We start from the raw sequence: 72,089 nt of genomic DNA, 5'->3' as shown, positions 1-72,089 counted from the left end.
GCTAGGTGGTGGCAATGGACATTGCAGGCCTTGCCATTTGAGGTGAGCGATCGCTCTCGCTCGCCACCGCTCGCCCAAACTCGATATCTAGCGAGCGATTTTCCACTCGCCACAGACACTTAATATCACTCGCTGTGAATCTCCTAACATCAGCCATCGAATCAGCCAATTCAGCATTTAATCGAGCCTGTGCTGCCTCCAAGCGGGCAAAGTCACAAATATTTAGTGCGCTTCGCGCATTTCAACTATATACATAAATACCATATTAAGACCGAAGCTCTACTTGATTATACCCAAATAAGTGGTATATGTGAAAAGTTGACCACTCGCCTAGCATCATTCTAGCGAGTGATTAGCCACCGCCTTTAAAATCTAAACGACAAGGCCTGACATTGGAGCACATTTCCGGGGCAGACTATACTACAGACACGCTCTGATATGGGCTTAGAAAAACAGTGCAGAAATGTTCAAATATGCAAAATTCTTTGCTCACTACGCTTGCATTATACATGTACATCTAGACCATTATTATAAGGTTTGCAAATTGGGAACTCAAACATATGTCATGTGCGGGGGAGCAAAGATGAGTTGGCAGGCCGGAAGGAGTAAGCAATTCTTTTTGGCACGCCGTTTGGAAGTTTTAAGCCTAGCCCTCAACATCAAGAAGCATGTAAAGTTTCATCTCCAGCAGATGGATCTTCAGGGAATTCAACATCAGAAAATGTTAACCAAGAAACATTTGAAAATCATCAACATCATGATTCATGAACTATGTGCTGCTTTTAACATCAGGCAGCTATAGTACTAGTACTAACCTGGTACAAGCAACAGTGTTCACCAATTCTACGAGAACACCAATCAGCAATAGGAAGTATGTGAAGCTTTATCTTCAGTAGATGAATCTACTTGTTACAGTGGATTCAAGAGGTATTGCAAACGCTATTCAGTTACCCAAGGAAACATGTACATCGACATACATAAAGCATTGAAGCATTGACGCTAGTAGCTCACATTCAGTCAGGAAAATATGACAAAATTACAAACATCAAAATTAAAAAGCCTTCTAGCCAAGATAAGAGGAAATACAAACGGACAGCAATGCATTCTTTCTGAATCAGAGATATGATTAGGTCATGAATTGGCCCTAAAGGTTATATACCACTAATAGGCCTGGGCGGTTCAGTGCGTTAAAACAAGAAAAGTCTCAGGTCAACCTACATGTACATGTGTATGTTGAGTTTTTGATCATTTGGCGTCTAAATCATATAGTTTCACCTGATATTAGTGGCATTTAACTGTGAGAGTTCTGAATATGAGAAACGTCCACCCGAAATTAGCCATTTTGCCATTGAAACCTGTGTAATACATAATTATTGGTATTTAACCTATAGTCAGCAAGAAACAAACAACCCCAATTTCCAAGAAGCAGATAGAATTTATTATTGATGGGTATGAGCATGGAGAGGTCACTGGGAATCCAGGCTGGGAATAGAGAGACCCTTCTGCTGTTGCTACTTGAGCATCACTTTATGATGGGTTGGCAATGGCTTCACCATGTCCACATTTAACTTTAAAAAAAAAAAAAAAACCTGACATTGCATTTTAAAAACAATAATTCAAGTGCATTGTCCAGTCCCCCATGTTTTTATAAACATGTTTCTATTGTTTTGTACAATGTTTGATCTTTCTTACATTTGAGATTTGTTTTCAGTATCATGCAGTCTTAGAACTAAATTTATAGATAACATTGTATAAAACAAAGAAAAATGTTACTTTGTATGTCAGTTGCTGTTGTTGCTGTAAACCCCAGATAAGGTAGAAACAACTGGTAAAAAGGAATTTAATATTATAAATCCACGAAATTATCACATTCTCATTATGTTTAAACCATATTTAGATTATTGGTGAGGTATTTCAGATAAAGTCAATCAATGAGTCCAGTAGTGAATATAGGCCTAAATAAGAAGTAGAAATGATTATTATACATGGAAACCCCTAGCCTACTCCAGAGTAGTGACCAACTGAAATATAATGTGTTTTATTTGGTTTCAATAGTTATAATCGATTTATCCATTGTTTAGGAAGAGTAGAGATTGTAAAAGACAGATAACCACCACCAAGAAATTAATGCCCATGGTAACCATTTTGCGCCTAACTTTGCATATTTTTCATGCATTAAACCATATGGCTGGAGCAGGGTCACTGGCAGTTTACTAAGTGAAAATTACTTAAATAAATGATAACCAATGGTTATGATGGGTCAATGAACTATTCTGGGTATGTTATTTGCAAATCACAAGCCAATAAAGGATTTTTTATACTGTGAAAGTGCCATGTAATTAGCTCATTTTTATCGAAAATAGCGAACTTTCTTCAAAGTAAAACTTCGTTATGGGGTAAAGACCCCAATTTTTTTATTGGTTGGTTGATCATCCTCATTCATAGTCATTCTCATCCAACCCCTGACTTTAATCAGCAAACTTCTTCTTGAGAGTTATTGAATTTCAAAGTTATACCACTTTTACTAATGAAAAAAATTGCAAAAAAGAGGGATTTTGCATTGCATATTACACAATATTCTAGGTGGGTGAGAAAACTGGCAGTACTATTTTTGTAACGTCTGATACATAGGTATTTATCAGCAGCAATTTAAATTGTTCCATACTTCTAGCAATTTCATTAGTGCTAGCTAGAAAATGTGTCTTTTTGAACTGTAAAATTGAAAAATGGACTTTCCTGTGGCAATCTTCAAAGAACCGTTACCATGGCAACAAGGGATTTTCGAATTTTGATCAAGTTACAAAATCATTAGACCCAAATACCTTTCCTATCACAAGATTTAGGCAAATTCCATGAACCTTTATTTTTGGCTTTGTCCGCACATTGCTGAATTGATCCAGACCCCCAGTCTTAAGCACTTACTGTTTTATGATGCTATTGAACTATGTCGTTGGAAATGAGGCTGGTTTGCCTCCAAAGACTTGAAACAAGTCTAATGCTTATTGAAGAAAACAAGTCTACCGCCATGATTTTGGAACTATAGGCATAAAAATGCAATACAACTCCTCAATCTTGGGAGCTCTACATGATTTTACTCATTTAGCCTGAGAATCTTTGGCATTTTGGTATGCAGGTTTATGCAGTTTTATGCACATTTTGTATAAGGCTAATGAAAGTTGACTCCCAGTTTCCCGTTACCCGACTCCGGTCAAAAAAAATGCCGATCAAATATTTCATTATTTTCCATTATTTCATTATTTCATATTTTTCAAGTTTTTAAGAAAAAAAGGATAGTTTTAATGTCATCTTTCATGTCCGACACGTATTTTAAGCACTTTTACGCCGACCCTGACCGGCCCGAAGAGTCTTTGCAAATGCTGGGTTAAACTACGTTGTAAAATGGCGATATCGTAGGGCGCATTTACTGGAGACTAGCAATTCCCTGCATCTAAGTTTCTCCTACCATTAAATGGACAGACCGAACACAAAGAGAGGCAGCCAAGTTCGCGGGAACCAGCATATGAACAAATATGAAAGCATTTCTACCGTGCACTATGTAGCGCGCTATATATAGACAACATCAAAATAAATAAAATAAATAAAATTTGAAGTCAAATTTATTCTGCTTTTCTTACAAATATATGTATTTAATAAAATAATCTTATAAATAAAATGATTTATTTGTCAATTTCTTGCATGGTTGTTTTATTATTAACACGTGCACCCTGTGATGATTTTTACCAGCAACCTCCATGTGAACGTTCGAATTGTCAAATTTAGTTTATTTCTGCTTTCAATTTTGTTTATTTGTTCATTTTGACTGTGACAATTTACTTTCCCCTACTGGTGTTTTTTGATAAATATGTTTATTTCTGTGAAGGTGGAGGAGGAGGGCAAGGTCCGACTGCCGTGGACAATTATTACAACCGACATTGGTCAATCATTTAATGTTTTATTTGCCGGACTGTCGCTGTCTGATCTCGAGATAGTGAGATGCAGTGTTGGGGAAAGCAAGTTGTCACAGTCCTCCAGGTTCTCCAAAGACTATCATGGACTTCTGGTGCTTTCATATGTTGCACAACCTATAGGTTAATTTGAAGATTCCAAAGAAGATGTGCTAAATTAAAATTTGTTTTGAAGACTAAGTTGGTAAAATATTTGAGTGAAGCATGGTCATTTAATACTATACTTTATTATTTTATTTGGGCCTTTGAAGATTAATTTGAAGATTCCAAAGAAGATGTGCTAAATTAAAATTTGTTTTGAAGACTAAGTTGGTAAAATATTTGAGTGAAGCATGGTCATTTAATACTATACTTTATTATTTTATTTGGGCCTCAAAACATAGCATTCCGTAATTAACTTTGCACCGATAATGAAAGTTTGAAAATAATGAATAATGAATAATGAAACAGTCACCTACCCAGTCATGAAAAACTATGTAACGGGAAACTGGGGATCAACTTTCATTAGCCTAATGCAAAATTAACTTGCCGCGTTGTTCTGTGGTTTCCCGATAGTTCATTGCTGTGCTATGGGCTTTTAATAGCACTTTTACGTGTAAAATGTTGTACCCAGTTAGGCTAGCTCACATCACATACTATAGGTGGCGCTATTCGTCCATAGGGAAGTGGAATGTGCATGTACGGTCCAAAAATGGCTTTACTGTGGGGCTCAATGGAGAAAATCACTAAAAATTAATTTTGACAACCAAAACCTAAGTGATGTTGACTTATGTTGGTACTGGCATGATACTGGATTCATAAAACTATCACATAGTGCAATCCATGTTCCACCAAGTCGACGCTCGATTTAGCTCAAAAGCAATTTGTGTGTAAATCAAGACCATCCAAAACAGCTTTCTTACAGTAAAGAATAGGAGGTCATCTGGGGTCACATACAGTAGTGTGCATTGTACATGTGCCTGCTGTCACAATTTCACACACAAAATTTTGGGCAATTTGATGACACTATTTTTGTCTGTAACTTCAAAAGTATATGCACTAGAAACATGATTGACCCCTTATTGTTTAGGTAATTTAATTCTCTTTCAAATGAAAGAACTTTCAGCTAAAAATATTGAACTTCAAAATTTTATGAACATCCCTAACCCAGTTCAATTATAATTTTATATTGGAATGCGTATGAAGCAGAATTCATTAACGGGACTGAGCCAATCATGCAGTAATTTCTATATGTTTGTACCGGGAATTTTCCCAGGCGGCGAGTGGCATGATAGAGCCGGCAACTTGTGAAACCGCCCGGCCGTATGGCATTTTCCATATACTCGGTTAGTTTTGTGGGGTTCATTATCGAACCCCAACGGTTTTAGCTTGTATTTATATTTATATTATTTATTAACATAGGCCTATTTGTTTGTGATATTTCAAGCGTTTTAAAATGTCAAAATAATCCCATTCAATTACACGGTTGACGATGAAAATTTTCTGAATTTAGTGAATGCACGGTGCACGGCGACCACCACCTGAATTATCCGACACAGAGTCGGGCACAGAGTGTGAGTGGGAAGTGAGCATATTCATGACAGCGAAAGTGTTTGGCGTTTACACAGCCCACTCCGGGCAGCCCACATGAAATGGGCTGTAACGCCCCGGCCCCGGCATGATAATTTTTTTAAAATTCGTGAATTTAACATGTTTAAGCTTACCTGTTATTAGTGTTAACTGTTTGGCCAACTGAGAGATAGTGAGGCGGCAGTGTCAATGCGGTTTCTGACAATAAATATGCACTCAAGCAAGTGCAACTAGAATGGCTGTTACTGTGTTACACTGTGTGTGAACCAAAATATAACCCATTTAAAAACAAACAAACACACAAGCACGATTACACGATGTAAAATTTGTACTGCCGAAATTCAACACAATTTTTTTTTAATTGGGTGGCGAGCTCTCTGTGCAATGAAGTTGAAATTAAGGGCGCAAGCCACCAAATATTAAACTTACGGTTGCGTGACTTCAGTTTTTTTAATTAATGAAAGTACTTTAAAAAAAAAATAAGTAGCTTCGGAAATAAAATGACATTTTGCCGAATTTGATTGAAAATTCATAATTCAAAAAGTAAATGAAATATTTCAATTTTTCTTTTGATTTTGAAAGCATTAGTCAAGTTACATAAAGTAGTGCAAAAATGGGCTCGAATTTGATTGCAAAGATGGTTTCTAGAAAAAGGGTAAGTTTATTTAGTTGCTAAAGCCCTTACATCAACAAAAGTGGCAATATAAAATAAATAATAAAATAAACATAAAGGCTTGAAAATTGTACCAAACCTATTCTTTTAGATTCTATTCATCAACACTTTATTCAAAATCAAAATGAATCAAATCGAACCAGTAATAATTGCACAATTTTAAAAAAGCTGTTTTTCTCAAAAAGTCTTTTGCAACTATTACAAACTCTTCATAAGGGAGCGATCGTTATGGAAGGGGTAGGGAAAATTTAGGGGGACCTGAATTTATTTTGGGTCTTAAGGGGGGAACCTGAATTTTTAGTTGAACCAGGGGGGGGATTGTTAAGTCTTAAATGGAGAAAATCATGAAAACAAGGGGGAACGCGCAAATTTTGAGCGGACGCAAGCAGGGGAACACGACATTTTTGTCAATATATTTTCCAAAACGCCCATTCCCCCTGCCGTAAATAACGATCGGTCCCTAATATGTCTACTCATATATATAATTTCATTAACGAAGTACCATGTATGTCCACCCTGTTTTACGATATCAGGGTGTCCCATAAAAAATACCGGGCGAATGAATTTGGACAAACTTGAGTCGAGACTTATTATAAAAATCCAAAAATCAGCGTGTAGCCCATTTTATTCTGCATCCTATACGTCAATTTTACTGGAATCGGTTGACTGATTGCGAAGAAATGTGCAATTAGGCCCTACATAACGCATTCGTCAATTCACTTCATCCCAAGTTTGAAAGAAAGATCATTCAACATAATGCGCACTATTATAGTGGTTAACTGTCAACGGGCTTCATATTTTGTTCTGTGAAATCCTTTTCGTTCTTTTTAAACAATTATATCTGTTTCTTGAAAGTACTTTAAAAAAAAAATAAGTAGCTTCGGAAATAAAATGACATTTTGCCGAATTTGATTGAAAATTCATAATTCAAAAAGTAAATGAAATATTTCAATTTTTCTTTTGATTTTGAAAGCATTAGTCAAGTTACATAAAGTAGTGCAAAAATGGGCTCGAATTTGATTGCAAAGATGGTTTCTAGAAAAGGGTAAGTTTATTTAGTTGCTAAAGCCCTTACATCAACAAAAGTGGCAATATAAAATAAATAATAAAATAAACATAAAGGCTTGAAAATTGTACCAAACCTATTCTTTTAGATTCTATTCATCAACACTTTATTCAAAATCAAAATGAATCAAATCGAACCAGTAATAATTGCACAATTTTAAAAAAGCTGTTTTTCTCAAAAAGTCTTTTGCAACTATTACAAACTCTTCATAAGGGAGCGATCGTTATGGAAGGGGGTAGGGAAAATTTAGGGGGGGGGGACCTGAATTTATTTTGGGTCTTAAGGGGGGAACCTGAATTTTTTAGTTGAACAAGGGGGGGGGATTGTTAAGTCTTAAATGGAGAAAATCATGAAAACAAGGGGGAACGCGCAAATTTTGAGCGGACGCAAGCAGGGGAACACGACATTTTTGTCAATATATTTTCCAAAACGCCCATTCCCCCCTGCCGTAAATAACGATCGGTCCCTAATATGTCTACTCATATATATAATTTCATTAACGAAGTACCATGTATGTCCACCCTGTTTTACGATATCAGGGTGTCCCATAAAAAATACCGGGCGAATGAATTTGGACAAACTTGAGTCGAGACTTATTATAAAAATCCAAAAATCAGCGTGTAGCCCATTTTATTCTGCATCCTATACGTCAATTTTACTGGAATCGGTTGACTGATTGCGAAGAAATGTGCAATTAGGCCCTACATAACGCATTCGTCAATTCACTTCATCCCAAGTTTGAAAGAAAGATCATTCAACATAATGCGCACTATTATAGTGGTTAACTGTCAACGGGCTTCATATTTTGTTCTGTGAAATCCTTTTCGTTCTTTTTAAACAATTATATCTGTTTCTTGCAAAACATTTAATTAGGTTTGTTCATATTTGAAAACCTGCACGACATTGAAAATGAAAGCTTGCATGTAAAATGATGCTCGCCACTTGTAAATCTCTTTTTCGTTAATGTTGATATAAATCTTGCATAAAGAGTTATTGCATAAAAGAATTCCAGCTGGCTTAACATATTTCTCAAACACATTAAAGTTTTTGGAATATTTCGTAGAAATTGTAATGCAAAGTTTAAATCTTTTAAAACTTCAACATTAATGTTGCATGGTATCAAAATCACACGTAAACTGTAAGCATGGTAAGCACTTTATCATTGTCATTCTTGGCTCAAATGTTCTTTGGAAAGATAAAATATAACATATTTGCACAACTTAAAGAATTAAAGTTGGAAAGCTTCCAATTGCAGAAATCAAAGTCATCTTCAGTGAAAGCATGAATAACATAACACCGTCCGATTATACAATAAATAATGTGGACTTAATTTGATGAGATACACAAACTTTGGGAAGCAAAAGACACCTGTGATCAAACTTGGTATGAACTGCATTGATGTGCGCATTATGTAATCATTAATTTCTTCACAACCAGTCAAACGAATCAAATAAAATTTTCGTACGTGATGCACAATAAAATAGGCTATCCGTTACATTTTAAATTGTTTGACCAATGACCAACAAATCATTTTGACGATGCGTGAGATTTTACTCATTTACCATCATTTTACGTGAGATTTACTGCCTAGGAGTGAGATTATACTACCTTGGCGTGAGACCGTGAGAAAGTGAATGCGTGAGAGTTGACAGCCCTGCCAAATTATCCTACAGGTGCTCGATTGGAGGAGAGGTCTGGTGATATGCAGGGCCGTTCCGACCATTAGGCCAGGTAAGGCGGTCGCCTAGGGCTGCAAAGGCAGAGGGGCTTAAAAAGGGCGAAAAAAGAAAAACGGGAATGGAGAAAGAAAAGAGAAGAAAAAAATGAGGGCGGATAAAAAGAAAAAATGGGAGGAAAAATAAAAGGGGGCGAAAAGAGAAACAGAAAACGGCGAAAAAAAACCAGTGACGTAGCGATGAGGGAGGTGGGGGCACGTGGGGATGGGGCACCCTTAGGGGCGCTACCCTCGACGCCACCCTTAGGGCAGGCGCCGCCCTTAGATGGGGCCGAATTGACCAATTCAGCATCGATTCTGCGCCCTCCAAATGATGAAAGTCAAAATTCATGGGCGCCACCCTTAGAGGGGCGCCAAATTGACCAATTCAGCATTGATTATGTGCCCCTCCAAGTGATGGGAATCAAAATTTTCGCGCGCATTTCGCACAAGATCATTTGAAATATCAATTTAAGACCGATATTCAATTATAATTCATTATAACCAAAATTAATTAGTGGTATTAAAGCCCTATTTGTCCATATTTTCGCTCACTTGTGCGCAACGGTTTCAAGAATTGGGGAGGCATCATTACGTATCCTTAGCCCTGGGCTCCACAAACCCTAGCTCCGCCACTTTTTGGTATGCTTTGGTTGGGCGGCAGGGAGAGGCTTTGCCTAGGGCGGCAAAATCCCTAGGAACGGCCCTGGGGATATGGCTGGCCATAAAAGGCAGTTTATGTTGTCGTTAATAAGATAGGCCATAGTTAAGCTTATTGTGTGGGGCGTGCATTCTAAATGCTGGAATGTCATGTTTTGATTTATATTATTTATTAACATAGGCCTATTTGTTTGTGATATTTCAAGCGTTTTAAAATGTCAAAATAATCCCATTCAATTACACGGTTGACGATGAAAATTTTCTGAATTTAGTGAATGCACGGTGCACGGCGACCACCACCTGAATTATCCGACACAGAGTCGGGCACAGAGTGTGAGTGGGAAGTGAGCATATTCATGACAGCGAAAGTGTTTGGCGTTTACACAGCCCACTCCGGGCAGCCCACATGAAATGGGCTGTAACGCCCCGGCATGATAATTTTTTTAAAATTCGTGAATTTAACATGTTTAAGCTTACCTGTTATTAGTGTTAACTGTTTGGCCAACTGAGAGATAGTGAGGCGGCAGTGTCAATGCGGTTTCTGACAATAAATATGCACTCAAGCAAGTGCAACTAGAATGGCTGTTACTGTGTTACACTGTGTGTGAACCAAAATATAACCCATTTAAAACAAACAAACACACAAGCACGATTACACGATGTAAAATTTGTACTGCCGAAATTCAACACAATTTTTTTTTAATTGGGTGGCGAGCTCTCTGTGCAATGAAGTTGAAATTAAGGGCGCAAGCCACCAAATATTAAACTTACGGTTGCGTGACTTCAGTTTTTTAATTAATGAAAGTACTTTAAAAAAAAAATAAGTAGCTTCGGAAATAAAATGACATTTTGCCGAATTTGATTGAAAATTCATAATTCAAAAAGTAAATGAAATATTTCAATTTTTCTTTTTGATTTTGAAAGCATTAGTCAAGTTACATAAAGTAGTGCAAAAATGGGCTCGAATTTGATTGCAAAGATGGTTTCTAGAAAAAGGGTAAGTTTATTTAGTTGCTAAAGCCCTTACATCAACAAAAGTGGCAATATAAAATAAATAATAAAATAAACATAAAGGCTTGAAAATTGTACCAAACCTATTCTTTTAGATTCTATTCATCAACACTTTATTCAAAATCAAAATGAATCAAATCGAACCAGTAATAATTGCACAATCTTAAAAAAGCTGTTTTTTTTAAAATGTTTTTTGCACTATTACAAACTCTTCATAAGGGAGCGATCGTTATGGAAGGGGGTAGGGAAAATTTAGGGGGGGGGGGGCCTGAATTTATTTTGGGTCTTAAGGGGGGGAACCTGAATTTTTAGTTGAACCAGGGGGGATTGTTAAGTCTTAAATGGAGAAAATCATGAAAACAAGGGGAACGCGCAAATTTTGAGCGGACGCAAGCAGGGGAACACGACATTTTTGTCAATATATTTTCCAAAACGCCCATTCCCCCCTGCCGTAAATAACGATCGGTCCCTAATATGTCTACTCATATATATAATTTCATTAACGAAGTACCATGTATGTCCACCCTGTTTTACGATATCAGGGTGTCCCATAAAAAATACCGGGCGAATGAATTTGGACAAAAGTCGAGACTTATTATAAAAATCCAAAAATCAGCGTGTAGCCCATTTTATTCTGCATCCTATACGTCAATTTTACTGGAATCGGTTGACTGATTGCGAAGAAATGTGCAATTAGGCCCTACATAACGCATTCGTCAATTCACTTCATCCCAAGTTTGAAAGAAAGATCATTCAACATAATGCGCACTATTATAGTGGTTAACTGTCAACGGGCTTCATATTTTGTTCTGTGAAATCCTTTTCGTTCTTTTTAAACAATTATATCTGTTTCTTGCAAAACATTTAATTAGGTTTGTTCATATTTGAAAACCTGCACGACATTGAAAATGAAAGCTTGCATGTAAAATGATGCTCGCCACTTGTAAATCTCTTTTTTCGTTAATGTTGATATAAATCTTGCATAAAGAGTTATTGCATAAAAGAATTCCAGCTGGCTTAACATATTTCTCAAACACATTAAAGTTTTTGGAATATTTCGTAGAAATTGTAATGCAAAGTTTAAATCTTTTAAAACTTCAACATTAATGTTGCATGGTATCAAAATCACACGTAAACTGTAAGCATGGTAAGCACTTTATCATTGTCATTCTTGGCTCAAATGTTCTTTGGAAAGATAAAATATAACATATTTGCACAACTTAAAGAATTAAAGTTGGAAAGCTTCCAATTGCAGAAATCAAAGTCATCTTCAGTGAAAGCATGAATAACATAACACCGTCCGATTATACAATAAATAATGTGGACTTAATTTGATGAGATACACAAACTTTGGGAAGCAAAAGACACCTGTGATCAAACTTGGTATGAACTGCATTGATGTGCGCATTATGTAATCGTTAATTTCTTCACAACCAGTCAAACGAATCAAATAAAATTTTCGTACGTGATGCACAATAAAATAGGCTATCCGTTACATTTTAAATTGTTTGACCAATGACCAACAAATCATTTTGACGATGCGTGAGATTTTACTCATTTACCATCATTTTACGTGAGATTTACTGCCTAGGAGTGAGATTATACTACCTTGGCGTGAGACCGTGAGAAAGTGAATGCGTGAGAGTTGACAGCCCTGCCAAATTATCCTACAGGTGCTCGATTGGAGGAGAGGTCTGGTGATATGCAGGGCCGTTCCGACCATTAGGCCAGGTAAGGCGGTCGCCTAGGGCTGCAAAGGCAGAGGGGCTTAAAAAGGGCGAAAAAAGAAAAAACGGGAATGGAGAAAGAAAAGAGAAGAAAAAATGAGGGCGGATAAAAAGAAAAAATGGGAGGAAAAATAAAAGGGGGCGAAAAGAGAAACAGAAAACGGCGAAAAAAAACCAGTGACGTAGCGATGAGGGAGGTGGGGGCACGTGGGGATGGGGCACCCTTAGGGGCGCTACCCTCGACGCCACCCTTAGGGCAGGCGCCGCCCTTAGATGGGGCCGAATTGACCAATTCAGCATCGATTCTGCGCCCCTCCAAATGATGAAAGTCAAAATTCATGGGCGCCACCCTTAGAGGGGCGCCAAATTGACCAATTCAGCATTGATTATATGTGCCCCTCCAAGTGATGGGAATCAAAATTTTCGCGCGCATTTCGCACAAGATCATTTGAAATATCAATTTAAGACCGATATTCAATTATAATTCATAACCAAAATTAATTAGTGGTATTAAAGCCCTATTTGTCCATATTTTCGCTCACTTGTGCGCAACGGTTTCAAGAATTGGGGAGGCATCATTACGTATCCTTAGCCCTGGGCTCCACAAACCCTAGCTCCGCCACTTTTTGGTATGCTTTGGTTGGGCGGCAGGGAGAGGCTTTGCCTAGGGCGGCAAAATCCCTAGGAACGGCCCTGGGGATATGGCTGGCCATAAAAGGCAGTTTATGTTGTCGTTAATAAGATAGGCCATAGTTAAGCTTATTGTGTGGGGCGTGCATTCTAAATGCTGGAATGTCATGTTTTGATTTAGATGGAAGGCTCCAGAATCTCGTCAATATCCACACGACGTTCCAACTAACATCACCACTCTTCCACCGTCGTACCTGTTAAGTGCTCCAAGGCACAGGATTTCAGAAATCTCTCAGATGGCTATCCTTTCAGTAGTGTGCCCAATATTACTTCAACTAGCGTGCGTTAGGAAAGGATTGCAGTCTCACCCAAGCTCTCATTGTCTACAGTCTTCTCTTCTCTTCTTAGTGGAACAGGTGCATGTGTCATCTCCAGAAGAACATTTTGTGGAGGATCATCACAAAACGGGGCGGACATACACGGTACTCGATCATTTGCTTATCGTTCGGATTTTCTTAGGCGAGGAGTAACAGAACTATATGGACAACTTTATGTTGAAACAATCTTAAAGACATTCACACATTTCAAAATAAAATAGAAGTTGCAACAACAGTTTTATTTTGACAAGAAACATTTTCATGGAAATGATCGGATCCGATAATTATTCACAGGGCCGGATTTACCTTTTTGGGGGCCCTGGGCCAGGCCAAAATTTGGAGGCCCCAAACGCACCGTGAGGAAGGCATGTGCACTCAAATGGCCAAGTCTTTTATTCCACTAGGACATTTGCGCGCGAAGCGCGCGAAAATTTTATCAATATTAGACTATTTTAGCCCGAATTGAAGCCGAATTTTCCTATAACAGGCCAGTGCGCGCGAAGCGCGCGAAATTTTGCAATATTTGTAGGCTATTTTGGCCCAAAACACGGGGTTTTCGGCTAAAATGGAAGGTACACACTGCACAGGGCCATTTTGGGGGCCCCCAAAATTTGGGGGCCCTGGGCCCGGGCCCATCTGGCCCTATGGTAAATCCGGCCCTGATTATTCACACACATACTACTCAAACCTGTAGGAATATTGTCTTGTAATCGGACCCGGCAGCACGAATGAGCCGTAAATTCCCTAAATTGTATTCTGAGTTACGGTGTAAAATGTGTACGAAGGTCGTATTCATCGGAAAGTTAAGCTGGCGCGACATCGATCTCATTTTGATAGTCTAACACTAATCAATAATCATATTGTTGAAGTGGATAATAAGCTTCTACCTTAGATGGCTATAGAACTTTTAATAGCTCTGGTCTTTGTTTGCTTTTGCTAAATCCTGTTCAAGTGGTGGGTTACCAGGCATTGTATTTTTTATATAGGTATGCATAACCAACAATTAACAATGAGAGAACTTTCTTAAACCTCATTGACTTGGGGATGATTTGAAATGATCGCCAATTATGACTGTTTGATATTTATTAACAGCAATGTGGAAAAAGAGACACATGTAGAAACGAAAAAAAGCTATAATTTTGTTGAAGGAGAAAATTTTGACAAACCATAACCCCGCTTCTGGATATCGTTTGAAGTCAAATGATATACCATTTTAAGGTTATGATGTTTATTTTTAAACACGAAATAAAACAAAATTGACCGGGGAGGAATTTACGGCTCATTCGCCGTGAACGGTCACATATAGGGTTAATATTACTTTGTTTGACTGCTGTGCTGTTGACAGCTCATACTGTACTGATGCAAGAAAAATAACATCAACTAGTGGCAAATGGTGGTCATAGACCACAAACCTAGCTGGGGCATGTTGGTATTTAGGAGGTATCTGACCCCTGCAAAATGTTCCAAAAATGTTCCCCTGGTCACGAGGTTTGTTGTCACAGAGTTTGAGTCCCATACGACTTACAGATGCCCAGAAAAATAAATTCTACGATTTGACCAAGATGACCTTTGAGCTGACCCCTGCACAGCATTCCAAAGTGTTCCCCTGGTCAGTGAGTTTGAGCCCTGTACCCTATACAGATGTCCAGAAAATGCATTTCGAAAATTTGACCTCTGCATGACCTTTGACCTGACCCCTACAAACTGTTCCCCTGTTCATGAGATTTTTTGTCACTGAGTTTAAGCCCCATACAGATATCCAGAAAATGAAACTATATGATTTGACCCCAGTTAACCTTTGACATGACCCCTGCAAAGTGTTCCAAAATATTCCCCTAGTCATTAAGTTTGTTGTCGCGGAGTTTGAACCCTGTCCCCCATACAGATGTCCAGAAAATGCATTTCTAAAATTTGACCTCTGCGTGACCTTTGACTTGACCCCTGTAAAATGTTCCCCTGGTCGTGAGATTTGATGTCACTGAGTTTGAGCCCCACACCCCTTAAGATAAGGCAAAATAGATTTTACCCCCTTAATGACCTTTGACCCCAATTCTGTGTGCAAGGTATGGGCACTGGGTAAAGCCGATGCACATGTGTAAGTGACATCATTGTGCTATGTAATATGTGGCAGAAGAAGCATTTTGAAGGTATGTGGTTATATACCGGTAATTCCCCCTTAATGACCTTTGACCCCAATTCTGTTTGCACCCTATGGGCACTGGATATAGCCGATACATATGTGCAAGTTACATAACTGTAGGGTGTAACATGTAGGAGGAGAAGCATTTTGAAATGTATTGCCAGAAAGAAGAAGAAAGAAGAAAGATCGCATAGCAAAACAGTACCTAGCTCGGGGGGTTGAAAACCCCCCAGCTAGGTAAAAATGTGCAAGCTACAACCTCAATAAATAGTTTGACTACAATTGTAATTAATGATACTTATTATTTGAAATCTGTATTAAGTAGGGTTACCATAAAACCAAAAAGTTGTGGATGTCCCTATTAGTTTTGAACCTAAATCATGTATCACATCGTCGGGTGCATTACATAGTGACGGATGTTGATTTTTGTGTTATTTTTATGAAAATTGGCCAATGTATTTTAAATAGGAGTAGTTTAATATTACCAAGATTTGAAGCTCAAGTTAAATTAACTAGTTAATTAATTATGCAATTGACCGATGTTGATATATGACATTACCCGACGTTTTACAAAGTGACGTATCTAAGATCCGTCACTATGTAAAACGCCGTTTACTCGGAAGAACAACTTAATTGTATGGCGTATCCCCAGCATCCGTTTATGTAAAAACATGATTTTTCAATTTGAACGTACGTAATTCAATATTGTTCATTGAAACCTACGGGATTTCATGACGGATGTTGATAACTGGGTATAATCCAAAAACGTTTACGTAGAGGAGATATTTCAATGGATCATTATTTTAGTAAAATATCATTTTAATAAATTTTGAATGGTTCGAGTTGCTTCGACAATTATTTAGAGACATTATTTCAAAACTTTCCAATATAAAAGGGATGGTTAAGTAATAAAAATGAAAAGGGATGGTTAAGTAATAAAAATGAAAATATGATCCATTTTAATGAGTAGGTTATTGATGTGTGACGGATGTTAGGTGCAACGTTTTCACGTTTTTACATACTGACGTATTTAACTAAGTTTGCAATCATTTTACTGATTTAATAGCGAATAATTCTTCATGTGATAGATGTTTCAAGATACTTTAGATACTATTTTTTAAAATACCGGAGGATTTTACTTGTTAGTATTCTGCTATGGTTGATCACAAATCGGCGTACTCTTTGATCGCGTCTAACTCAAAAACTTTTTTTCTAGCGGAGTCCCACATCCGTCACTATGTTATACACCCGACGACATAAATGTTGTGGGCCCAAAATGTGATACCTAAAATGTGATTCTGTACATTTGTTCCTGACTGTTTTTTTTTTTGGTCAGCAAAGCGACATGTCTTCTTTTGTGTTGAGGTTAAGGGATGGGGTATGAACGCTAATTTTATTGTGGGACATTAGAGCACATAAGACATATCGCATTGCATTCTGAATTCGAAGAATGTCCTTCTGATATCAAATAATTCGTCGTCCGTATTCCATAGTGGCGTATAGTGGGGCGCCGCGAATAAACAACTTTTCGAGAAAATCGGGTTTGAAGAAATGCCAATTTAAAATCGAGTTGTGTAAATCAGACATTCATTATATTTTGTAAATGATGTGAAATTTCTGTAGTAAACTAAATAGATTTTATTGTTATATATTTTTCAAAAGAAATAAATACATACTATTGCTGGCAAACTGACAATAAAACTATACGTCACTATGGAAAACGAACAAAACGCAATACCCTAACCTTACGTTAACCGTACGCCACCTCGGTCGCCGTGTAATCCCTATGGCGTTACTTTTCGTCGTTCGTATTCCATAGTGGCGTATAGGTCCGATACGCGTACGCCACTATGACATACGATGTTTTTCATTTTTGCCGATATTTCATAATTATAAAATGTGTATAAAAAGTGGCGTATGGTCGATACGCCACTATGGAATACAAAAATGTCACTTTGTAACTATACGCCACATTTAATTAATTAATTACTAATTAATTAGCTAATTATGACTGATGAGACTTAGAAAAAATGAAAGAGAACATCATTAAAAACATATGTGCCAATTTTCAAAAAAATGACCAAAAATCACTATACGCCACTATGGAATACAGCCGACGAATTTAGATATTTTGAAATTCGCAATGTAATACACATTTTATGGCAAATGATTAAAAATGGATATTTTTGATATTTAACAGTACTCGAAGTAAACTTTATAAATCTGATGATTTATACTTAAAGTGTATGTAGGTGGGATGAAAAGCCTACGATCAATTGAAAATTTTGACCTTTTGTATTGAAGATATGGAATTTTTTCCCAAAACACCAAAAAAAATAGGTCTTTTGGGGGAAAAAATCCATATCTTCAATATCAAAGGTCAACATTTTCAATTGATCGTCGGCTTTTTCTCCCAGCTACATAGACTTTAAGAATATATCTTTAGATTGATAAAATTTGCTTTGAGGACTGTTAGGCCTATATGTCAAAAATGTGAAAAATATCAATTTTTAATAATCTGTCATATAATTTGTATTATATCGAGATTTTCAAAAAATGGAAATTATTTGATATCAGAAAGACCTTCGTAGTATTCAGAATGCAATTCGATATGTCTGATGTGCTCTCATGTCCCACAAAAAATACTGTCGAAACGCTCAAAACGCTCATTCCAGATCCCTTAAGTGATATGAATATTATTACTCTTGAATAAATTAAGTATGCCTAATTTATTATTTCCAATTTTTAAAAGTTCATCAAGATCAAGATATTCATCTAGACACCGAAACACAAGGATTCACAACATGCTCATCTATCAGGACACAATAATCTTTAATCCTAATACATTTGTACATTCATTGAATGGACCTTTGAAAATTTGGGTACAAAAACTTATACTTAAATTGAAGTCAAATTTTGCACTTTGATTCTTTTATTAAGGTTATTGAACTATGCCATTGGGATGAGGCCATTGTGGTCCATAGTGAAAAACATTACCGTGAAGAGCGCATATATTTTAAGAGGAGAAAGCACAATGAGTATGTGTGTCATGTCCCGGATATCCTGGTCCAAGATTCTCCCTAGCTCCATGAGCAGAGCAGTAATTCATCCAAGTCTGCCATGGATCGCCCGGGCTGATCTGCAAATCTACTGCTGTACCAGCATAATGCCAGGAGTTTGTGGAGTGACAGGCACCGGCAAAACAGTTCACCTGCAGAAAAAAACATACCCAATGTGCTGTTTAAGTTGAAATCCATACACCCCCTATGGAAGTCATAATCTTAATCTCCCACGGAGGGAGTGTGAATTTAAAATGTAAGTGGTTCAGTTATAGATGGGTGGCTCCATTTGAAATCGGCCACCATCTAATACGTTACATACACTAGTATTACAGTTTGTTCGGCTTATAATTGGCGAAAATTATTCGGTTTTGTTACTGCACGCGTCAATAAAGGCCCTACTTACGCTCGTGTAAATTCACATAAGCGAGTGCCAGCCACGCATTACGCAACGCGCAACTAGCGTAAGTGTTGCGGCTTACTTAGGTCTCATCATTCTTTTCGCCAATTATAAGCCAAACATACCAAACTGATCAATTGAGGAGATAATGGCATTAACCCATTGTAGTTCTAGCAGGGTATTATTCAACGTTTGAAATTAGGCGCGGCCATTGTTTCAAATACACGTGAAAGTAGGCGCGGACCCGCACATTTCCTACGGTACGGGTACGCGTGACCCGTAAAAATTGAACCAAGCCGAGAGCAGAAAATCATACTTTTGTTATTCCACTGGAAAATTTGGTTCACATAATACGTCCAGCTCTGAGTACACTTTCATTTTAGTTTCCCATCAAGTTGTCAATTTTCTACTGATTGCCGTAGCTAATTCTCTCTCATTTTATTGTCGACAACGACATACTGCATGTACTGTGAGTTGCGACTGCTGTAAATGTTAGTGCAGGAGGTATTGGACCCTTGGAATTTTAAAGGCAAGGCTCCGGAGGACCTTGGATTTTTTTCTAATTTCAAGGCCTGGTATTATTATGCAATACTCATGTTCAAAATTTGGCACCCTCCAGAATTGATGAAATTTGGGATGGGTTGGATGGAGTACACAAAGGTCGACCTCAAAGATGAGTCTTCCATCAAACAAGTGGCATCGACGCATCGTACGGTTCCAATGCTATTAAACTTCTTCTTCTTCCAGTTATAGTGAAGGCTTCTTGAAAAGAAGATTACTCACTGCAGAGTGGTGGGTGCGCAGACATATGACGCAGACAAGAGATCACAGGTGCAAAAATATGTACAGTGAAGTGCTGATTAAAAATTTGATGCTGTCTGCTATCAGACAGAAAAATTGATTGAAAAATTAACACGTATCTGATTTGGGAACTGTTGACTTATCATTGACTCATGGAACCAACTGGTTTATCTAAAACGGTACCCTATCATGCCTATCTTCTGTTGACATGGTTCTTTTCAACAATTCCAGTACAAAATGGCGTTGAATACTCACATTTTCATCAGACTGCCAACTCATCACATCCTTTTATAGGCAACATGATCCATCGTTGAGGGCGTGATGAGTTGGTCAAATAATGTTGTTGAGTGATATGGCCACCAGATGGCTGAAAGAAGCCATGTGGATACGCCGAAAAGGAAAAGACACTTTGAATAAGGACGAAAAGCCTATCGATAATCAGTAAAAAACTTATTTTTTTCTGGAATTGTTGAAAAGAACCATTTTGACATTCTAACATTCCAAATAAACTTATTTATACCGTATCTAATTTATTAAAGGCAAATTATGTATTCGGCTGTATGGTGAATATTGTGAGGATTGTTTAATAAAGATCTTATTACCTGCAAATTGTAGCCGTCATTGAGCAAGTCAAGAATATAGTTCAATACATTAGCACTGAGAGACACAGTACCACCTGGACAGCAACCAGAAGAACAACAGTATCTATAAAGAACCATATAGGATGCCGTGATGTTAATAAACAATAGAAAACAAGTGTGCTGTGTTGAAGGTTCCTGTGTGGGAAACATAGGTTCTCTATGCCGAATATGAAATAAGTCTTGCTTCATCGAATACTGGTATGATTTAATAATTTATTTATTTATTTATTTATTTATTTATTTATTTATTTATTTACAAATGTCAAAGTATAGATCTCTGGAAAGGCAACCCTTACTCTGATTTTATACACGGCATGCCCTCAATTTCGGTCATTGGGTACCCGATCATCAGACAGGTACCCACTGATGATCGTCTGATCGGGTACAGGCGCGTAGCAAGCGGGGGGACAGGGTGGACGAAGTCCATGGGCCCCGAGGATACAGGGGCCCCGAGCACAAAAGCGAAAATTAAATAAGGGCTGATAATAGAGATATGGGCCAGATGGGCCCCCAAAATTTGGGGGCCCCCAAATTGCCCTATGCATCTTTCTTTTAACCCCAATAACAGCATGTTTTTTGGTCAAAATAGGGCAAAATTGTAAAAAATTTTCGCGCTTCCGCGCATCAAAACAGCAAAATTCATGTTGATCTGGGGCTAAAATAGTCTGAAATTGAATTGAACAAAATATGTTAGTCCCCTTAGTCCCCCTTTAGTTAAACCAAAACTTGGCCATTGACTTGAGTGCACATGCCTTTCTCGGCACGTGAGTTCGGGGCCTCCAAATTTTGGCCTGGCCCAGGGCCCCCATAAGGTAGGCTAAATCCCACCCTGGTTAAAAGGGCCCCGTACTGCTCCTTGTCCATGGGCCCCTGATGCTCTTGCTACGCCCCTGATCGGGTAACCAATGATCGAAAGTGAGGGTATGCCGTGAAACTCATAACGGTTGACCTTCTAGAGGTCTATACTTTGAAATTTGTTTTTACGCTCTCCTGTAATGGGATTGAGCACTCATAATTGAAAAGTTAGACTACCTGAAAATAATACTGTTATATTTATTTATTTAGTTACTTATTTATACCTACGATGATCTTTTTGCTGATCCACCATTGCACGTGTCTCTGATATTCGACTCAGCATCCGCTCCATCATTCCAACCATCAGGGTTTAGGTAGCCATTGTTGTCCAATAGGTAAACACCAGGATGGTTCAGAATCTGACAGGCCAAGTCTTGTGGAGTACCACCTCCTGAAATGGGAAAGTATAAGGCAAAGCACTAGAATCTTACTGCACTGTGTGCCAGCCATATAATAAGCTTCAACATAAAAAGTCCAAGTTTTAAGATAATTATTTTCTCAAATATCTGAGCTAAAAACTAAGCCAATACTAGGCTTGTTTGTACTCGTTTTTATGCATTTTTCATGCTGATTCCAAATATGGTCATGAAAATGTACAATTCTGAAAAATTTGAATTGTCAAAGAAAATTGGTAACTTGTCGTCTGCAATCAACACCCAAGGAGAAACAGCGTTAATTACGCTAACGCTAACATATTGGCACCATATTGTTGTCGAGAGACCGCAATTAGCGTTAATTACGCATACGCTAAAATAATCACTAATTTGCGCTAATTTCCAAAATAAATGTGTCTTTTTTGTACCGAGAAAAAATCCGAAAATTACATGAACGTTAGGGAATGAGACTTAAGAATGAGACATATAAGAATGTTTAAGAATGAGACATGTAAGCCGCTCCTTGCCTACTTATAGCTCTGAAAAGAGCCGTTCACTGAAGACTGACCCTTGTCTCCAAAAACAAGCAGACCTCGCCTATCTGCTAAATTGAAAGGTTTAGTGGCTCTGAAAAGAGCCGTTTACTGAAGACTGCAGCCGTTTATTGAAGAATAAACAGATAGGCGAGATCTGCTTGAGGTTTATAGAGTTCTGTATACGCCACTGAGTTCTCTTTTCAAATCGAGGTTGAATTAAAATTAAAATTACATCTGCCCATTCACTAAGTTTCCCTAACTTGGAACAAGAGGAAATTAAATTGCCCACCCAGTAAATTATTCTTATTTTCCATGTTTAAAAAACTATATCAGTATAATAACTTCAGCCGCAACTATTTTAATAGTGTCAGTATAACTTAAGCCACAACTTAGAAGTTGTGGCTTAAGTTATACTGACATTATTTTAAAAATCATGGAGAGCTATTTCAACTAGAGACGGTTCTGACAATTTTGAATTTTGATCTGAATCGGAAATTCTGCCCAACAATAAATAATTTCATTATAATGATAATACCGTCTTCAAAGAGTAATAAACTGTCCTTGAAGAATATAATTATTACATTTTTACTCCGTGAATCCAATGGTCAAGATAAAACGAGCTTTGAAATTTGTTAGTTAAGCCTTACAATATTCATAAAACGATAAGCGAGTTGTGTAGAACCATTGTGTTTGAAAGCATTGAGTGAAGCTATAGCAATACTGAATTTCTTCCTGAACAATAAAATTGTTGATTCTTCTAATAAAATAACACCCAATTATCGTCACGTTTACTATTAAATTTGAAATTGTATTCATGAATTCTGAATGTAATATTTGGCGGCGCGGCAATGACATTGACAATGACATTGAAATCCATTATCATGATGCCAGAAGCCCGTGAAGGTCAAATTCACCGTGCAAAGCGTGTCATCATGCCATCAGTAAATGGAAATATAGTAGATCTACTATTTCCATGATCAGTATGATGAAACATATTGCTTTTATGTATACATGTATTTTAGTCAAGAAGCAAGAAAAATCAAGTGAGCTTTATGTAATTAAGGTACAGAATCAGTTTCTACATGTTTCGCATTTGTACCATCCAAATAACCAGGGGGACCAATCATATCGCCGTGCCCAGGGGATCACAAAAAGTAAATCTGGCCCTGCACAATCCCTAGCTTTTTAGGTCAGTCGAGGTAACGCAGCATAGCATCTGGTCCCCACTCATGAAATCCTGCATTTAGACATGATAGACGAATCCAATTTCATGCAAGTCTATTGCTTCGTTTACTGCCTGTACAAAATCATTTTTACCTGGTGTGGACGATGTGCTTCTGCCAAATTTCTTTTTTTTGTTGTTGACAATTTCATTTGAGAGAAATAGGGTTAAGACGAATTTATGTATGGCGTAGGGTGGTGTGAGACGAATCCAACGAGCCAAGTGATGGTCAAAATTTATTCGGCCATTACTATGTCCCTCCGCACATGCTGGTGTTGCGACTGGAATCGGGTGGATTAAAGGCGCTTAAAATCGATGTTATATTGCATATTATGTTGTAAACTTTCATTATTATGATGGAATGCAGTTTAAAATCGCCGCTAACATTGCCAAGGCCGCATCATTTCACATTTCAGGTGGGATAGACCCGACGGGGGATCTTTGATGAAATTGGATTCGTCTAGGCCTATAGGCAGGATTTCATGTTTTTCATGAGTGGGGTCAGATGCCGCGTTGACTGTCTTTTGAAAGACAACTCATAGCTGAATAATTACATCGCTGAGCTATAAGCGATTGGTTTTTAGCCAACTTAAAAAAATTATTGGTTTTCAACCAATCGCTCACCAAGCGCGGAGTATAAGTTCAGCTTATTTTTGTAATAGCAGCTATTCCCAGCAGCCGGCGGGCAGTTTATAAAGACACGTGCCTTGGTTATCATGAATGCTATATAATGATATCATACAGTTAATATTCATAGAAATTTTTGGCGAGCCGAAAGGGGGGGGTCTTTAATTGAGGCTAATTTATTCTATATTACTCACGTTTTTATCCTGTTTTAAAATATTTTTTAATTATTTTCTTATGACGTTTGGCATGAAATGTGCCAAGGGTGGTTGTGGATTAGGGGGAGGTGGATTAGGGGGAGGGATTCATATCTAAAATCCCCATTAAAAATTTGAATCTAGTAAAAAATGTCTAAATGAACCCCCAGACATCTAAACCAAGTAAATAAATACAGAAGGCCATCTAAAAGATTAATACTTGCTCAGAATGATTGTAAATGTGGACAAAAGAGGTGGGGTTAAATCGCACCTACTTTGTGGTTGTTTTTGCCCGCACTCTCTCATTTTTTTAAAAACCGATTTCCATAAAAAAAAAGGTGTCAAAATACTCAGGAGGATGAACCACTTCATATAAGATGTTTGAAACATTTCATTTTTTACTATGTAACACAAAGATACTCAAGTTTGTGACACAGGACCTGAACAAAGCTTATTTAGTAGCTTAAGACAATACCTTGACGTGACGATCACATAAAATTCAATACAATTGATAAGTGACATGTTTCCCGAATAATATTTTCTAAATTGAATGATTTGTTTGTCACAACCTGTATACCGCGTATGACGAAAAATGTAGTTTCGATAAAATCATATTTGAAATTGTTCCATTTTTTAAATTTACTCTGACAAGAACTTGAATACAATTATGATTAATTACTTTCCATAATATCTTTCAGTAATTATTTAGATTTATACTAAGCATGATTTCAAACTTTTTTACATTACTAACTAACAGTAATTAAGCCTTGTAGACTTAAAGTTTAAAGTTATTGTACGCCGGTATTTCAAAACAGGTCGCGCGGTCTCACGGAACGCCGAAGGCGTGCATCGAATACACGAGATTCTAGCAGAGGCTGAACAGATATGTGATTCGCTATGATAGAACATCCCATAGAAAAGTGTAAGGTCCTACTGCTCTGCTCTGCTCTGCGATGGCCCAGTGTTTAATGTGGTGAGAGCTGTGGTCTTCCTCATAGATATGGATGTTGCCACAGTGTACTATGTTGCATGGGCGATCACTAGGAATCATATCATTCACAAAGAATGATTTAAAAAAATCTTTATCATTGTTTTTTCCTCTTAGACAACGCGATCATTATTTTATCGTGTTCAAATGTTGTTTGCAATTATTTTTTTATCATAGTTTTCGCTGGACATCGAAATCATTTGGAAAATGCAATTAATTCTGGGTACCATCTTCGTTAGTTTTCTGTCCAGAAAGTTGGTCAAGTTTCAAGCGGGGTATCGAAGAGAGTATTAATTGACTCGCCGACACGTACCGAGCTTCGGAACAAATGTTGTTTGATAGCATGCCTGAAATTCTTATTGGTCAGGGCGTATAAGACGGGGTTAATGCAAGAATTTGAAAAGCCCAATACCACAAATATCCTGTATAGATTGCCGTAAAAGTATTCATATGGTACTAGACCGAGATTGAAGGCCAGATAGCCAAACTGATCCGGAGTCCAACAGATGATGAACCTGATTATCACAGTTAGTAACATGTTAATAATACGTTGTCGAGCTTCAAGTAAGGCACGATCTGTGTCTTTTTGATCATGTTGGTTGGACTCTGTGCTGAAAACCCGAGCTCGCACTTTTAAAATTTGGATAGATCGAATGTTTAATACAAGCATTGACATAACAGGTACAAGATATTTTAAGACAAAAATCGACACGCCAATAAAAAATTGAAATCCCACGTTGTCAAAATGGACATAGCAGGCTCTTGTAACTTTACCAAGATGATGACTGTAAATTAAATAAGTATTACAGGCGAAAGCGAACAACCAGATAATTATGATGATGAATCTGGTCATCCTCACCGAAAAGAGCCTTCTGTATCGTATTGGTTGAGCTATAGCAACAAAACGCTCTACTGCAAGAACGGTAAGGCTTAATACTGATGCCTCAATGGATATCCACAATAGAAACGATGAATGTACCACTTTGCAGTAGAAGTGACCTCCAAAGTTATCAGGAACGTAAGACAGAGTTGGAATAGGAATGATGCAAATTGATGTAATGATATCAGCAACGGCCAAAGCTGCAATGAATCTATTCGTAGCGCTCGTCGTCAGTGTGCGGGTGTGAAGATACACATGTATCACGGCGGAGTTTCCTATGATGCCGACGATAGCAAGAATGAGTTGGACAATAAGCCGCCAATCCCATGGCACTGGTACCAAATATAAAGTGGGAATTATTGTCCCCGGAACCGTTTCATTCTTATCCATGTCCTCGTTGAAGTTGCCCCTCACAGAATACGCTCTCACATGACGATGTTTAATATAATGTGGCTACAGCATGTTTTTCACCGGGGTTTTTCACTAAAGAAAATATTAATCAAGCTCAGAAGCTTTTATCTGTGGCGTAACTCCTTGGGAGCGTAACTATCATTAAAACATGTTTTAATATAAAGCTAAATTTAACGCTTTTCGTACTTGCTTTTTACGAGCTTCATTCAATAAGTTCTACCTCCGCTCTTACAACTATAATTTTGTAAATGGTAGCTTCTTCATCTTAGTATGATTATACATAAATATTATTATCTACTAATTAGTGTAAATGTATTGGTACAATTTCCAGATATTTGTTGATGATCTCAGAAGCAAAATAAGATTTGACACAGCGGAAACGGTAAACAATCGTAAAACATTTACATGAAAATATGTGTGTATCCCTCGGCTAGCTTGATATGCAAGTGGTATGATTATGCTAACATAATTATTATCTCAACTTTCCTGGTTATAACCATCGCACTGCAGGGTTTATTGTTTTATTATGTCCGATTAGAGCGATGACATATTGGAAAATTTTGCCAATCAATATTCATTACTTTCAACGTCCAGTTGTCGAAATTGTGTGACTTACGAAATACATCTGCTCAAATTCAGCCTCCTTAAATTTGCCATTTCAGGCAAATGCACTACATTATGAGCACCAATTTCACGGAAAGCAATTTTCTGTCAAACAATTGTTTTACACCATCTCCCGACATACTCCAATTAATATTTAGCCCGTGTGGTTTATGCAGACCTCTTCCTCGTGAAGAAACATTCCAAACTTAAAGTCAAGTCTGTAGTTTAAAAAAATGTGCCATATTTGAGTAAAAAAATGACCAAAATCCCTAAATAGCATGGCCGTTGCCATGGAACCGGAATACAAATTTGCCAACATGACAGAAAGGATTCTCCAGACTCTTCTACACATTTTGATATATTTGGCTGCATGGCCTCTATACTGTTATCATGTACAGAAATACTTAATCAGGTACAAGTGCATTCTATAATGCATTGCAGCTATTTTTCCGAATTCAAATTTCAAATTTAATTTAGACTAGACCAACTTTATGTCAATACCATTAAATACCACTTGATCACTTGAAAGGATTAAAATCCCTTTCAAATGATCAAATGGTATTTTATGGTCACTTCAATTTGGTATAGCCTACTCATATCATGTCTTCTTTGTAAATTTAGATATATGTACAAATTTTTCTAAATTTCCGCCGCACAAAACCCTGATTTAATTTCTAATTCCCCGATATAACAAAATGGGAAAAGATATGAAAATAACATTTTTTCACGAGCTAGATACGACCCTAGGGTTGCATGAAAAATATGAACGGGGCTACTATTTACAGAAGCTGGGATATGAGGGTGGAGTCATTGAAAACTTTTGGAATGACGCTCGTATTAAAGAGGGAACAAAACTCTTTTATTTGTAGTGTAACAATAAGTGCAATATTTAAAGCTATCTTGGGCGAGATTGATCAAAAACCTTCCAAAATATAAGCTGATACTGTACATCTTAAGAAAATACTGCACGCATTCCCCCAATACTATTATTGAAGACCGAATTAAAAAGACTAGGTTGCGTATGACGTCCTGTCAACTGGACCAAAATGCTCTACTGCGCAGGTCAGCAACCAATCACGCCGCGCCTTTGCCCTGACGTCAGACGCAAACTAGTCTCTTTAATTCGGTCTTCAATTATAAGCAGATGCTTTGGCGAATTGTAAAAGCATACATCACTGTTAAAATTTAATTAGTCAAAAAGGGTATATCTAATCGACTAATTAGAAATTAGTCATACCAGATATAATTTTGTTATTCAAGAAAAAATAATGCTGAAATGGTGAATATGTATTGGTAAAAGAACAGTAATAGCATTTCACATTAATTTGCATCATTTCAAAATATTTTCATGACTTATATAATATTCAATGTATATTAAGAAATTGCATGTCCAAGAGACATCTAAAATTTGAATGTCAGCCCACTCTGTGTTATGTAGATTTGGAACAACTGACATTTGCTTAACCTCATTAGTAATGAAATAAAATAGAGTACCCAAAGTGTTATTGCCCTTGGTCTTGTTTAAGAAGAAACATTATTTGTTGTTATTTTCATTTTCCCTTTACTTTAAAGATGTTTATTGTAGACGGGTTTTTCAAATGTCGAAATGAAATGTGCGTACATTGAAGCGGAGTGAATTACAAAATATCCAGTAAGTTGGACATAATAAAAAAAAATGGAGTTGGAGTCGAGGTATGAACGACTTAAAGTAATGTTAGAAAGTCTGTTTGAACAGAAAAAAAGAAATTAAAATAAAATAACGCAAAAATCAACCTTATTTAAAGTTAAAGTCAGTTTCAGAGCTAGTGCCTTTATCGTGCATTGTGTCCTGTCATTCAAAATACAAAATACGTGGACAATAATGAAATTGGGTATCGCAGTAAAAGGACTCATAAAAAACTGTAGTTGCGATTCCTTTCATTTTTTCACAATAGTGACTATTGAGTGTGGCATTTAGAAAAACGTTCAATAATGGGAAAGTTCAACTTGGTTCTTACATAAATATCGATTCTTTGCTTTATAGCACTTTTTTGACCCACCCTGTATTTTATCATATTTCAGTTCCCCTTTCTACAATATATTATCTTTAAGCGATTATCATAACTGTACGGTTCACTTCCTCTTTCCATCATTACCTGTACTGTATCTTGATGAAAGCCATATACTTTGGGCAGATCGTAATCGGCGGGATTAATATCAATGTATTTTATTTTGAGAATGGTCTTGTTATCTCGCCAGAAGCATCAAAAATTATAATTGAAGTCCTGTACTTTGTCTACATTCTTTAGCGCACAAAATATAGGCCAGACAGGTCAACTAATAGCACTCTTAACGTGGGTCTACTTTTCGGCGTAGTGGTAAAAGCCTAACATTTCCCACCTATTAAGAGCTGACAAAACTATAGAGAATAGTTATTCTTAATAGCCTTATCATTATGTTTCGCTTCCCCTTTCAATCATTAAATATCTTGAAAGGGAATCGTTATTCTCAGCATAGTGGGAATTATTGTTATACCGTATTTTCATTGTAAGTGATCAGAATCAAGAAGAAGGGTTCAAATTTAATCCGTTTATGCAACATCAGGTTTTTTGGTTATCATCTAAGAATTATAGGGTAGAATAAGGTAATAACAATATTTCCCCCGCTTTTTAGATTTATGATTGTTTTTGACTCCACATCAAGATCCATGCAGTCTGCAGTAGAATATGTCCCTGACCCAGACTGCATGGGTTGCCAGTTTAAAATACGAATATTTGAATAAATCTAAATGAACTCGCGTAATCTCGTCTACATTTCCATCCCAACAATGTCTGTTGTCTGAACTTTAACGTCATAGCCCAGTGAAAGGTGTCAAAATATACATTTTATACAACAATTCAAATAAAGAATAGTTTGCACTATCTAGGATGTTTTGTTACCTAGATAACATAGCTGAATATATCAATCTATGCCCTTGAAGTATCTCGAAATCGAATATTTTGACGAATGTTTTTTGACGAATATTTTACACCTCTTTCATGCAAATTGGAGCATTTTTACGTATTTGATTCTGCGGAGCAAAAATATGACATTTGACCTTGTTGGTAATAACTCATAAACGGTACACTATGGGTAGGTCAAGTTATTACATTTTACATTATTATACTTTTTAAAACAATTGGAGCAAATTTGAAGTTTAGTCATTGTATAAAGTTCAATAACCCCGAGCAGACTAATTACCAGTTTACGAAAAGTCTAACCTCACTTTTTGGTCAGGTCTCATGATCTAATCCCGAACAGTGAATAATAATTTAAGGGACAATCCATGCACATGGGAATCACCCTTAGGAACAGACTTTTATACAAAGATGCTTGATGGCAGGGTTTGCGAGTCATTCATTCCTTGACATTTCTTTGGTTGAATGGTATAGCAATATTTTAAGCACGGATTTTAATTTTCACTGCACGGATTATTGATATCACTGCACGAACGTGCCAGGAGGTACGTTAAAATATCATCCTCAGTGGCGTACCGTGACCGCCCCTACCCCGGGGGGCTGAAGAAAATTAAATTTTGCCGCCACTTCCTCAACAGCCCGAAAAGGTTGCCCCAATGTTTTTTACGGTCGTCTGAGAAAGCAACACATTTGATATATAGTAAAATTTTTTCACATTTTCCGCCCATTTTTCTTTACTAATTCTTTGGTCGCCCCTTCTTTCTTCCGCCGCCCCTCTTTTTGCCGCCCCTTCTTCTTCCGCCGCCCCTTCGATTTGGCCGCCCCCTGCTTTGACCCCGGGGGGCTGGCGCCCCCAAAGCCCCCCCCAAATACGCGCATGATCCTGTTCCTCCATTTCACAAGACCTCTGCGATGAACCCACCAAAGGCAATACTAACCTCCACCACAGGTATCAGTTGGTTTACTAAAGCAGCACTTGACATCATCAGGTTTGGTTGGGCACAAGTTGGATATGTAGTTGCTGTATGGGCATTTGCTGGAAGATACGCATGAGCCTACTTGACCATGCGTTGGATGTATATACTCAGCGCACTTTGCATCAGTATCGGCTGAAATTAAACAAACACATAGAGAACAAACAAAAGGTTGTATATTTATCAATAGCGAGGTTGCGATTTCCAAACGTGCGTATCAAACGCCCGTATATCTATTCAAAATCCCGTCACAGGAGAGTGATTTTGAATAGATAACGAGCGTACAATACGCACGTTTGGAAATCGCATCCTCTCTAATTATGTCTGTAAATACACACGATATCATGACGCAGTAGTAAGAACACTCATCGAAGCTAGTGCAAGAGATCGAGGTTTCGATGATCCCGGCGGGGAAATAGAATAAAATACTTTGACTTCTTTCTGACCTGCCAGCAATTGATTTGATAGGCTAGTGTGAGCAAAAACGGTGCGAACATTTTTTTAAATTTACCTTATTTTCGCTACAACTTACCGGTAAAGCAACATTTGATATCATTGGGTTGAGTTGGACACAAATTGCTCTGGTATTTACCAGCAGGACATGACCCGGTTGCCAAACACTCTCCTTGGCATCCATATTTGGCGTGATCGTAGTTAGCGCATTCTGGGTCCGTAGCACCTTAAATAAGACAAATGTGATATATAATTTTGATTCACTACTCACCAGAAAATTAATAATTTCAAGTAACAGAAAAGAGGTTTTCAAAATAAGTAGTATATCAAAGTGTCAGAGATTCAGAGTATACATACACACCACTAGCTATGTTCGTAAATAGCAGGGCAAACAGTTTCGGTTGAATTTACAACCGTAAGACAAAACAGGCGAAAATAGTAACTTTTTGCACAAGATTTGCAATTTAAAGAGAATTGACCATTGCTCATTCTAATGACTTTAGTATATGGACAATATAAGTGTGCTTTTTCAATGAATGACATAAAATTTGAAAAATATTGTAAGGAACCCTTGAGGTATTGACCTTTAAAACCTACATTTTGGTCAAAAAATGTGCTTGGATAGGTAGTTTTTAACAGATTTTCCACATTCGCTTTGCTATAACATTGAATTGTGTTATTTGTTGACCTAGTGACTAAAAGTGTTTTTAGGGGGAAGTGTTAGCTTTCGTTTGATATAAAATTTTTTTTGATTGGATGAATGGAACACTCAAGGTCTCGACAAAAACCAATCAAAGAGGCCCATTTTTTAGCTAGAAGCTTCACAGGTCCTACATTGCTATGCACCCAACCGTGTAGTGTAATCAATAACTGCGATGGAGACATTCGCTGCTTGTTGTTCTCTGCTTGGAAGCTCTTGGGACGAAAATGTGTGCTCAGGTGTATCGAGGTGTAAACTGGTTTGTAAGAGAATCGTTTTTGTATAGAAACCTTTCCATATGTCATTAAAAATTTGAATACAAATTTACTTTAATTGTAACGAACTTGTGTAATGAATATAATTTATATATAAATTTAGTATAAATCCCAACTTGAATACATGTCCGCCTTTTCATAACCCTACCATGTACTCTAACCCTACGAACCTTAACCATAATCTAAAACTTTTAAGGCTATTCAACAAGTAGTAGTCATAAATTATTATCATTATACTGCTAATTTACTTACCAAAAGCAGCGCCAATAACAGTGAGAACTACAATGTAAGTAAACATGGTGGATTGGTTTATTGACTCGACAAGATACCAAATGATTAGTTTCTCTTTCCACTGGCAAATATAAAGATGAAAATATCCCGGGGGACCCACTGTTGTATCCAGGGCTGGATGTTTATACACGCCCGTACGCCAATGGCATGTACTTTTGCGGTCGGGTCTATAACTTTCTAAAATTACAAGCACGACTGGGGCGTGGTATTTTAACATGTATAGGCCTATAACTTATTGGTAATTGACATAAATAGGTCCCGGAAATAGGTCCGACATGCGGGGGTCCCACATACTCCAATAGTACAGTGACATGTATGTGCAGTCGCAACTTTCAACATGCATGGGGTCTTTCGGGGGGAAAATTGTGAGAAAAATACAGGTTCGATTTTTAAATGCTAAAATATGGGAGTCTTTCAGGGGCAAATATAGAACAACTGGAAAATGAAAATATGTGCGTTTGAGCGCCCTCGGCGAATTAGCATATATTTATTTTCTTCACGTTACGTCATAATGAATGACTTGGGTGTGCGCCGGGGCGTGTTAGGGTTTGGTAGTCACTTCAGGTTGGTAGCACCACGCAGCACACACGCTTTTTCAATATCCCGGTTCCGTCTCAACTTCAGTGACGTGGCATTGGTAGTCTATTGGTGTTAGGCCTATATGAATATGACGGCCGCAACGAAAGAAGACATTCAAGAGTTACTGAATCAGTTCAAAAGTAGCCAAGCAGAGCTAAAAAGTTCGTTTACAGAGTCACTACAGTCAGCAAAGGAGGAATTTTGGCAAGAAAATAAGAAAACAGCGGAGTGTTTTGAAAAGAAGTTGGCGACGGCCGCTGAGACAAAGTGGAAAAGAGAAGGAAATAAACGGCAGTACGAGTTTAACCAGTTAAGTTTTCGTTCCGTTTCTGTAGTACTTAAAATGATTAAATTTATTAGAAGGATAATTCAGTTACCATTATGTTTAATAAGAAATGGTTGGCAGCAGCTTTTCTGGTCAGTTTGGAATGGGTCCAATGGACCGTGTCACAGTGGACCGTGTAATATCAATAGGTCTGTTCTGTGTGCAAGGTTAACAAAAAGGGCAGTGATACGCGTGGCTCATCTTTTATAGAAATTTTGTTCAATTGGTATGAGCTAATGTGTCTGAGTAAAAAGAAAATCATCCAGCGTGGAAATGTATTGAACCCTGAATTATCTCAATTGGTTGATTGGCGCGAAATGTGCGATTTGGCGCGTATATGATCTGATATGAATTGTCTCTAATAAGTGTTACGTGTTATTTACTTGTAACATAGATCTGTTGACGACCTAATAACCAAGGCCATTGATGACCCGGTAGATGGTAAGGTACACCTACTTAAAGCGAGAGATACCATCGGTACAAGACAGAAGTTTATAAGACTAGCTGACATCAGCGAGCATGGGTGGGCGACCGTGTCAGAGTATGAAACCAACGAGTTGGCAGCTGATGAGGATGATCACAAAAGAATCCAACGGGCCGAATATCGAGCTGGAAGAAAGATCAAGCAGAAGCATGCAAGCGGCAAAAAAGTTCAAAAAAGATGGCGGCGCTTCCGTGGGTGGTGGTTATGGTATGCCTGGTTCTTCTAGTCAGCTTTTTCGTGCAGGAGGGTCCTTCACTGGGCCCATCAGCAGGCAAGGCAAAGGCAGTTGCTACTTCTGTGGGAAGTTCGGCCACTGGAGAGAAAGTTGTCCAGCCAGACGGCAGCAGTTCAGTACAAACCAGCCGCAAAATGCAGGAGGCATCTAAAGTAAATAGAGCTAAAGTTAAGTATGATAATTCATGTAGCGTAGATGAATGCGTCTGTATTTCAGATGATATAGTATTTGATTATGCAGATTATGAGAGAAGCGAAGGTAATATTGCGATCAAGGTTTCAGGTAGGCTAAAAAGCCACGCCCAGTTTTGGCGGGAAATTGGGGCCCCACAGTTTATAATGGAAACTATTGAAAACGGATACGTAATTCCTTTTATGACGAGCCTCCGATGCAATCATCTAAGAATAACAGGTCTGCGTATAATAATCACGAATTTGTGTCTGAGGCCATATCTGAGCTGGTAAAATTGGGGTCTGTAGAAATTTGTCAATCTCCCCACACGTTATTAATCCACTCACTGTTTCTATTCAGCCAAACGGAAAAAAGAGGCTAATTCTTGACCTGAGGATGGTAAACAAGTTCATTCGCAAGCAATCTGTTAAGTTTGAGGATATGAGAACAGCACTGCTGTTTCTTAAGAAAGGTGGTTTCATGTTCAAATTTGACTTGAAGTCCGGGTATCATCATATAGAGATTCACCCTATGCATAGAAAATTCTTGGGATTCTCATGGAATCTCAATGGTAAAGTGCGTTATTTTAGATTTTCTTGCCTGGCATTTGGTTTGAGTTCGGCTCCATTTATTTTTACTAAAATAGTTCGACCGTTGGTAAAGAAGTGGAGAAGCGAAGGCAAGGCAATTGTAGTATTTGTAGATGATGGTCTAGGTTTTGGTGGGTCTTTAGATAAAGCAAAAGAGGCTAGTGATAGTATTAAAGCCGATCTGATTAAATCTGGATTTGTGCCGAATATCCAGAAGTCGATTTGGAGCCCAACAATAACATTAGAGTGGTTGGGATATGATATTGACCTAGAATCGGGTACATTTGGGGTCACCGGAAGAAGAGTTCAAGACATCCATCAAAGTACTACCACTATTCTTAACTACAAAGACAATAGTGGGAATTTAAATGTGAAGGCTAGACTTCTGGCCAGTGTGGCGGGAAAATTGTTTCCACTAGCCTGGCAGTTGGAAATATAGCAAGATTAATGACGAAATCTTTACATGTCTGTGTAGAAGGTAAAGAAAACTGGGAATCCTTTGTTTGTGTGTCGGAAGAAGCCATTAATGAATTAGAGTTTTGGCGGGAAAATATTCGTACTCTCAATTGTGCAAAAGTAGAACTGAAAACAGCAGCATCTAAAATAGTATATTCAGATGCAAGTAGCACTGGCTACGGTGGGTATGTAGTAGATATGTCGGATGATATTGCTCATGGGCAATGGAATCAAGTTGATGCAAGACGAAGCTCGGCATGGAGAGAGCTTAAGGCCGTAGAAATGGTCATGGCTTCATTTGTCAAGAAGCTTGGGAATCATGTTGTGAAATGGTTTACGGATAACCAAAGTGTTGCAGCGATAGCAACAAAAGGCAGTATGAAAATTGAATTACAAGAAATTGCTTAGAACATTTTCAGAATTTGTGTCCAAGATAATATATCTTTAGAAGTGGAATGGGTCCCTAGATCAGACAATGAAAGAGCTGATTATATAAGTCGCATTATTGATGCTGATGATTGGGCTATCTCAGACTATATATTTGAGACATTGGACAAAAGATGGGGTCCTCATACAATAGATAGATTTGCCAGTTTTTACAATGCAAAGTTGCCAAGATTCGATTCGAGGTTTTGGAACCCTGGTTGTGAGAATATAGACGCATTTACTGTGGATTGGTCTAATGAAAATAACTGGTTAGTGCCACCTATCCACCTCATTCCGAGAGTCCTATTTCACATGATGCGTTCGGGGGCAGCAGGAACTCTTATTTGCCCTCAGTGGTATTCGGCCCTTTTGGCCGATATTGTTCCCAGATGGACAGACTCCTATAGTTGGAGTGGTGGATATACAGGAATTACAGTATTTTCCTGGTATGTTTGTAAATGGCAGATACAATAACGAGCAGTTCGTTAAACAAATAGCCAGAAGTGCTATTCTGGCGGTAAGAGTCCAGTTTTAATCGAATGCGTTGAGCAAAATCGGTTGGATTTGTAATCCTAATAATTTTGATATTTGAAGAGAAACATATTCTGTAAATTGAGTATGCCATGATATTGGTAATGAATTTTCAGATTTTAGAGGAAATACAAAGAACTTTATATAAATGAAATGCAACAAATATCAAAGCTTGCAACGAAGATAGTTACATGCTAATATAGCAGGAATCTATGAAGTTTGATTTGGTACTCGATGCGTGAAGGACAGCATTGACAAGAAGTGAAAATTAGTAAGTAGGTAGAGTAATCAGACAGTGTTAGAAATATTAGTAGGCCTAAATACATTTGACTGCGGAATTCTTAAAAATTGTTTTCATTTCATTTGCAGGTAATCTTCCAGAGTGGTATATGGTCAGATGCAGGATACGAAGAGCATGATGAACTGAACAAATTAGCATCAGAATTGCCTGGTGTGACATTAAACTCTAGAGCCGATTCAACTATAAAGCTGACAGATTTGGAAAGTCAAAAATTCCAGCGGATCCCTATTATGTTTCATTATATCTCATTCATGTCAGTCATTCAGCCAACACACCAGCACCTATTTTGAAAGCCACTGCTGCTATTTCATGGGCTCATAAATTGGCAGGGAGTTCAGATCCTTGTCTTTCTCCAATTGTTAAGAATGCTGCTGAGGGTTTGAAACGTAAATTAGCATCTCCTACCGTTAAAAAGGAGCATATAACAGCAGAAATTCTGGTTAAAGTATATGATCACTATTGTGCAGATTTGTCCATCAAGAATTTGCTTACTATTAGAACTGTAACTATGTGCTTGATAGCTTATGCAGGGTTTCTCCGTTTTGATGAACTTTCTGAGATAAAAAGAGAGCATGTAACATTTGAGTTATCACATATGTCAATTCTGATTCCTTCTAGCAAGACGGACATTTATAGGCAAGGTAAATCAGTTATTATAGCACGTCTGACATCAAGAGTTTGTCCTGTTCGTATGTTACAGAAGTATTTAGAGTTAGCTCAGGTCCAAGATTCATGTTCATTCATTTTCAGGAGTTTGTCTGCCACAAAAATGGGTTACAAATTGCGCAAGGATAACCGACCAATGTCATATACTAGAGTTCGCGAAGTCATTTTGGATGCGCTCAAGCCAATAGTTGGCGACACATCAAAATTTGGTGTTCATAGCCTGCGTTCAGGGGTGCCACAGAGGCAGCTAATGCGGGGTGCCTGAAAGGTTATTTAAGAGGCACGGCAGATGGAGGTCTGATTCAGCCAAAGATGGCTATGTCAAGGAAAGTTTACCAAAATTGCTTTCAGTTTCCCAATCGTTGGGATTGTAGATTTCCTGACTTTTACTTCATTGAGCTCACGATTCGCTGTGGCCGGTGCAAATAAATACCAACACAACGCAAGCTTATGTATTAAAGTGTTTTATTGGCGGGCATTGGTGTCGTTCTTTGGGAGTATAGTGGAGAAATGAAAATATGTGCGTTTGAGCGCCCTCGGCGAATTAGCATATATTTATTTTCTTCACGTTACGTCATAATGAATGACTTGGGTGTGCGCCGGGGCGTGTTAGGGTTTGGTAGTCACTTCAGGTTGGTAGCACCACGCAGCACACACGCTTTTTCAAAAAAATTTTAATGTGTTTTAAATGTTTTGCCTCTGTCGGTTATCCAGGGTGGGTATTTGACCGATTGTTCGGGGAGGAAAGAATTCAATCATCAGGTTGACATGAGGTAGAAAGCCAGGGGTCATCGTACGTTCTCAATTTTTCTCCAAAAATAATAATCAGGAGTTTTTTCAAGAGTTTTCGTATCCGGCTCCTACAGCGATTGTTTTCTTTTAGGCTTTAGGCTTCCCCATTGTATTAGTCTAGGATCCCACTGCATTGTTTGTATAAGTAGAGTAAGAAAAAAGATTCACAATTATTTATAATAATTGTGCCTGCTCTCATTGAGCTCACGATTCGCTGTGGCCGGTGCAAATAAATACCAACACAACGCAAGCTTATGTATTAAAGTGTTTTATTGGCGGGCATTGGTGTCGTTCTTTGGGAGTATAGTGGAGAAACCTTGAATATTGGGTCGTTTGATTGAAGATCTCTAAAAATGAGTTATTTTGGGGCAGATGATAAACATTCGGCTATTTGGGTCTTTTGGTTGCAGATATTGTAACAATAGGAATTTTTCCATAAAAAAGGTCTTGGGAGCATCAATTGGGTTTTTTGAGGAAAACCAAAATGGGGTCTTTGGGTGGGGATATAAGAAACTTATTCTATGGGACATATTACACAGAGTTCCAGTTCAATGGTTTAGAGAAAGTAGTTAAATGGACATCACACCCAGCTACACTCATCACAATGTTGCTCACTGCCTTTCCGCCAAGCAGCCTTTCCGCCCAAAGTCAGAACTACTCGAGCGTGAGCTGCTATATTTAAAAAGAATGGTCTCACGCCGAACCCTGCTTCATAGATGCAATAGACCATTTCAAATAACTGCCATTGCTTGATCACTAAAGTACCAAAAACTTAACTTTTAGATGACAAGAAATATTGATTCAAAATTAAACATTGCATGCGAACTATCGGTAGATTGACGTACATGACTTCCGAATTGCGTAAACAGTTTGATGATCTCACTAGTTCCTAAGGAGTGTAAACCACCAGTCAATGTTAGAAGTAACAAGCACAAACTATCATTGACTATTGCCAAGTTCAGTCATGGCCGTCAAAAATATTATGCGAACTACCAGTAGATTGACCTACATTACCTAGTGTTCCTAAGGAGTGTCAGTGTGTCACTATTCGGAAAATGTCTCATTTAAGACAGAAACATCACTATATGCTAATTAAAGTTGGGGTAAGAGGTTAGGTTAGGGTCAGTGTTAGGGGTTAGGTTTAGGGGTCGTTTGTCTTAAATGAGAAATTTACCCACTATTCGCCGTATAAGTGTTGATGTAACAGGATTAACATAGCAATGTAATATATCGCCCATTTTTAAGAGAAGGTGAACAATGATGACGATATTTATCGTGTTTTCATCATTACAAAGGGGAAACACTAGTATAATGGCATTAAAACATCAGAGAAAGAGTATCAAATAGCAAGGAAATATTCAAAAAACTTTTTATCATGAAATGCAAGGAATAACTTATTTTAATTGGCTAAATTGAATTTAAAATAAATGTAAGTACCGCCCTCAATTTGCACACATATATACAGTTTCTGGAATAAAAATTACCCAAAAAAGCAGAAAAAGATGAATAAGTTGATAAAGAAACGAAATTCTTAAAAATATAGTGTGATAGCTGTTGGTATTGTTTAGGCCTAGAATTGAACATTATATAATGTTTTGTTAGAAAATGTAAATAAATGAAAATAAATGATCACATCAAACAACCGTGTATGTGCCAATGTAGTGTTACAAGACCCAAGCATTTCAGTCAAAAATCATTAAATCAGTGAAAGATATATTTAAGAATGATAAAGATACAAGAGCATCCTTTCAATAACATTGCAACTAACACCAGGGGGATAGGAAGGTGCCTCTTAAATATACCAATTTATCATGAAATAGTGACTCATCGATATACCAAAGTAAAAATTTTCAGTCAATCAAATTCAACTGTCAGAATTTGTGCAAATTTTAGGGGAAGTTTTGACTATGTCAGTTAGGCAAAATTTAGTCAATTTCCAGTGCCATCGTTTTAATTTTGACATTGGGGGATAGGGTTAGAATTATTTTCTTGAAGTATAGTAAATTCAGCACCTTTTGGCGACAAAATAAATTATGGTACAAATGTGAGTGAATGCGCGCGAAATAATATGCCATGTTGAACCTAAACTTGTGAAATGTGGTACAAAAAGGAATAAATTCTTTTTGGTTAAAATAGCCAAATATAAGGTTATAATTTCGGTGATTTGTTGGTGATAAAAAAATCGGTGATTAGTTGTTTGGTTTAATGGAATTTGGGGAGCGGCACAGATAAATGGTGGATGTTACAATCTAAGTGCCGATAGGTTTGCGCTATTCTGGCTGCATAATGCCTAGTTGATGCGATCTGATTGTGATGATTCACCATGGCAGCGAAATTACAGCGCTTTGAACACTCCGTGATCTGTGGAAAGGCGCTATATAAATACCGAAATTTATTTATTTACTAGCGGGAGACCCGCGCGAAGCGCGGGTCCCCGCTAGTTGAGTAAACGGGAGCGGTTAGTAAACGGGAGTGGTTAGTAAACATGGTAAACGGTGATGATAATCATGGTGTCTTGGTATAGATTATTCATCCAGTATAGTAATGATCATGTTAGCTTGATAAACATAATTATCCAGACCTGTGATAATGTTGTTAGGCCTACTCACTCAATCCCTCAGATTACTTTTGAAACAGCTCGTGACAGAATGATTGATTTTAACTTTATCCCAACAAACATAAAACATTAAGGTTAGAAGAGGTTGCTAGAAAACGTTTCAATTCCGGGTTATAATAGTATAAAACATGTAAGAAACATGTTTAAAAGTTGCGGCAAAACATTTCCATATTTGTGGACTTTCACCCACCCCTAACATTTAACCTTTTCGAGCTAATACTGAACAGTTAACGACTAATTCGGTCCCTGTTGGCTACATTTTAACATTCCCTCTGAAAAGTGGACTTTTTTTGCAAATCTGTCACCCAATGACCCTCTTTTTCATCAGCTTACACCCAATGATCCCCCCGAAATGGCTTCAAGGCCTTTACTTTGACCACGTTTCCAATTCTGAGGGGACACAACCCCCCCGCACAGCGCGCGACACAATGGGGCTTCGTGGCACTTCAAGAAGGTGGTGGCAAAAACTTCGAGTGTGCCCCCCACCTCCTTTTCCCAAATTTCTGGATCCGCCACTGTCTCACAGAAGAAGTCAGTCACGTACATACGTAGGCATACGCCCATACGCGCGGTAAGCCAATATTAAGTGCGTCCATACCATGCGCGGTAAAGCGCGTGAAACCATGGTGCCGTGTACGCGCAGGTGCGTGACTCGTCACTTGACGCGTTTGCTGTCATGACCTGACCCATAAGGTTATTGACCTCAACGGCCTAGCAACTGACCATTTTTTTGTTATTTCCATAGTGATTGAATAGTTTTAAAAAAATGAACGTCAGATGGTTTAATGGCAATATGTACCCGATCAATGTACGAATAAATCAGAGCTGAAAGTCAAATCATCTCGGAGCCTGCTTCTGGACAAGATTTAGCGACTTCCTTTTATTTATATAGATTTATGATCTGTGGAAAGGCGCTATATAAATACCGAAATTTATTTATTTATTTATTTAATTTGGTCAGAAACCCACAAACAGGCGTCAACATTAGGGGATGATTGTATGGACCACCCCCCCAATAAAAAATATTGGGGGAGGGGATTTATCACCCATCCCCCGTGATCTATGCCAATGTTAATTTCTGAAAAAAAAATCAGAAAATTAAAAAAAAAATGACACGATGGCCTAAAAGGAGGCCAATATACCGAAAAGGCCGAAAGTGCGATCCATGCATGCGTCATTACCCGTATCATATTTCAACTGAGTGCCCCCGTGGACAGTATTCCTATTTAGATATTCATCAGATATTCTTGGCGCATGTGAAACTGTGCACATGTTATAAGTTGGTATCTGATATTTCAAATCATAAGGGGAATTTATATTCGTGGTCGTGAGCGAGGAGCGACTGTCTTTTGCCCAACAAACTGAATAGCATTTAGAGAGTTAACATTAAAGGATCCACCTCATTGGTCAATTTTCAAAGGTTCACTGGTAAGAAAATATTGTGTGAAAGCAAGTATGTTCTTTATTTACAAGTTAAAGGTAATCTTTGAACAAGTTCATTGGCAATGTTGATTTCAACTGTGGATTTCGTTCATTTTGAACAATTTCAACTAAAAACGAAGGTGATTTAGTCATGTTTTAGTGACCTTTCACCACTACACTTAAGTGTTTTTTTTTTATCAAACTAGCAACTCATCACATCACACAGTTAATACGCCTTTCCCTTTAGGAAGAAAGCACACTTGTCTATATACTAGATTTATTGCAATGAGCAATGGCCAATTTTCCTTAAATTGCAAATCTTGTGCAAAACAAAAAGTTACCATTTTCGCTTGTTTTGTCATAAAGTTGTAAATTCAATGAACAATTACTTTGCTAAAGAGTGCTTAGAAATTGATACGGAAGGGGGATGCGTTTCTCTCCAAGTGTTGTGTCCCAGGTAATGATTGATATAATTAATTGGCCGAAGCTTGTGTGAAAGAAATCAATTTTGAAAGGAGCACCACTATAAACGGCTCTTTTTGAAGCCACCATTTTATAAGTAGATATCGGTTACTCAAACCGTTTGCGCCATTTTCCAGTACCTTATTCATATTCAATACGGGAGACAATGCAGATCAGTATAATTAGGAAAAAAGACCAGTTTTAGATGCAAGAAGAAACCGGAGAACCCGGAGAAAACCTGGGAGAGCAAGTATGGAAAGCAAATTCACATAACTGGGAACTGTCGGGGCTCGTCCTCAGTGGTGCTAAGCGAGGACATATCTGCTACACATAGTGAAGTTATGTCCACGGCAAATTCACCGTGACCTTTCCAGCCATAAACCCGCTTAGTGAAGATTAAACCGATATATGCAGTACTAAACCATTGTAGTAATCTATTGTCCAATGCAAATTTATTACCACGAGATAATATTAATCCAATGAGCGATCGAATTGTCCGCTACGGTCGACTAATCCAATCGATAATGACGCTATTGACATGTACGAGCGGAGCTCCACTGACCGAATTTTGTGGTATTTTTCAATGGTTTGCTGTCATTTACTCATCAAGGCGGTCCCCCATTATTATAAGGACTATGCTAATTATTTAAAGATTGACATGTAAAGAATAAACCATACTTGATTGACAGAAAGTACTAAATTTTTACCTATTACGGTTACGTGACCAATCTTCCAAATACGACGTGAAGCAAAAAGTGCATTGGAATAACACGGGAGTTTGGATAGATGATAGGATTTCTTTCTCATAAAATGCATGGTCCCCGTTATTAAAGCTTGTACCGGGTTGAAAATTCAGATATTTTGAAAAGAATAAGTAATTGAAACATAGAGCAAGTACTAAAATCATAGCTTTTATACTTTTTGATATATTACGCTAACTAGTTTATCTCCTATATCTACAACACAGCGCTACCAGTAGGGCTCAATTGCCTATTGTGAGTGCCCCTGTGTTGTGTGCATACATGTAGTTAACAATAACTGCATGATGATTAACCAGCTCCCCCTAGACAATAGATGTCTTATACCCTCCCTTCATTAGACGTGTTACCAAAAATCCTGTTAAAGTTTCTTCGGCTTATAATTGGCGAAAAATATTCGGTTTTGTTACTGCGTGTGTTTATATGACCACATTGGATATTTATATTTAATATTATTTATTTGTGTTGTGCATTTCCGTATTTACTATTGTTTACTGTTATTGTTTTTAAGTATTTAGGTTAATTCATATCAAAATATGGCAGCTTAATGTTACTTCTTCATTGAAATGACAATATGCTGCCATGTCAAATGATGAATTAACCAAACAAGGGATCACAGATTTTCAGGCCTCTTCTTGACCGTTCCTGTGATTCCTTCACACTCACTTGTATTATGATTTTATATGTATTCTAGTTGATGAGTGAAAAAAATGAATGAATTCACTATGATTTGAGTCTTGTTTCATACTGCAGTTACTGTCCGTTTTCCTATGCACAATACACAGTGCTCTCACAATTGACGCGTGACCTTACAAATAGTGTATGTTAGAAGTAATAGGCAATTGCCTAGTTAACGTCACTGTGTGAAAAATAACCGGCCAATATTTAAAGTATTCTCTGAAATTCTAGAAAATATAGTTTTGTAACATGTCCTAAATTTTTAGCTAATTTAGGTGTTTGGAAATAGTCGCACTTTGGTGTGTTAGTGTATGTTATAGGTAATAGGACATTGCCTATTTAACGTCACTGTGTGAAAAATAACCGGCCAATATTTAAAGTCTTCTCTGAAATTCTAGAAAATATTGTTTTGTAACATGTCCTAAATTTTTAGCTAATTTAGGTGTTTGGAAATAGTCGCACTTTGGTGTTTTAGTTATGTTATAGGTAACAGGACATTGCCTATTTAACGTCACTGTGTGAAAAATAACCGGCCAATATTTAAAGTATTCTCTGAAATTCTAGAAAATATAGTTTTGTAACATGTCCTAAATTTGTAGCTATTAATTTAGGTGTTTGGAAATAGTCGTACTTTTGTGTTTTAGGAAGGATATGTAAACGACAGATAGCACCAAAAAATATGAAGAAATTATTTTCAAACCGTGTTAAGTCTGCAACCATATATGCTTCTCATTTTCAAGAATGCTGGTTAACAATAAGCAGACCATTGTCTCATTTCGTAAACAAAAGCCCACACATTATTGTATACCTTGCGTTTGCTTTATATTTGTTCACCCAACTGAAACTATAATACCAGCTCATTGCTCATTGCACAGGTAAAACAGACACATGTGTTGTGAGGATTTAACCAGAGAAGATCTGATTTAATCAGTTGAGCTGTTTTCAATGAGTGTTATCTTGGTTTAATAGCTTTTAATGAGGTTTAAGTCCTGCAAAGGTCGTGGTGAATTCTACTGTAGACATGACTGCATCATGTGTATTCTCCAATTATCAACCGAACGAACGTTAGTCGAGGGTTTATAATACATGCATATTTATTTTCTCCTAAAGATAGTGTCAAAAATAAACCCAGCTTCAATGAGAATGAGCATATGTTGCCTTATCTTACTTTTTAAATATTGATGTTCTGTAAACACGGTAGAACACGCGATCTGTCTGTTTACTCTTAGATAAATTAAATTGCAAGCTCATTTATACACTTCAATAGGGAACAACTGATATTTGTTGCTGCGATTTGGGTTTTATGCCATTAAATTCATAATGAATTGTTTCTTAAGCATTGAATACATTGTTTGATAACAACATGTATTTAGTAAACTACCGCACGGTAAAAACTCGAAAGTTAGCCGAGAGCTTTTAAAATATGCAAACATGAAGACCCCATCCACAAACGTTTAAAGGGTTTTGAGCAAATCATCGATACACATAGATATATACGAACAAGTAAACCTGCAAATGTGTGTCTCAACCCAATTAGCTCAGTTGGTAAAGCGCCGCAATTTCATGTTTTCAAAAGCGCTCGCACATTATGCTACTGTCTGTTCAATTAGCTTAGATTCTTGAATTTTCAAGATATTTGAAAAAATAAAAAAATGTGGCCAAAGTCATCAAAGAAAAGTGTTAGCACAGCCTTAGCCCTAACGTGATTTATACTTTTCAAATTCTAAAGTTCAATTTAAAACCCCATTTCTTTTCAGTTTTGGTCTTTTCCCGCGATATTTTGATAAAAAGCAGTAGAACGTCGGGTACCATAAACTTTTTTGAATCAATCCATTTAGAGCAATGGGGACGAAAATCACAATGCGCAGAGATAGTATTTATTCGACCATCCGCATCATCACACAGGAAGTATTGTCCAGCAAAATATTTGCCAGTATGCCTAATTTGTGTTGAAACACTACTGTTGAAACATTACGTTATTATTTATGAACTAAGGTTTTCTAAAATAGCTTATAGAAATACATTCTTTGCGTATTTATATATTTATTTACAAATTCAAAGTATAGACCTCTATAATTCCAAAGTTAGTCACTTTGTAAAATAAACTTGTTATATTTATTTATTTATTTATTGTGCGAATGGGTCTGAGAATGGGTCTGAGAAGGTGTAGGCCTATTATAATAGACCTATTATAAACTACACATTTATTTTCAATTTGTTATTTCGTTTTGTTTGTTGAATTTAAACTGAAAAAATTGTGAAACAAAAGAACGTATGTACAAGAAAATGTGATTTTAAACAACCAGGTTACAGAAAACAATTCTTGTAAAGTCACTGTATCCATGGTATCTGAAAATGTCAAGCGAATGCTGATATTCGTGGGAAGGAATTGTGGTATTAAACAAAACTCAATTTACATTGTAAACCAGTTGAACGAAATCCATAATTTAAATGTCATTGTTTAGGATAAGGATAATTCACTGAGCAGAATGCATTAGTCAAGATAATCGCACGAGACCGCAGAGTTCTCGAGCTAAATGCAATAACTCTACGGTCAAGTGCGATTATCTTGACGAATGCACTTCTGCGAAGTAATTATCCCTCATACACTTCAAGGGCATCACTTATAATAAAAGAAACACATTAAATATGATTAATATTAATTTTTTTTAGTCTAAAAAAATAATTAAATCATGTATTAAAAACACTGGTCAATAACCTGTCTCCACTATCTGTTTATTTTCTCGTCATATACGTCTAGCCCTCTTCTTTTGTTCCATTATCTATTGTATTTCTTTTGTTCAAAGTCTGGTCGCCTGTCGATTATATCAAGTAATGTGGACAGGTCAAGATAATGTGGGCAGGTCAAGATAATCTGGACAGGTCAAGATAATGTGGACAGGTCAACTAAGCGCGACTAACATGCTCACCATACCTCAACAAGACACCGATTATCTATGGTAATGGTCTGTTTCTCACCCTTTATCTACTACATAAAGAGATGATGCCTACAGTTATAAGGAGCTGCGTTCCATCGCCAAAAACACCGGTCTGCGTGGATACTACCGCTTGAAAAAGCGGATCTGCTAAAACTTTTGGAACCACTGTGGAAGAGTGGCTTTATAAAAAAAATCGTTTGGAAACACAATATGATGTACGGAGTGAATAAAGATGATACCGGTAGTATTTCTATGGAAATACATGGTGGATGGATTCATCTTCAAAAATTTGGGAATGATTGACTAAAAAATGAAAATCAAAATAATTACATTCCCGATAAATTGCTATTCTGAGTAATGGGCTAATTAGTTTCCTGCCTTACACAGGATTGAATAGGGATTACCATAGTTCAATTGTTAATTATTTATTAAATAAACCTCGTTTTAATAAGTACTTTCAAGGATTTAGATGTCCACTTAGTTCCACAGAAAAATACCATAAAATTATGAATTTCAAAATTTGATATATTTTTTGGTTAATTTTATGGGAATGTCATCTTTAAAGGCTTATAACTCAAAAACATGCCTGGAGACTTGTTCCAAGTTTTGTTGGAGCTGGTCACATATTGATTGGCAACATTTTCCAATATGTCAGCGCTGTAATCGGACATAACAGAACAATAAAACCTGCAGTGCGTTGGGCCCAGCTTACTCAAAAGAAAAACAATTCTACAAATACAATTCAGATTTATTTTGGTGTGAATATATGTCATGAGCTTGGAATCCATACTATGAAATATACATATGGTGTAATAATAAAATTTATACAATTGCATTTTGACTTCTCAGGAAAAAACTAAAAGAGATATGGCACAAATGTTATATGCAATACAGTCAGTAATATCTTGGCTAAAAGAAGACGTTTAGTTGGTTTCTTTACTAGCTTGGGTTCAAAGGTTATGTCCAATTTATAAAATCGTCCAGAAAACGTGTTGGGCCACTTGACTTCTCAGGAAAAAACTAAAAGAGATATGGCACAAATGTTATATGCAATACAGTCAGTAATATCTTGGCTAAAAGAAGACGTTTAGTTAGTTTCTTTACTAGCTTGGGTTCAAAGGTTATGTCCAATTTATAAAATCGTCCAGAAAACGTGTTGGGCCACTTTTGCCATGTTTGCGCATATCAAGTTTGAACCGCGTAGATGTACTAAATCGTGTATTAACCCTGACACAAAAGAATTATAAGTGGTGTTTCTTCATATAATTGACATGAACTTAAAAGAGCATTTCGTGATCCTAGCATCCTCTTTTTATGACATTTTTCAGTAGATAACTACGAAAAAAGCTTATTCCCCAAATTTCAGTTGATTCCTATTTTGCGTTTGCGAGTTGTGCATGATTATGTGTATTACGCTGCTCCATAGACCATTGTTGTAATTTCGTTCTGGTATACCAGAACGAAATTCAAATTTGGCGATATTTTTGCTAAACGAATTAATCTGCAAGAAATATTTGGTACATAAACATTAAGTAGCCAGAGGTATCCAGTGGTATAAAAATCTCAACTTTTTTTGAGAAAAGTGAGGGGACGAGGCTGTGGATCACGAAATGCCCTTTTAATAATAATATGATATTTCTTTAAAATCTATAAATGAAGTCATGAAATTTCTTTCAAATTATCTTATAAATAAAGTAATTTCTCATATCTTTGAGATATCATTGGTAAAACAGTTTTTGCATCCATAAATACAAAACAATACAATTTTTAAATATGGCAGACTTGGATGAATTACTGCTCTGCTCATGGAGCTAGGGAGAATCTTGGACCAGGATATCCGGGACATGACACACATACTCATTGTGCTTTCTCCTCTTAAAAGATATGCGCTCTTCTCGTTAATATGTTTCACTATGGACCACAATGGCCTCAACCCAATGGCATAGTTCAATAACCTTAATAAAACAATCAATGTGCAAAATTTAACCTCAATTTGCAGAGTATAAGTTTTTGTACCCAAATTTTCAAAGGTCCATTCAATGAATGTTAATGTATTAGGGTTAAAGAATTGTGTCCTGATAGATGAGCATGTTGTGGATCCTAGTGTTTCGGTGTCTATATGAATATCTTGATCTTGATGAACTTTTAAAAATTGGAAATAATAAATTAGGCATACTTAAATTTATTCAAGAGTAATAATATTCATATCACTTAAAGCCTTAATGTACGATCTTTTTAAATTTTTAGATTTTTATTTTTTTCTTCCAAAATGATAAAATAGTTAATATGTAATCATTATGAAAGTTCCGAATACATTTTGACACGAAAAACATTGGAAATTTGCAAAGAAACAACATAATAAACTTCACTATGACGGCGAGTACGGCCTCAGAGTTAGTCTCCTACGCAGCCAGTTTGGTTACGCTCCCTCCACGTGTGGAGGGAGCATAACCAAACTGGTTTCGTAAGAGACTACGATTTGCGAGTCGTTCCGACATATTATCATAATCTGAAAAATTATGATAATATGTCGGACCAACAGAAAATCATCCCGTTTTACTACAAATAGGGCGAATTTGACAGTTTGCTCATAGATTTAAGTTGGAACATGTGTAAGTACGTTAGTATTACAATTGTGCCAAAAAATCAGTTTTGGAAAAAATAAAGGTATATTCTGAAAAAAGATCGTTCATTAATATGGGTTTAACCTTAACACAAAAAAGACACGTCGCTTTGTTGACCAGAAAAAAACAAAGTCCGGAACAAATGTACAGAATCACATTTTAGGTGTCATATTTTGTCAGATACCCACCATTAGTGCCCACAACATTTACTGATTTATGTGATACATGATTTAGGTTCAAAACTATTAGGGACATTCACAACATTTTTCCACAACTTTTTGTTTTATGGCAACCCTACTTAATACAGATTTCAAAGATTTGAAGAAATATTGCAAGGATCATAATAAGTATCATTAATTACAAATGTAGTCAAACCATTTATTGAGGTTGTAGCTTGCACATTTTTGATGCTATTTTTCTTACATCAGTACAGTATGAGCTTCCAACGGCACATCAGTCAAACAAAGTAATACTAAGGGGTGGTGCAATAATTATGTGTACCCCGGGGTGGTGAATTATAGGGGGGCAAAGATTTTTTGGCAGGCCAAAAGGGGGGGCCAAGCATTTTTTGGCAGGTCAAAAGGGGGTCAAGCGATTTTTGGCACAGATATTTTGGGCACCGTTTCTATATAACGAACAAAAAAGGTGTAGGAAAACGTTACGAACACGTTCAAATATGCAAAATTTCCTGCTCCTTGCACTCGCATTATGTGATAAGACAAGTTATGATTTTAAATTCAGGTTCCTCAAAATCTTGCATGTGTAAGGGGGGCAAAGTTTTTTTGGCACATTTCTTGGCACGTCAAAAGGGGGGGGCAAAGATTTTTTGGCACGGCCAAAGGGGGGGCAAGCGATTTTGGCAGACCATTTTGAGAATTCACCACCCCGGGGGTACACATAATTATTGCACCACCCCTAACCATATCAATATTCATACAGAATAGAGTAGTATGTGTGTGAATAATTATCGAATCCAATAATTTCCATGAAATGTTTCTTGTCAAAATAAAACTGTTGTTGCAACTTCTAATTTATTTTGAAATCTGTGAATGTCTTTAAGATTGTTTTAACATAAAGTTGTCCATATAGTGCTGTTTTACTCCTCGCCTAAGAAAATCCGAACGATAAGCAAATGATAAGAGTACCGTACATGTCCGCCCCGTTTTCGGATGATCCTCCACAAAATGTGAGTGTTTACTTTTTATGAGTTGGAGTTAGAGTTGGAGTTAGAGTTAGAGTTACATTTAGAGTTCGATTTAGAGTTCGAGTTGCATTTTAGAGTTCGATTTAGAGTTAGAGTTGTATTTTAGAGTTAGAGCTGCATTTTACAGTTTGCTTAGTTAGACTTAGAGTTGCCAGTGGCAATTTAAAATTACAGTAGCACAGTTATGTTAAACAATGTTGTGGGTCAAATCAAGATAATAACCATGTCAACTACAGCAATCTCAGATTAAGATACTTTAAACTGGGCTTTATATTATTTCAACCGTCCATATATAGGCCTGTTTTTGAAGGCCTATGGATATGCAACTATATTATTATAAATTGTAACTCTAACTCTAACTCCAACTCGAACTCGAACTCGAACTCATAAAATGCATTTACTCACAAAATGTTCATCTGGAGATGACACATGCAGCTATGTCACGATTTAGGGGGAGTTTAGTATGAGGTTTTCATTTCTAATATTTTTCCTCATAATACAATGAAAAACAAAAGCAATAGCATTACAAACCCTAATAAAACAAAGTCAAACATAAGAATAATTAAAAAAGAATAAAAATACATTTCTTTTGTTTTTCATTGTATTATGAGGAAAATTATAAGAATTGAAAATAAGCATCTAGAACAAAGTTATTGTTATGTTTGACTTTATTTTATTAGGATTTCTAAATATATTTCTTTTGTTTTTAATTGTATTATGAGTAAAATTATTAGAATTGAAAATAAGCATCTAGAAAAAAGTCATTCTTATGTTTGACTTTGTTTTATTAGGATCTGTAAATATATTTCTTTTGTTTTTCATTATATTATGAGGAAAATTATGAGAATTGAAAATAAGCATCTAGAAAAAAGTCTTTCTTATGTTTGACTTTGTTTTATTAGGATCTGTAAATATATTTCTTTTGTTTTTCATTATATTATGAGGAAAATTATGAGAATTGAAAATAAGCATCTAGAAAAAAAGTCATTCTTATGTTTGACTTTGTTTTATTAGGATCTGTAAATCCATTTCTTTTGTTTTTGATTGTATTATGAGGAAAATTATGAGAATTGAAAATAGGTATCTAGAAAAAAGTCATTCTTATGTTTGACTTTGTTTTATTAGAATCTGTAAATATATTTCTTTTGTTTTTCATTGTATTATGAGGAAAATTATGAGAATTGAAAATAAGCATCTAGAAAAAAGTTATTGTTATGTTTGACTTTGTTTTATTAGGTTATGTAAATCCATTTCTTTTGTTTTTTATTATATTATGAGGAAAATTATGAGAATTGAAAATAAGCATCTAGAAAAAAGTCATTATGTTTGACTTTGTTTTATTAGAAAATGTAAATACATTTCTTTTGTTTTTCATTGTACTATGAGGAAAATTATGAGAATTTAGATTTACATCCCCCTTATAAAACAAAGTCAAACATACGAATAACTTCTTTCTAGATGCTTATTTTTAATTCTCACAATTTTCCTCATAATACAATGAAAAAACAAAAGCAATAGCTTTACAAACCCTAATAAAACAAAGTCAAACATAAGAATAATTAAAAAAGAATAAAAATATTTCTTTTGTTTTTCATTGTATTATGAGAAAAATTATGAGAATTGAAAATAAGCATCTAGAAAAAAGTCATTCTTATGTTTGACTTTATTTTATTAGGATTTCTAAATATATTTCTTTTGTTTTTCATTATATTATGAGGAAAATTATGAGAATTGAAAATAAGCATCTAGAAAAAAGTCTTTCTTATGTTTGACTTTGTTTTATTAGGATCTGTAAATATATTTCTTTTGTTTTTCATTATATTATGAGGAAAATTATGAGAATTGAAAATAAGCATCTAGAAAAAAGTCATTCTTATGTTTGACTTTGTTTTATTAGGAAATGTAAATATATTTCTTTTGTTTTTCATTATATTATGAGGAAAATTATGAGAATTTAGATTTACACCCCCTTATAAAACAAAGTCAAACATACGAATAACTTCTTTCTAGATGCTTATTTTTAAGAATAAGAATAATTAAAAAAGAATAAAAAATATTTCTTTTGTTTTTCATTGTATTATGAGAAAAATTATGGGAATTGAAAATAAGCATCTAGAAAAAAGTCATTCTTATGTTTGACTTTGTTTTATTAGGATCTGTAAATATATTTCTTTTGTTTTTCGTTGTATTATGAGGAAAATTATGAGAATTGAAAATAAGCATCTAGAAAAAAGTCATTCTTATGTTTGACTTTGTTTTATTAGGATCTGTAAATCCATTTCTTTTGTTTTTTATTGTATTATGAGGAAAATTATGAGAATTGAAAATAAGCATTGAAAAGAAGCATCTAGAAATTCTTATGTTTGAATTTGTTTTATTAGGTTTTGTAAATCTAAAAAAAAAAAAAAATATGAGAATTAAAAATTTATTGAAAAGTTAGAATCTTTATATTAAGTTTTGTATTTTGTCTTTTACTTTATCCTGCATTATACGGTATATTGTTTAGTGTCTCAAATGAGTATGAGGTATTAGGGTTTCTTTTCAAAACATGTCCGGTTTTTTTCCGACCCTAAATCGTGCCGTATCTAGACACATGCACCTGTTCCACTAAGAAGAGAAGATAAGACTGTCGACAATGAGAGCTTGGGTGAGATTGCAATCCTTTCCTACCGCACGCTGGTTGCATTAATATTGGGCACACTACTGAAAGGATAGCCATCTGAGAGATTTCTGAAATCCTGTGCCTTGGAGCATAACAGGTTCGACGGTGGAAGAATGGTGATGTTAGTTGGAACGTCGTGTGGATATATGGACGAGATTCTGGAGCCTTCCATCCAAATCAAAACATGACATTCCAGCATTTAGAATGCACGTCCCACACAATAAGCTTAACTATGGCCTATCTTAACAACAACATAAACTGCCTTTTATGGCCTTTATGGCCAGCCATATCACCAGACCGACAATCGAGCACCTGTGGGATAATTTGGGCACTCGTGAGCCTGAACTTTATCCAGTGCCATCTGCACCCTTTGAGGAATTGTCTGCAAGACTTAACAATCCCCCTCCTGGTTCAACTAAATAACAATCGCTTCCTTATGAAGAGTTTAGTTGCAAAAACCCACTTTTTGACTTTTTGCGAAAAACGCCTTTTTTAAAATTGTGCAATTATTACTGGTTCGATTTGATTCATTTTGATTTTGAATAAAGTGTTGATGAATAGAATCTAAAAGAATAAGTTTGGTACATTTTTCAAGCCTTCCTGTTTTCTTTTATATTGCCCCTTTTGTGGATGTGAGGGCTTTAGCAACTAAATAAATTTACCCTTTTTCTAGAAACCAGTTTGCAATCAAATTCAAGCCCATTTTTGCACTACTTTATGTAACTTGACTAATGCTTTCAAAATCAAAAAGAGAAATTAAAATATCTCATTTACTTTTTTAATTTTTATTTTAATTCGGCAAAATGTCATTTTTAGTATTTCCGAAGCTACTATATTAATTTTTTTTTAAAAGCTGAAGTTACGCAATAGGGTGATTCAAAAATACAAAAGTTTTGATTTTTTAACGGGCCAACCCCTAATATTGTTCATTTTGGTGTAAAAATACATCGTGCAAAATTTCATGAAATTCAAGTAAATTTTAGAGGGTGCGCCTGGGCTTTGAAGTTTTGTGTGTGAAGTCTATGAGGATTTTTAGTAATTTTCACTCAACCACCAGAAAGTAATAATCAACTTATCCAACTATGCTATAAAACTGTTAGCATGTAGTTTTAGGTATTCATGAAACAAATATGTAAGAAAAATTAAATGAAAATATTGACAAGCGGAGAAAATTCAAAATTTATCTCAATTGTTTCAATGGTGGGAAAGCAGTAGACAGAACAGCCAAAACATTTGACCAGTCCTCTGGCCACAGGAAAATATTACAATTAGGATAGCCTATAATAGAATGAATGAATGGTATAAATATTCTCTATTGTGTTTTCAGCTTCAATGACCTGGCATCCACTTGGAAATACTATAGAGAACACAAAATGTCCATCTTTCCTCTTCCCATGGTGCATTGTATATGAGTTGAATGGTCAAATGGCTCTATTCATCCTAGCATTATGCAGGAAAGCATTATGGGAGCCTGCAATATCAACTTGATGTCTGGTGGTGGGAGGTCTTCTTCTTTCATACTACTAGATAATTATGTAGGCCTAACAACCTGTAATAGATAGTGGATATGCTTTTGTTAATATTCATGAGTTTATTCATCTGCCTTTGCATTAAATATTACAAGAAGTTGAACTATCAGCAGTGCTACTGAGAGGATTCAATCCCTCTTCAGTGAATGTACTTTTTTCATTATTATAGACAATCTTGAACTTGGTGCTTTAAATTTCCGATGGGTTTACATAGGAAACATGTGTATCTATACACACCTGAGAAATTCATCCACATAAGTTGAGTCTTCGTGTGAAAAATCTGTTGGAGAAAATTTTTGCACCAAAACCCTATTGACTTTGCATACAAAACTTCAAAGCCCGGGCACACCCTCCAAAGTTGATCTAAATTTTATGAAATTTTGCATGATGCATTTTTACAGCAAAATTAACAAAATTAGATGTTGGCCCATCAAAAAATAAAAACTGTATTTCTGAATCACCCTATTACGCAACCGTAAATTATTTGGTGGCTTGCGCCCTTAATTTCAACTTCATTGCACAGAGCTCGTCACCCAATTAAAAAAATTGTGTTGAATTTTACTACAAATTTTACATCGTATAAAAATCGTGCTTGTTTGTTTTATGGGTTATATTTTTGTTCACAATCACACACAGTAACAACCCTTCTAGTTGCACTTGCTTGAGTGCAAATTTATTATCAGAACCCGCATCCATCCAATTTGACACTGCATGCACTGCCGCCTCACTATCTCTCAGTTGGCCAAACAGGTAAGCTTAAATTCGAATTTAACGTTACAGCCCATTTCGGAATTTCATGTGGGCCGCCCGAGGTGGGCTGTGTGCTAACGCCAAACACTTCGTGAATATGCTCACTTTCCACTCACTATTCAAAAGGTGACATGTACACCGAATTACAGCCCCGGAAATGGTCTACTTTTTAGGTGACCTCAATCTCAACTTTAATCTAGGTGTTAGAATATAATTGTAGAATTCCTTCTCGCCCCCATACACTACGTAGCACATGCAGATATATGTAGTGTATGAACGGTGTCTCGTGGTTCGGAAAGTCACGTAAAGCTGGTGGTCCCGTGTACAGGAAGAGTCAAATCCTGTGCACGTAAAGTGTCAGAGCTATTCGAAAAGAGAAGGGGGATCATCCCCGGTTCTGATATATCTGTATAATCACCTCCTCTAAGTTCCAGAGGACTTCCAGTTTAGCTCAAATGAGCTGCTATAGGAAGTACTAGAAAGGAAAGGAAAGGTGAGAGGCAACCCTTAGTTAACACTACATGTATGAGTATGATGTTTGCTAGTCAGCCAAATTCGCCTAGACCGGGGCCCAAACACAATCTACATAAATATGTTGTCTATACTTCACTTTACCCAAATATGTGATTTTTTATGGTGATGAGACACTCGCACATGGAATTTTAGAGGGATTTTGATAGCAATTCCACATAGAAAAGCTGCTATCATCATGAGACTAAGATCTAGAAACACCACCGAAATGCTGTTTTGTGAGTGTTGCTAATCTTCGAGTATCGAGTTTCGAGTTCGAGTATCGAGTATCGAGTTGAAATTTTCGAGTATCGAGTTGAAATTTTCGAGTATCGAGTTGAAATTTTCGAGTATCGAGTTGAAATTTTCGAGTATCGAGTTGAAATTTTCGAGTATCGAGTTGAAATTTTCGAGTATCGAGTTGAAATTTTCGAGTATCGAGTTGAAATTTTCGAGTATCGAGTTGAAATTTTCGAGTATCGAGTTGAAATTTTCGAGTATCGAGTTGAAATTTTCGAGTATCGAGTTGAAATTTTCGAGTATCGAGTTGCAATTTTCGAGTATCGAGTTGCAATTTTCGAGTATCGAGTTGAAATTTTCGAGCATCGAGTTGAAATTTTCGAGTATCGAGTTGAAATTTTCGAGTATCGAGTTGAAATTTTCGAGTATCGAGTTGAAATTTTCGAGCATCGAGTTGAAATTTTCGAGTATCGAGTTGAAATTTTCGAGTATCGAGTTGAAATTTTCGAGTATCGAGTTGAAATTTTCGAGTATCGAGTTGAGATTTTCGAGTATCGAGTTGAAATTTTCGAGTATCGAGTTGAAATTTTCGAGTATCGAGTTGAAATTTTCGAGTATCGAGTTGCAATTGTCGAGTATCGAGTTGAAATCTTCGAGTATCGAGTTGCAATTTTCGAGTATCGAGTTGAAATCTTCGAGTATCGAGTTCAATTTTCGAGTATCGAGTTGCAATTTTAATTTTCAATCTGCTTTTGAAGTAGGCTATAGGATGTCCCCTCTCCGACATGAAGAGAAAGCACAAATGTTTAACCCTTCTCTATCCAATTTGTTATTACGTTCTCCACGGAATTCGTAAAAGCCCCGGTAAAAGCACACTAGTTGTTCATAAAAAGGGTAGGCCTACTAGTGGATAGGTATTAACCTCGGGGTATTACCCTCCCGAGTAGGCCTACATTGATACCAGAATGACTAAAATTAGACTAGGGTTAACTTATATATATACCGGGATATATACACGTTACCATTATATTAAGGGCTCGTGGATAACGAGAAAAAAGGAAAATCTGCATCAGAAAATTCAAACTAGAAAATCGTTCATTTTAGCATACTTCAAGTTTCAAACTCGAAAACCTGCAAAATGAGCCTACTTCGAGTTTTATACTCGAAAATCTGTAAAATGTTTAATTTTAGAGTTTCATTTATACCTATTATAATGAAAAGCAAACTACTTCACATCATATTAGATTAACCCTACTCTAACGCAGGGGGTGCATGGTACCGTGGTATCCAACTCCCCTTACGGATGACTTTAACGTAACCCTAAAACGCTTTTATTTAGTTTTAGCACCCTCTACTTTTTATATAGCTCGAAAATCGTTCATTTTGGCATACGTCGAGTTTCAAACTCGAAAACCTTTAACATGAGCCTACTTCGAGTTTTAAATTCGAGAATCTGCAAAATTTTAAATGTTCGAGTTTCATTCATACCTCATAATGTAAGGTAAACTAAATTTACTTCAGATCATTAGATTAACCATATAGTCCAACGAAGGGGTGGTATCGTGGTATCCAGCCCGGGATCCAACACCCAACAGATAAGTTTACCGTAACCCAAAACGCTTTTATTTAAGCTTTAGCACACATTTCTTTTGTGCATGCGCATGTGCGAAAAATGTATCATTTGTAACAGGAAAGTTTAACTCGAACTTCGTTCATTTGAGCGCATTTCGAGTTACAAACTCGAAAACCTGCAAAATGAGCGTTCTTCGAGTTAAAAATTCGAAAACCTGCAAAATGATTAATATTCGAGTCTCGTCCATATTTACTATATATGAAAGGCAAAATACTTCAGATCAATCTAGATTAACATTTGGCCTAATAATATGTGTTTACCACTTTGATTAAGGGCCGCATGTGCGACAAATGCATCATTTGCAACAGAAACGTTTAACTCGAACTTCGTTCATTTGAGCGCATTTCGAGTAACAAACTCGAGAACTTGCAAAATGAGCGTACTTCGAGTTAAAAACTCGAAAACCTGCAAAATGATCAATATTCGAGTGAAATCCATATTTACTATATATGAAAGGCAAAATACTTCAGATCAATCTAGATCAACCTTTGGCCTAATAAAATGTGTTTACCACTTTGATTAAGGGTCGCATGTGCGACAAATGCATCATTTGCAACAGAAAAGTTTAAGTCGAACTTCGTTCATTTGAGCGCATTTCGAGTAACAAACTCGAAAACCTGCAAAAAGAGCGTACTTCGAGTTAGAAACTCGAAAACCTACAAAATGATCAATATTCGAGTGAAATCCATATTTACTATATATGAAAGGCAAAATACTTCAGATCAATTTAGATTAACCTTTGGCCTAATAATATGTGTTTACCACTTTGATTAAGGGCCGCATGTGCGACAAATGCATCATTTGCAACAGAAACGTTTAACTCGAACTTCGTTCATTTGAGCGCATTTCGAGTAACAAACTCGAGAACTTGCAAAATGAGCGTACTTCGAGTTAAAAACTCGAAAACCTGCAAAATGATCAATATTCGAGTGAAATCCATATTTACTATATATGAAAGGCAAAATACTTCAGATCAATCTAGATCAACCTTTGGCCTAATAAAATGTGTTTACCACTTTGATTAAGGGTCGCATGTGCGACAAATGCATCGTTTGCAACAGAAAGGTTTAACTCGAACTTCGTTCATTTGAGCGCATTTCGAGTAACAAACTCGAAAACCTACAAAAAGAGCGTAGTTCGAGTTAGAAACTCGAAAACCTACAAAATGATCAATATTCGAGTGAAATCCATATTTACTATATATGAAAGGCAAAATACTTCAGATCAATCTAGATTAACCTTTGGCCTAATAATATGTGTTTACCACTTTGATTAAGGGCCGCATGTGCGACAAATGCATCATTTGCAACAGAAAAGTTTAACTCGAACTTCGTTCATTTGAGCGCATTTCGAGTAACAAACTCGAAAACCTGCAAAATGAGCGTACTTCGAGTTCAAAACTCCAAAACCTACAAAATAACCAATATTCGAGTGAAATCCATATTTACTGTATATGAAAGGCAAAATACTTCAGATCAATCTAGATTAACCTTTGGCCTAATAATATGTGTTTACCACTTTAATTAAGGGTCGCATGTGCGACTAATGTATCATTTGCAACAGGAAAGTTTAACTCGAACTTCGTTCATTTGAGCGCATTTCGAGTAACAAACTCGAAAACCTGCAAAAGAGCGTAGATCGAGTTAAAAACTCGAAAACCTACAAAATGATCAATATTCGAGTGAAATCCATATTTACTATATATGAAAGGCAAAATACTTCAGATCAATTTAGATTAACCTTTGGCCTAATAATATGTGTTTACCACTTTGATTAAGGGCCGCATGTGCGACAAATGCATCATTTGCAACAGAAAAGTTTAACTCGAACTTCGTTCATTTGAGCGCATTTCGAGTAACAAACTCGAAAACCTGCAAAATGAGCGTACTTCGAGTTCAAAACTCCAAAACCTACAAAATAACCAATATTCGAGTGAAATCCATATTTACTGTATATGAAAGGCAAAATACTTCAGATCAATCTAGATTAACCTTTGGCCTAATAATATGTGTTTACCACTTTAATTAAGGGTCGCATGTGCGACTAATGTATCATTTGCAACAGAAAAGTTTAACTCGAACTTCGTTCATTTGAGCGCATTTCGAGTAACAAACTCGAAAACCTGCAAAATGAGCGTACTTCGAGTTCAAAACTCCAAAACCTACAAAATAACCAATATTCGAGTGAAATCCATATTTACTGTATATGAAAGGCAAAATACTTCAGATCAATCTAGATTAACCTTTGGCCTAATAATATGTGTTTACCACTTTAATTAAGGGTCGCATGTGCGACTAATGTATCATTTGCAACAGAAAACCTTCCACTCGGGTAAAGGGATGGATGCCACTCACGACGACCTCCATAGACATTTCAAATTTGAGGGTGGATGCCCCCCCATCGTGAGTGTTACAAATAATGGCTAAATTAGACTAGGGTTGGGTTTTCTGATGTAGATTTTCCGCTTTTCTCGTTATCGACGTGCCCTTTTTTAATGGTAACATATATAATATAAGGAGGTCGTCGTGAGTGGCATCCATCCCTTTACCCGAGTGGAAGGTTTTGTATAGGCCAACACGTTTGGCATCAAAATGAGCGCAAAGGATGTCCCCAAACCCCACAGCTATATAAAAAGTAAAGGGTGCTAAAGCTTACTAAAAGCGTTTTTGGGTTACGGTAAAATCATCCGTCATGGGGTTGGATACCACGATACCACCCCTGCTTTGGACTAGGGTTAATCTAAAAATGATCTGAAGTAGTTTGCCTTACATTATGATGGGTATAATGATACTCGAACATTGAACATTTTGCAGGTTTTCGAGTTTGAAACTCGAAGTACGCTCATTTTGCAGGTTTTCGAGTTTGAAACTCAAAATGCGCTCAAATGAACGAAGTTCGAGTTTAACTTTCCTTTTGCAAATGATACATTTTTCGCACATGCCGTCCTTAATCAAAGTGGTAAACACATATTATTAGGCCAAAGGTTAATCTAGATTGATCTGAAGTATTTTGCCTTTCATATACTGTACACAGTAAATATGGATTTCACTCGAATATTAATCATTTTGCAGGTTTTCGAGTTTTTAACTCGATGTACGCTCATTTTGCAGGTTTTCGAGTTTGTTACTCGAAATGCGCTCAAATGAACGAAGTTCGAGTTAAACGTTTCTGTTGCAAATGATGCATTTGTCGCACATGCGGCCCTTAATCAAAGTGGTAAACACATATTATTAGGCCAAAGGTTAATCTAGATTGATCTGAAGTATTTTGCCTTTCATATACAGTAAATATGGATTTCACTCGAATATTGGTTATTTTGTAGGTTTTGGAGTTTTGAACTCGAAGTACGCTCATTTTGCAGGTTTTCGAGTTTGTTACTCGAAATGCGCTCAAATGAACGAAGTTCGAGTTAAACTTTTCTGTTGCAAATGATGCATTTGTCGCACATGCGGCCCTTAATCAAAGTGGTAAACACATATTATTAGGCCAAAGGTTAATCTAGATTGATCTGAAGTATTTTGCCTTTCATATATAGTAAATATGGATTTCACTCGAATATTGATCATTTTGCAGGTTTTCGAGTTTTTAACTCGAAGTACGCTCATTTTGCAAGTTCTCGAGTTTGTTACTCGAAATGCGCTCAAATGAACGAAGTTCGAGTTAAACGTTTCTGTTGCAAATGATGCATTTGTCGCACATGCGGCCCTTAATCAAAGTGGTAAACACATATTATTTAGGCCAAAGGTTAATCTAAATTGATCTGAAGTATTTTGCCTTTCATATATAGTAAATATGGATTTCACTCGAATATTGATCATTTTGTAGGTTTTCGAGTTTTAACTCGATCTACGCTCTTTGCAGGTTTTCGAGTTTGTTACTCGAAATGCGCTCAAATGAACGAAGTTCGAGTTAAACTTTCCTGTTGCAATGATACATTAGTCGCACATGCGACCCTTAATTAAAGTGGTAAACACATATTATTAGGCCAAAGGTTAATCTAGATTGATCTGAAGTATTTTGCCTTTCATATACAGTAAATATGGATTTCACTCGAATATTGGTTATTTTGTAGGTTTTGGAGTTTTGAACTCGAAGTACGCTCATTTTGCAGGTTTTCGAGTTTGTTACTCGAAATGCGTTCAAATGAACGAAGTTCGAGTTAAACTTTTCTGTTGCAAATGATGCATTTGTCGCACATGCGGCCCTTAATCAAAGTGGTAAACACATATTATTAGGCCAAAGGTTAATCTAAATTGATCTGAAGTATTTTGCCTTTCATATATAGTAAATATGGATTTCACTCGAATATTGATCATTTTGTAGGTTTTCGAGTTTTTAACTCGATCTACGCTCTTTTGCAGGTTTTCGAGTTTGTTACTCGAAATGCGCTCAAATGAACGAAGTTCGAGTTAAACTTTCCTGTTGCAAGTGATACATGAGTCGCGCATGCGACCCTTAATTAAAGTGGTAAACACATATTATTAGGCCAAAGGTTAATCTAGATTGATCTGAAGTATTTTGCCTTTCATATACAGTAAATATGGATTTCACTCGAATATTGGTTATTTTGTAGGTTTTGGAGTTTTGAACTCGAAGTACGCTCATTTTGCAGGTTTTCGAGTTTGTTACTCGAAATGCGCTCAAATGAACGAAGTTCGAGTTAAACTTTTCTGTTGCAAATGATGCATTTGTCGCACATGCGGCCCTTAATCAAAGTGGTAAACACATATTATTAGGCCAAAGGTTAATCTAGATTGATCTGAAGTATTTTGCCTTTCATATATAGTAAATATGGATTTCACTCGAATATTGATCATTTTGTAGGTTTTCGAGTTTCTAACTCGAACTACGCTCTTTTGCAGGTTTTCGAGTTTGTTACTCGAAATGCGCTCAAATGAACGAAGTTCGAGTTAAACTTTTCTGTTGCAAATGATGCATTTGTCGCACATGCGACCCTTAATCAAAGTGGTAAACACATTTTATTAGGCCAAAGGTTGATCTAGATTGATCTGAAGTATTTTGCCTTTCATATATAGTAAATATGGATTTCACTCGAATATTGATCATTTTGCAGGTTTTCGAGTTTTTAACTCGAAGTACGCTCATTTTGCAAGTTCTCGAGTTTGTTACTCGAAATGCGCTCAAATGAACGAAGTTCGAGTTAAACGTTTCTGTTGCAAATGATGCATTTGTCGCACATGCGGCCCTTAATCAAAGTGGTAAACACATATTATTAGGCCAAAGGTTAATCTAAATTGATCTGAAGTATTTTGCCTTTCATATATAGTAAATATGGATTTCACTCGAATATTGATCATTTTGTAGGTTTTCGAGTTTCTAACTCGAAGTACGCTCATTTTGCAGGTTTTCGAGTTTGTTACTCGAAATGCGCTCAAATGAACGAAGTTCGACTTAAACTTTTCTGTTGCAAATGATGCATTTGTCGCACATGCGACCCTTAATCAAAGTGGTAAACACATTTTATTAGGCCAAAGGTTGATCTAGATTGATCTGAAGTATTTTGCCTTTCATATATAGTAAATATGGATTTCACTCGAATATTGATCATTTTGCAGGTTTTCGAGTTTTTAACTCGAAGTACGCTCATTTTGCAAGTTTTCGAGTTTGTTACTTGAAATGCGCTCAAATGAACGAAGTTCGAGTTAAACGTTTCTGTTGCAAATGATGCATTTGTCGCACATGCGGCCCTTAATCAAAGTGGTAAACACATATTATTAGGCCAAATGTTAATCTAGATTGATTTGAAGTATTTTGCCTTTCATATATAGTAAATATGGACGAGACTCGAATATTAATCATTTTGCAGGTTTTCGAATTTTTAACTCGAAGAACGCTCATTTTGCAGGTTTTCGAGTTTGTAACTCGAAATGCGCTCAAATGAACGAAGTTCGAGTTAAACTTTCCTGTTACAAATGATACATTTTTCGCACATGCGCATGCACAAAAGAAATGTGTGCTAAAGCTTAAATAAAAGCGTTTTGGGTTACGGTAAACTTATCTGTTGGGGTGTTGGATCCCGGGCTGCATGGATACCACGATACCACCCCTTCGTTGGACTATATGGTTAATCTAATGATCTGAAGTAAATTTAGTTTACCTTACATTATGAGGTATGAATGAAACTCGAACATTTAAAATTTTGCAGATTCTCGAATTTAAAACTCGAAGTAGGCTCATGTTAAAGGTTTTCGAGTTTGAAACTCGACGTATGCCAAAATGAACGATTTTCGAGCTATATAAAAAGTAGAGGGTGCTAAAACTAAATAAAAGCGTTTTAGGGTTACGTTAAAGTCATCCGTAAGGGGAGTTGGATACCACGGTACCATGCACCCCCTGCGTTAGAGTAGGGTTAATCTAATATGATGTGAAGTAGTTTGCTTTTCATTATAATAGGTATAAATGAAACTCTAAAATTAAACATTTTACAGATTTTCGAGTATAAAACTCGAAGTAGGCTCATTTTGCAGGTTTTCGAGTTTGAAACTTGAAGTATGCTAAAATGAACGATTTTCTAGTTTGAATTTTCTGATGCAGATTTTCCTTTTTTCTCGTTATCTACGGGCCCTTAATATAATGGTAACGTGTATATATCCCGGTATATATATAAGTTAACCCTAGTCTAATTTTAGTCATTCTGGTATCAATGTAGGCCTACTCGGGAGGTAATACCCCCGAGGTTAATACCTATCCACTAGTAGGCCTACCCCTTTTTATGAACAACTAGTGTGCTTTTACCGGGGCTTTTACGAATTCCGTGGAGAACGTAATAACAAATTGGATAGAGAAGGGTTAAACATTTGTGCTTTCTCTTCATGTCGGAGAGGGACATCCTATAGCCTACTTCAAAAGCAGATTGAAAATTAAAATTGCAACTCGATACTCGAAAATTGAACTCGATACTCGAAGATTTCAACTCGATACTCGAAAATTGCAACTCGATACTCGAAGATTTCAACTCGATACTCGACAATTGCAACTCGATACTCGAAAATTTCAACTCGATACTCGAAAATTTCAACTCGATACTCGAAAATTTCAACTCGATACTCGAAAATTTCAACTCGATACTCGAAAATTTCAACTCGATACTCGAAAATTTCAACTCAATACTCGAAAATTTCAAATTTCAACTCGATACTCGAAAATTTCAACTCGATACTCGAAAATTTCAACTCGATGCTCGAAAATTTCAACTCGATGCTCGAAAATTTCAACTCGATACTCGAAAATTTCAACTCGATACTCGAAAATTTCAACTCGATACTCGAAAATTTCAACTCGATACTCGAAAATTTCAACTCGATACTCGAAAATTTCAACTCGATACTCGAAAATTTCAACTCGATACTCGAAAATTTCAACTCGATACTCGAAAATTTCAACTCGATACTCGAAAATTTCAACTCGATACTCGAAAATTTCAACTCGATACTCGAAAATTTCAACTCGATACTCGAAAATTTCAACTCGATACTCGAAAATTTCAACTCGATACTCGAAAATTTCAACTCGATACTCGAAAATTTCAACTCGATACTCGATACTCGAACTCGATACTCGAAGATTAGCAACACTCCTGTTTTGTTAGCTGAATCTTTTTGATGAAAGTCAATCTTTGACAAGATGTAACTTTGCTATGGAAAGTGCTATGACAAAACGGTTTTCAGTTTTGGCTTTCTTTACTCCAGGGCTTTAATTTGATTTATAAAATGATGCAGTTTGATGGCAAATTTGAATTCACCTTTCATACCTATTTAATCATATCCGTCAATTTTTACGGGTTGATGGTGTGACAAAGATGATTCTATACAAATTTGTATAGAGAATCATTTCTGTCACACTTGCATCATGTCTGTCACGTTTGAAACAGCTCTGTCACTAATGCAGCCCATGCATGTTCAATCTTATTGATCAATATCAAAGACCCTAGATACAAGAGTGGATACAAAATCTATCATTGAACATGCACAATGGTAGATTTTGTTCCCACTCTGGGTCTCCAATATTGATCAATATTTTGATTGTGTATGGGTCGCATTACAGATAATGACAGGTTCTTAAAACTAGCTAAACTTGGTAGAGTGTAGCCTATATTATATCAACATATTACATGTCTTTATAAACCGGCCGCCTAGCATAGCTTAAATATTACAATATAAGCTTGTACTTGTACTACGCGCTCGGTGAGCGATTGGTCTTGTTGGTTAAAAACCAATCATTGGCTAAAAACCAATCGATAATAGAATAGCGATGCAATACAGGTTAAACCTATTACCTCCTATTGTTGAAGGTCGAGTAGAGATCGAATCTTTCAATGGTGTGTAAACTCAGGGACAATAAGGTCACATTCCTATCTTTCATAATTGAGATAAAATTGATTTTATTCCTAGTTGTAATGAAAATAGACTGAATGGTGTATTAAGCTGGTGTAGATTCTTTTAATATGATAAAATTCTCAAACAGTTGAATACATTACATTATTATCGGTCAATTTAAAAACCTTTCGGTGGAAATGTGTGTGTTGAAAGAAGACGATAATCGTATTTTAGTTAATTGAACTTCCAGTGAGTTAATTGAAAACAAACTGACAACAAATTGATTTTTCTTGTTTTGGAAACGTCAAATAGGTAATGAGCATGCGCAGATCGTGTCATCGTGTAAAAACGTGTCATTTTAGCTAACGAATGGAAACGCTAGTTGTATTTCATATCTTTCAGGTGATGTGTTTACTTAGCCTAAGTCGCTCGGCATATCTCGAACAAAATCGCCAAGCGTGATTCGAACTACTATCACAGCAATTTTTGACACGAAGATGTAGGGATGATGACGCTGTGTGCTGATAATAATTGAGCCAAATGTTGTTTCCTATACTTGAGACATCTCTAATAGCCTGTAAAAAAAATTCAAAAAATCATTTTGAAATCTCTAACAACTTTTCAAACCTGCAAAAAGGCACATTACCAAAGAACTACCCACTTCCGACTGAGGAGCACCTGCGACATCAATTTTCAACTGCATCGCATGTCCAATTTTGCTTTTTATATTTACAAAACAAAATAATGATAAATTGGATGCTTTACACACAAAATTTATTGGTCTCACTACATGTACATGAGTTTAAAAAAAATTTTAAACTCATAGTTCGATCAATAAATATGGGCTCAATCGATCCAATTTAGCTTACAATTTGTGCTGTAACTTTATTTGTAGTCATCATGGACATGATTAGGATTTCCCATGATTATAGGCTTAATAGCTACAATCTTTGCTTATAAGTACTAATAACCGGAAACACATTCACAACCATCATTTTCTGAGTTTTCGTGCTCTGTTAGGTGTAAAAGTATGTGCCAATAGACCACTTGACATGTGGCATCATTGCCAGACAGTATGCGTACAAATTAAGGCAACATCCATTGTTCTTTGCCCTTCCATTGTTCAGTGTGCGTATGCATCGTAATTTTCAGGGCATGTGCCTTTTAAATTGCCCGCCACATTTTATATAGTACAAGAAAGACATTGAAGAGTGTAGCGGTTCGTTGACCAGGGATGCAAATTCTGTGGGAGCGGGGAGCACCGCTCCAAGGAAATGACAGTTAAAATTGAGGAAATAATGCCTTGAGAAGAAAAAAAAGAAAGAGAGGAAAAAAGTTGGAAGGATAAGAAAAAGAAAATCTGAAAGGAAGAGGGAAAATGAAAAAGAGGAAATAAAAAGAAGAGGAGGAGGAGAGAGGTAGAAGATGACGTAGAAGGAAACATATCTCAGCAAAGATAACAAGTTAATAGGTGGGGCCGTGAATGATGCAGTGAAGCTACTGAATGGAAGAGAGGAAATCTCAAGACAATGGTTGTGCAAAAGTTTGAGGATTTACATGAAATACGAGCCTTAAAAGAGGAGAGTTGTGTGAAGGCAGGTGGAAACATAGCACATATCTGAGGAAATTTATACAGAGACGCCAATGCTGATTTTATGGGGGGGTCATAAAGGAATTCAGTGTATTGATTCAATACTAATGCCAGTGAGGAGAGGACGAACTGGAAAATCTTGAGGAAAGCAGTAACCAACCATGGTAAACAGAAATGGAGATACTGACCACCAGGATTTGAGGAAATTAAAAGGAAAGACCAACTCAATAAAAAATAATTGAACTTGATATGCATTTGACGAACTATGATGCAAAAATTTTGGAAGTTAAAACTAAGGGCATGCTGCATGCAGGTGGGATATACAGATGCTAAGTAAATAATACATTATTCGTACCTTTCAAATGATACTGTTAAAGAACACCAGAAGAAGAAAGAGCAAATGCCAAAAAAAAAAAAATACTTGACAAGGAAAAGTTATCAGACAAGCTAGCTGCAGGACTCAGGAGGCTTTGATGGACAGTATTTTCATTCGAATGTTCAGAAGTATCTGATTCATTCAATCTACACAAAGCTCACTTTACACATGATCTTGCTCACCGTTTAAGAATTCTGCAATGCTGGACTGAAGAGTGGTGACAAAACACAATACGACCATGACTTGTCAACAAGTCTATCAAACTTCAAAGTTTCAAAGGGTGCTTTAGAGAATGGAGCAATGCCCTGTAAGGGGGGGGCATAGTACTCCCCTGACAAAAAAAAAAAAAAAAAGATATAGAAAAGTGCTCCATCAGACAAAAATGAAAGGAAAAGAAAAGGGGAAAGGAGCCTGTGTCCCACCAAAATTCACCCCAAACTAGTGTAAAATACCAAATTTTTGCGCGCTACACGCGCACATTGTCACAAAAGAGCCCCTTTGAGAGTTCACAGAGTTTACATGTAGAGTCTCTCTAAAATATATGCTTTGTTACCATTCTCATCATTCAAAGTGCAGAATAAAGCTATTTTTATGTCTGGTATGATTGAGGAAATCTTGAGCCTAAAAAACCCTTGCTCCTGAGAAAGAAATCACAATTTGCACCCCTGGGTTCGTTCAAGCATATCGATAGACCAGTCCCTCGCCTTTGTTGATAAACAATGATGTCAAGTGGACTATAGGAATACATCTAGTACTTTGTAATTCGAATATTTCAAAACATGATAACAGCACCGATTGTGAAAATCAGTAATTCATGCACACACTCCTATGATTTTACATGTGAGTAATTAAATTAATAAACCCTAATTCCATATTTGAAAAATTATATCCCCAATATTTTACTTACTATTCAGCAGAATTTGATTTCTAGTATGTCAATTTCCGCTGAACATTCACATGGTACATTCCAAATGTTGTAGGCCTGACTACCAGGTCTGACTGAATATCATGTTGTTACATAGTAGTACTGAGTATCTACAGTGCTGACATAAGTGCTTTTAGAATTTTTACCTGATCGTCGGCTTTTGCAGGCAACAGAATGCAGATTGGCTCACGATAGATGTTGTATTCCTCTATGTGGGTCACTTGATAAAAATTACTTGTAACAACACACACATTGTTGTCTGGAAACCAGGTCTGGAACTGATTTTGGAATAGCTTTAGACTTCAGCGCCGTACCAAATCTCATAAAAACCACACGACTGGCGACTATGTGTTTATGTTTCCCGCACAAAAGCTTGCGTCAACATCTATTACTATACTTCTTTGGAAACGTTGATCTTTGACCATTCTTTGTGTAACGCCCTGATATGACCTTGATATGTTCACTTGATTGGGTATGTTATAGCATCCATTTCATTGAGTTGTTAGGACCTGGTCAGTAGATAATACTACAGGGATACAGTAGTTTAATATGGTGTGTGAGCATGGTGAAAGACTCATTATTGATTAGGCGCGGACATATTAAAGGCACGGGTCCTTTGCGTGTATAGCAGACAATTATAATAAAATGTTTGGAATTTTGCAACTATTAATACTAACTGTATTCTGCATTATGTATTTATTTATTTATTTAGGCCTATGCCTAATATTTATTTACTGACTTATTTATTTATTTATTTTATTTGGTATATTAGTTAGTAATTAGTAATATTCCATGAAACATCGGTTTATGATTGACTGATTGATTGTTGAAAACTTGATTGATTGATCGATTGATAGTCATTTCACATTATATTCCTAGTTTACAGGCCCCTATGGAACGTCTATTAATTTTGAATAGCATCGTACATTAGATAAATAGGCCTATTAGTATTGATTTATTCTATTCAGCAATGTCAAGGATTACTGTCAAACTTCTCAAAGCTAATTGTCAGTTGGCTCAGTGGTAACGCACTAAGTTTTACAACACGGAGGTCCCGGGTTCGACAACTTATTTGGCGCGCGATCTGAGCTGGTCCTTTTCTGGTGGCTGTGTCTGTTACAGGCACACTCCCTCTGGAATCCAGACCAGCTTCACGCTCATTACACCTCCCTTAATACCTTAAGGGGGTACTACACCCCTGTCCAATTTTGTGCCTATTTTTGCATTTATCTCAAAAATTAAAGCGCATTGGTGACAAGTAAGATATGTATATTATAGGGGCGAGGACTACAACTACTGCACTGGAAATTTTATTTCAGCACAGACATCAGTTGTGGAGTTACAGTCAAAAATGAGGGAAACCAATATTTGATCAATAGATCAATAACTACTTGCCTTGAGTTGCTGCATTTTCAGTGCAGTAGTTGTAGTCCTTGCCCCTATAATATATCTTACTTGTCACCAATGCCCTATAATGTTTGAGAAAAATGCAAAAATAGGCACAAAATTGGCCAGGGGTGTAGTACCCCCTTAATTCCAGCATTAAATAATTTGTCTTGAGTCTGTGTAGGCGGAAGGGGGGTCGTTAAATTTTCGACTCAAGATAGGGGGGTCATAAAAATTGACTCCTGTCACCGACATATTCATGACCCCCCTTCCAAAGAAAATGACATTCCTCTAACATGCCAAAATTATATATCCTGGCGATATATCCTCAACCTTAACTTTTATGTAGGGTCAGTGGGTCACCATGTCCCATTTTTTCATGTCCCATGGGAGTTTGAAATCTAATGCGGTATGCGTTCTTTTAATTTTATTTCTTATAAATTGAACAACGCCAATTTAGGGTATTCTGACCTTGGAAGTATTCAGACTATGTTTAGCTGGAAAACGGGCTACATCTAGCGTTACAATTTTGGAGTTGCGGTGCGATCAGAAACAAAATTGAAATTGAACGATGATTTGTTAGCTGTTTCTCGGCCAAATTTCTTTAAAATGTAAAATCAAATCAAATTCAACTTCTGCCATTTTGCTCAAGCAAACGCACAGCATAAATCAAATGCGCGCGGCGGACATTTTTGGCCTCAAATCCATGCAATTACTTCTAAAGCAATTCTTTTTACTGATTAATATCCTTTCTTTCTCTTTTCAGAACCATGAAGAATAGACTCCAATTTCAGCATTTACGTGGCAGGACATATCAAGTACAGCTTGAGTCAAATTATGCAAACAGTTTTCAACCATACAGATGTATCTACTGCAGACGATTTTACAGTAATTTGACATATTATGTGAAACATGTGATGAGACATAGAGCACAAATTAACAGGTACTGGTACAGAGCACAGATTATACAGAAAAGGATTTGTACAGAGAAACCATACCAATGTAAATATTGTAACAAGAGTTTCTCCTACCAAAGTGCACAGACTATACATGAAAGGATTCACACCAAAGAGAAGCCATACCAATGTAAATATTGTGAAAAAAGTTTCTCACAGACAGGTCACAAGACTAGACATGAA

The 72,089-nt window shown here is 36.5% G+C and overlaps 3 protein-coding genes across 3 annotated transcripts in view; all 3 read right to left on the bottom strand.

The window, feature by feature from the left end:
• Window positions 1-5,879, bottom strand: part of LOC140146233 (uncharacterized) — a 20,545-nt gene extending 14,666 nt beyond the window's left edge. The window contains exon 1 of the mRNA XM_072168016.1: window positions 5,669-5,879. The gene's annotated coding sequence lies outside the window, so the exon portion shown is untranslated. The remainder of the gene's footprint in view (window positions 1-5,668) is intronic.
• Window positions 5,880-18,080: 12,201 nt separating this feature from the next.
• LOC140136043 (uncharacterized) lies at window positions 18,081-32,869 on the bottom strand. Its single transcript, XM_072157747.1, has 6 exons — window positions 32,714-32,869; window positions 31,566-31,712; window positions 30,998-31,168; window positions 21,517-21,679; window positions 20,395-20,497; window positions 18,081-18,743 (listed from the first exon to the last, which is right to left on the bottom strand). Exons 1-6 carry the CDS (start codon window positions 32,757-32,759, stop codon window positions 18,549-18,551), a joined length of 825 nt encoding a protein of 274 aa, XP_072013848.1. The 5' UTR covers window positions 32,760-32,869; the 3' UTR covers window positions 18,081-18,548.
• On the bottom strand, window positions 25,489-26,499 carry LOC140171586 (galanin receptor 2a-like). Its single transcript, XM_072194869.1, has one exon. It carries the CDS (start codon window positions 26,497-26,499, stop codon window positions 25,489-25,491), a length of 1,011 nt encoding a protein of 336 aa, XP_072050970.1.
• Window positions 32,870-72,089: the final 39,220 nt, after the last annotated feature.

Source organism: Amphiura filiformis, chromosome 2, assembly GCF_039555335.1.
Source record: "Amphiura filiformis chromosome 2, Afil_fr2py, whole genome shotgun sequence".
Classification (NCBI taxonomy): domain Eukaryota; kingdom Metazoa; phylum Echinodermata; class Ophiuroidea; order Amphilepidida; family Amphiuridae; genus Amphiura; species Amphiura filiformis.
The sequence above is the reverse complement of the archived record's forward strand: the minus strand, read 5'-3'. Positions and strand labels throughout refer to the sequence as shown.

Coding starts and splice junctions, on each gene's coding strand:
- LOC140136043 (XM_072157747.1), bottom strand. CDS start 32,759: ATGTTTACTTACATTGTAGTTCTCACTGTTATTGGCGCTGCTTTTG. Junction 31,169..31,565: donor TATCAAATGTTGCTTTACCG/GTAAGTTGTAGC, acceptor GTTTAATTTCAG/CCGATACTGATGCAAAGTGC. Junction 20,498..21,516: donor GGATCAGCAAAAAGATCATC/GTAGGTATAAAT, acceptor GGTTCTTTATAG/ATACTGTTGTTCTTCTGGTT.
- LOC140171586 (XM_072194869.1), bottom strand. CDS start 26,499: ATGGATAAGAATGAAACGGTTCCGGGGACAATAATTCCCACTTTATAT.